This window comes from Salvelinus fontinalis, chromosome 29 (genome assembly GCF_029448725.1).
Source record: "Salvelinus fontinalis isolate EN_2023a chromosome 29, ASM2944872v1, whole genome shotgun sequence".
Classification (NCBI taxonomy): Eukaryota; Metazoa; Chordata; class Actinopteri; order Salmoniformes; family Salmonidae; genus Salvelinus; species Salvelinus fontinalis.
In genome coordinates this window covers 42,516,832-42,588,920 of record NC_074693.1, presented here as the reverse complement: position 1 = coordinate 42,588,920, position 72,089 = coordinate 42,516,832, and the positions used below count along the sequence as shown (strand labels likewise).

Sequence of the window (72,089 nt, the reverse complement as noted above, 5' to 3'; positions counted from 1 at the left end):
CTGGGCCTGAGTAACAGGCAGTTTACTTTGGGCACCTAATTCATCCAAACTTCCGAATATTGCCCCCTAGCCTTAAGAAGTTTTAACCTTGTTGACAGTCTCTCCAAAGACTCAGAAAAACCAAGCTCAGTTTGTTCATTCATAGCCACAGATTTCAGTAAAGCATTTGACAGGGATAACCACACTACTGTCATAAAAAGATAATGTCACTGGGAATGATGCCTGAAATAGTCCCATGGATTTAAACACAAAAAAGTTTTTGGGGAAAAATCTGTGTATAGTACAATATTTTGTATAGAGTGCCTTTCAAACAGGTTACACAAGACAGAAACAATAAAAGGGAGGTTGGTTGGGGAGGATGCGTAGGCATCTAGCAACCCAAAGGTTGTGTGTTTGAATCTCATCACGGACAACTTCAGCTAATTAGCAACTTTGCAACTGGCCATGAACTGGCCATGAATTTGCAACTACTTAGCATGTTAGCTAGTCCTTCCCCTAACCGTAACCCTTTAATTACTTAGCTAGCATGTTACCTAACCCTAACACTAACCTTAACCCTTAAACCTAACCCTAGCCTTAACCCATAACCCTAACCTTTACGCCAAGCCTAGCTAACGTTAGCCACCTAGCTAGCTTAGGTAACGTTAGCCACAACAAATTGGAATTTGTGTAATGTACACGAATGCGTTATGAAGAAAGAAAAAATGCTTTGTGATGAAAATAAATAGGACATTTTTGTGTGCCTGTCACAAATTTTGAAGAAGTAATTTGTATCTATTTCACAATAAGTTGTGATAGAGTGTCACAAACTGCCACAAACTGAACGGTCCCATGACACGCACAGGCATCTATCAGAACTCTCCCATTCCACATTTCACTAAATTGATCAATGCAAACACCATATAGCCCAGTGGCCTTAGAAATGCCTTCCTAAGAACTCTAAAGATGTATTTTCTAAAGCTGCCATCCCAACCTTGTAGTATTGTTGTTTTGCACAGTTGAAGTCGGAAATTTACATACAATTAGGTTAGAGTCCTTAAAACTAGTTTTTCAACCACTCCTCAAATTTCTTGTTAACAAACTATAGTTTTGGCAAGTCGGTTAGGACATCTACTTTGTGCATGACACAAGTCATTTTTCCAACAATTGTTTACAGACAGATTATTTCACTTATAATTCACTGTATCACAATTCCAGTGGGCCAGAAGTTTACATACACTAAGTTGACTGTGCCTTTAAACAGCTTGGAAAATTCCAGAAAATTATGTCTTGGCTTTAGAAGCTTCTGATAGGCTAATTGACATAATTTGAGTCAATTGGTGGTGTACCTGTGGATGTATTTCAAGGCCTACCTTCAAACTCAGTGCCTCTTTGCTTGACATCATGGGAAAATCAAAAGAAATCAGCCAAGACCTCAGAAAACAATTGTGGCCCTTCACAAGTCTGGTTCATCCTTGGGAGCAATTTCCAAACGCCTGAAGGTATCACGTTCATCTGTACAAACAAGAGTATGCAAGTATAAACACCGTGGGACCACGCAGCCGTCATACCGCTCAGGAAGGAGACGCATTCGGTCTCCTAGAGATGAACGTACTTTGGTGTGAAAAGTGCAAATCAATCCCAGAACAACAGAAAAGGATGTGAAGATGCTGGTGGAAACAGGCACAAAAGTATCTATATCCACACTAAAACGAGTCCTATATCGATTATAACCTGAAAGGCCGCTCAGCAAGGAAGAAGCCACTGCTCCAAAACCACCATAAAAAAGACAGACTTTGGTTTGCACCTGCACATGGTGACAATGATCGTTCTTTTTGGAGAAATGTCCTCTGGTCTGATGAAACAAAAATAGAACTGTTTGGCCATAATGACCATCATTATGTTTGGAGGAAAAAGGGGACGCTTGCAAGCCAAAGAACACCATTCCAACCGTGAAGCATGGGGGTGGCAGCATCATGTTGTGGGGGTGCTTTGCTGCAGGAGGGACAGGTACACTTCACACAATATATGGCATCATACAGGAGGAAAATTATGTGGATATATTGAAGCAACATCTCAAGACATCAATCAGGAAGTTAAAGCTTGGTCGCAAATGGGTCTTCCAAATGGACAATGACCCCAAGCATACTTCCAAATTTGTGGCAAAATGGCTTAAGGACAACAAAGTCAAGGTGTTGGAGTGGCCATCACAAAGCCCTGACCTCAATCCCATAGAAAATTTGTGGGCAAAACTGAAAAAGTGTGTGCGAGCAACGAGGCCTACAAACCTGACTCCGTTACACAAGCTCTGTCAGGAGGAATGGGCCAAAATTCACCCAACTTATTGTGGGAAGCTTGTGGAAGGATACCTGAAATATTTGACCAATGTTAAACAATTTAAAGACAATGCTACCAGATACTAATTGAGTGTATGTTAACTTCTGACCCACTGGGAATGTGATGAAAGTAAATCATTATAATCATAAATAAATCATTATCTCTACTATTATTCTGACATTTCATTTTCTTAAAATAAAGTGGTGATCCTAATTGACCTAAAACAGGGAATCTTTACTAGGATTAAATGTCAGGAATTGTGAAAAATTAGTTTATATGTATTTGGCTAAGGTGTATGTAAACTCCTGACTTCAACTGTATATATTGCATATTGCATATTTTAACATTTTATTATATTAAGTGTTTTATTAGTTGAAGATTTTACTATTTGATAATTACACTGAGTATACAGAACATTAGGAACACCTTCCTAATATTGAGTTGCACTCCCCCTTTTCCCTTAGAACAGCCTCAATTTGTCAGGGCATGGACCCTACAAGGTGTCGAAAGTGTTCCACAGGGATGCTGGCCCATGTTGACTCCAATGCTTCCCATAGTTGTGTCAAGTTGGCTGGGTGTCCTTTGGATGGTGGACCGTTCTTGATACACACAGAAAACTGTTGAGCGTGAAAAACCTCAGCAGCATTGCAATTCTTGACACACTCATACCGGTGTCCCTGGCATCTACTACCATAGCCTGTTCAAAGTTACTTCAATATTTTGTCTTGCCCATTCACCCTCTGAATGGCACACATACACAAGCCATGTCTCAATTGTCTCAAGGCTTAAAAATCCTTCTTTAACCTGTCTCCTCCTGTGTATGTACACTGATTAAAGTGGATTTAACAAGTGCCATCAATAAGGGATCATAGCTTTCACATGGATTCACCGAGTCAATCTATGTCATGGAAAGATCATAATTAGTACACTGTGTATATACAGTATGATTGATGTTATGGTTTCCAATTCAGTCTATGACTGTGAGGAACCAATAACCTACTACTACTACAAAACACAGCATATGAGTGGTCTGCTAATGTACCTTTCTTGAAAGATTAGTGGAATCTGTGTGGGTAGCTGGACAGGTAGGATGACTGACAGTGAACATGTGGTCACGTGTCAGGTGACAGAGGAATGGATGAGACTGAGGCAGGAATTCCTTTAACCATAAAGTGGTACATTTACTGAGTAGTGTGGATTCATGGACGCACAGAACTTCTGGAGCAGACAGAGTTAAGGAAGAGACAGCAGCGAGATCAGGCGATGGCGTTTTCCTCCTTTTATGGGGATGAGATCTGTCGGTCATTGCCACCTGACCTAATTAAAGCGCCCCTGGCCCAGCTGAGTAAGTGGCCATGAATTAAAGGATTATTCTACCAACTCCATGGGCCTTTTCTACATTTCTAGACCTTCAGAACTGTTAAAGCCCCATAACTGATCCAAATGGTTGCATAATGAGGCCTAGGCTGTATGCAGTTATTTCGGCATGAAACAAAGCAGGATATTTGAGCGGTTATTCAAATTAGCCTTCATCACTGCAGTTCACGGCCTATTGACATTAATTGTGTACTCACTTGATAGCAATAATACATTCCTCATTGCACTGTGTTGTTGCCTTAAGTATTTTTTTTTTTTTTTTTAGGTAGTCATTTTCTTAAACGTTGGTCTATTCAATAGGCTAGTGGAACTTTGCGTGCCCGCAGAGTGCAGCCTGGAGGAGATCTCCAATTTCATAATCTGTTTTTTCACTTTGACAAGTTAATATTTCTGGCCCTAATATATTGCTAGTGAATGGCCCAATATATAGCTATTAGCTTCTTACTACAACTACACATAGGCTATAGCCTCCCTCTTCCAGCTATTCCCGTGCGCAATAGGCTATTCCTCTTCTCGTGAAATCCCAGGAAAAGCTGTGCTGTTTGTGCGACGCGATACTGTCGTATATCACATAGACTGTTAGGAATGATGTCACGGTTGTCGCAAGAACTGGACCAAGGCGCAGCGTCCGTAGAGTTCCACATCTTTATTTCCAAGTGTAAACCAAAAACAATAGACGAACAACGAAACGTAGCTAAGTGTTGCACAAACACAAAACAATATCCCACAAACACAGGTGGGAGAAATATCTACTTAAATATGATCCCCAATTAGAGACAACGATTACCAGCTGCCTCTAATTGGGAATCATACAAAACACCAACATAGAAAATATAAACTGGAACACAACATAGAAAATATAAACTAGAATACCCCCTAGTCCCGCTCTGACCTACTACACCATAGAGAAACACGGGCTCTCTATAGTCAGGGCGTGACAAATGATCTGAGCAAACTGAACAGAATTCATACATTTTGTGTTTACTTAGAGAGCATCATAAAAACTATAGGACATTTTTGTTAAAACAAATTATACTATGCCTAATAGCCTATCTGAGGAACGAAGCAGGCTTGCTCGTGCTTATTGGTGTATATAAAACAAGGCCACAGCATAGGCCAAATTCAAGTTGAGGGGATAAAGTGCATTGGTGTTATGATCATTTTGGTCGGTTATGATAACATGGTTGCACTATTGAATTGCAAATAGTTGCAGACAGAGAGATGAGCACAGTGAAATATAGTGAAATATAATAATTGACAACCAATAATAATAATAGTAATAATAATAATAGATTTACTGAACTGAACTGAATAACTGAATCTCAGTCACTTAAAAAATAAAATAATAATAGATGTGCAGGCTAAATGGCGTTTGCTGTTGAATTGCTCCATTTAAATGGAAGTGTTTATATTATTATTCATTTTAAAAAGTACTCATACCCCTTGACTTATTCCACATTTCGTTGTTGCAGCCTGAATTCAAAATGGATTCAATTGATTTTTTCTCTTGTCCAGAGCAACTTACAGTAGTGAGTGCATACAGTAGTGAGTGCATTTCATCATTTTTTGTTGTTGTACCTACTTAAGTATTCACACACCTGAGTCACTCCAAATTAATATCAATTTTGGCAGCAATTACAGCTGTGAGTCTTTCTGGATAAGTCTCTAAGAGCTTTGCACATCTGGATTGTACAATATGTGCACATTCTATTTTTAAATTCTTCAAGCTCTGTCAAGTTGGTTGTTGATCGTTGCTAGTCAGCCATTTTCAAGTCTTTCCATAGATTTTCAAGTCGATTCAAGTCAAAACTGTAGCTAGACCACTCAGGACCATTCAATGTCGTCTTGGTAAGTAACTCCAGGGTATATTTGTTTCAGCTTACTGTCCTGCTGAAAGGTGATCTTGTCTCCCAGAGTCTCTCTCTGAACCAGGTTTTCCTCTAGGATTTTGCCTGTGATTAGCTCTATACCATTTATTTTTATCCTAAAAAACTCCCTAGTCCTTGCAGATGACAAACATACCCATAACATGATGCAGTGTTACGGCTGTCCTCGCTGACAGAAGGTGGGGACCAAAACGCAGAGTGGTTAGTGTTCATTCTTTTAATGAAAATCAACAAAACACTTCAAAATACAAAAACAACCAACGTGACAAAACCGAAACCGTCCTGTGTGGCAACAAAACCTCCACAGGAACAAACACCCACAAAACACAAGTGAAACCCTGGCTGCCTAAGTATGATTCTCAATCAGGGACAACGATTGACAGCTGTCTCTGATTGAGAATCATACCAGGCCGAACACAAATCCCAACATAGAAAATCAACCATAGACAACCCACCCAACTCACGCCCTGACCAACTAAAATAAATACAAAACAAAGGAAAACAGGTCAGGAACGTGACATGCAGCTACCACCATGCTTGAACATGTGAAGAGTGGTACTCAGTGATTTGTTGTGTTGGATTTATCCCAAACATAATGTTTCTATTCAGGACATAAAGTTATTTTCTTTGCCAATTTTTTTTCTTCAGTTTTACTATATTGCCTTACAGCAAACAGGATGCATGTTTTGCAATATTTTTATTCTATATAGACATCCTTCTTTTCACTCTGTCATTTAGGTTAACTACAATGTTGTTGATCCATCCTCTGTTTTCTTCTATCACAGCCATTGTAACTGTTTTAAAGTCACCTTTGGCCTCATGGTGAAATCCTTGAGTGGTTTCTTTCCTCTCTGGCAACTGAGTTTGGAAGGACACCTGTATATTTGTAGTGACTGGGAGTATGCTCAAAGGGATATTCAATAGGTGTCGTTCTTTGAGAGGCATTAGCAAACCTCCCTGGTCTTTGTGGTTGATTCTGTGTTTGAAATTTACTGCTTGACTGAGGGACCTTACAGATAATTGTATGTGTGGGGTACAGAGATGAGGTAGTCATTCAAAAATCATGTTCAACACTATTATAGTACACATCGTTTTTATTGTACACAGTATTATGTGACTTGTTTAACAAATGTTTACTCTTTAACTTATTTTAGGCTTGCCATAACAAAGGGGTAAAATACTTATTTCAGCTTACATTTTTTTATTCGTTTGTATACATTTCTAAAAACATAATTCCACTTCAACATTATGGGTTATTGTGTTTAGGCCAATGACACAAAATCTCAATTGAATCCATTTTAAATTCAGGCTGTAACACTACAAAATGTGTAAAAAGTCAAGGGGTGTGAATACTTTCTTAAGTATTATTTGCAGTTGTCACTATGACAATGAACACACCCTGAAAGCACTGACTGATCTTGTGTTAACACCTTATTACTATGTCTACAATGTGTAGTAGTATGCGCTGGTCAGTTGATTGACAGGTGTACTGTAGAATGATAAACGCTCTTATGGAAAAGTGTTTTTTTTCACATCCATCTATGTCAACATTTGTAATTATCTGATGAAGAATTAGTTCCAGGATATAATCACTGCCACCTGTTGAGGTTAGCATAGGGCTAACATGTGCCATGGTATCTGATGGGACGAGCTACAATTTAGTGTTTTGTCACCAGCAAGTAAATTGATGATTTTAACTGGCTGATAAACATTTTGAGCCAGTGAAAATGGGTCCAGTGTGGCTCAGTTAGTAGAGCATGGCGCTTGCAACACCAGTGATGTGGGTTCAATTCCCATGGGGGGATCCATATGAAAATAGATGCATTCACTACTGAAAGTCACTTTGAATAAGAGTGTCTGGTAACTGTTTACATTTAAATGTTTGCAAGTATGGCCCCCTGGTGTGTTCTGCAGTGAGTTACTCACAAAGCACCGGTCTCTCATGTTTCATCATTTAAAATAATGTGACAGGTGAAATGAAGAACGCAATCTGCAGGTATTTACTTAAAAAGTAGCTACAAACATTCACATTTATAAAAAAAGGTCATATAAATAGTTTCAAAGGTATTAACGGTATTGAAAACCATCCCGTGGCTATTTTCAAATACCCCGGTATACAGTATATATGGTATACCGCCCAAGCCTACCAAGGTGCATTGAAGCTGTTCTGGCTCGTGGTGGTCCAACTCCCTATTAAGGCGCTTGATGTTGACGTTTCCTTTATTTTGGCATGACCTGGCAGTATTTTACTGTAGTTGCCAGCTTGCAATACAATATTTCAACCACCAGCAGATGTGGTATGCATGTTCTGCAGGGAGGTGAGCACATTCTCATGTCTACTTAGATATTCATTTTAGAAATGCCAACTTTTGCGTGAAAACTGGCACACGCACATTTTGGGGTATATTTTGTACGTTCGCACAGTTTATAAATCAGGCCCCTGCACACTGACTATGGTAAATTTGGTTAGACTTTTGATATCCCTATGGGGCTAGTTAGGGACCATCAGTAAGTTACACAAAGTACATGGGACAATATAAAACAAATTAATTAGCGCCAAATTTAAATTAAATAAAAACCTCAAACCAACTATAAATTGCAGAAATTCATATAGCTAGCCTAGGCTATTTCCAGACACAAGATCTGGTTAGACTGTTTCAAGTTATCTAGAAGGGTGAGTGGCTGTAACTACGTAATGTTTTGGCAGAGTGATTGTACAAACGCTTCCCACGTACAAACACACACAAACAAGAGACACCCACATCAAAGAACGCTTCCAAAACCCAAATCTCATTCTCAGTTGCACTTCTTAATGAGTTTGATTGAAACCCAGGCTAAATCAGTAAGTTCAGCCCCCCTTTAAGACAATACATTACATATATCGTAAGACCTTACTTTAAAGGCCTATTGTTTCACATTACGCTAGCTTGCAAATATGTTTAAACCCTATAGGAATCCAGCCAGTGGGGATATCAGTTAGAACTTTTATTCACCCACAGCCTGAATTCAGAATGACTGCTAGGGCAAGAAAGATTACTAAATGAGTCTACCACCGTCTAAACTGGAGCAACCATTTCAGTAATGGGTGCAAAAAGTCCAACTAACAGATTAGATTAATTTAGAAAAATGTATGTTATTTATCTTTGTGTAGCCTAAGATTCATTAATCAATCAAAGCACAAAATAATGAAACCAACAATTCAAAAAATAGAACTGCAAAGAGCATGCTGGGAAATATGATAATGATTGGTGCAGTTTTTGCCAGCTAGACCATGCTGGTCAGACCAGCTTGACCAGCTAGAAAAGCATGGACCAGCTTGGTCACCAGCACCACCAGCTTGACCAGCTAGTCGACCAACATAACCAGCTAGACGATGCTGGTCAGACCAGCTAGATCATAATGGTTGGCCAACATATATAATAACAGTCAAAAGTTTGGACACACCTACTCATTCAAGGGTTTTTCTTTATTTTTACTATTTTCTACATTTGTAGAATAATAGTGAAAATATCAAAACTATGAAATAACACATATGGAATCTTGTAGTAGCCAAAAGGTTATATATTTTAGATTCTTCAAAGTAGCTACCCTTTGCCTTGACAGATTTGAACACCTTTGGCATTCTCTCAACCAGCTTCATGGCGAATGATTTCCCAACAGTCTTGAAGAAGTTCCCACATATGCTGAGCACTTGTTAGCTGCTTTTCCTTCACTCTGTGGTCCAACTCATCCCAAACCATCTCAATTGGGTTGAGGTCGGTTGATTGAGGAGCCCAGGTCATCTGATGCAGCACCATGACTCTCCTTCTTGGTCAAATAGCTCTTACACAGCCTGGTGGTGTGTTTTGGGTCATTGTCTTGTTGAAAAACAAATGATAATCCCACTAAGCACTAACCAGATGGAATGGCGTGTCGCTGCAGAATGCTGTGGTAGCCATGCTGGTTAAGTGTGCCTTGAATTCTAAATAAATCACAGACAGTGTCACCAGCAAAGCACCCCCACACCTCCTCCTCCATGCTTCACGGTGGGAACCACACATACGAAGATCATCCGTTCACCTACTCTGCATCTCACAAAGACAAGGGGCGGTTGGAACCACAAATCTCAAATTTGGACTCACCAGACCAAAGGACAGATTTCCACTGGTCTAATGTCCATTGCTCATGTTTCTTGGCCCAAGCAAGTCCCTTCTTTTTATTGGTGGTCTTTCGTAGTGGTTTCCTTGCAGAAATTCGACCATGAAGGCCTGATTCACGCAGTCTCCTCTGAACAGTTGATGTTGAGATGTTTCCGTAACTTGAACTCTGTGAAGCATTTATTTGGGCTGCAATCTGAGGAGCAGTTAACTCTAATGAACTTATCCTCTGCAGCAGAGGTAACTCTGGTTCTTCCTTTCCTGTGGCGGTACTGTATGTGATACAGTAGCTCAGAAGAGGAGTTTTATTGCCTCTATATCTCTGTTTTGTCTCTCTCTCTCTCTCCCTCTCTCTCTCTCTCTGTATTTCTCTCTCTGTAACTACTGTCTTTCTCATACTGACACACACGCACGCACACGCGCACACACACACACACACACACACACACACACACACACACACACACACACACACACACACACACACACACACACACACACACACACACACACACACCACTCTTTCCCTCTACCCATGTTAAATGCTATATTTCAGAGATTTATAACGGTCGTTGATTCCTGTAGCAATGAGAAGCAGAGTCGCTCCATGGCGTCTACTGTCTGTGGCTCTGTCTCTGATATATATTCCGTTGACAGGACCCAAACAGCCACTGTTGCTTAAAAAAACAAACATATGGTCATGTTTAAAATATCAATCCCACAGAGATAGAGGATTTTCTTTACCACAACAACAACATCCCAACATTTCTATACCAACACAGTGTGTATTGGTTAGGACACCCCAGGGTGGAGGACTGTGGAGAGACTAAGGTCCAGGGCTAAACAACTCCATTTCTGTTCCCTCAGCCTTCCTGCGTCCCCTTACAACCCTCATGCCTCCTACATCTGGAGTATGTGCAAGTTAGACTGTAGGCCTATCTCTTCATTATAGCTGGTGTTGAAAGCTACAAGCGAAGATATGAGAGCAGCATTGTTGAGGATTACAGATTTATTGCCCTGTTGTGTTTTCAGTGGCAGTTTCCTTTAGGTTCAGCTGGTTTCAGTGGCGTTAGAATGAAATTGGGTCCCTGGCATTGCTAGCAAGTGACCATGCTGGGTCTTACAGTACACTAGGTGCCTGTGGCCTCTCAGTCCCTTGCCCTCCCCTGTGCCTACACTAGCTAGCTATTCCAACTCACACACTTAACACGGGGAGACGTTGCCCGGGCTACCATTTATTAATAGCAGGTAGGTAGGTTGATAGGTAGTTTGATAGGTAGCACCCCCTACTATTTTGATAGGTAGAGGCAGGTAAGTAGGTAGGTTAAGAGGTAGCACTCCCTACTTTTTGTGGGTAGAGGCAGGTCATTTCAACCTGTATCATAGTTTACATGAGTCTAACAACTGAGGCAGAGCTGACCGGTTGACGTTTGTGGAAATGCATTTTTCCCTCATTACCATTAAACTTTTTTACTCCCTTTGCATTAAATACAAATTCATTATAACAAATGTAATAATGCAAGTAGGAGGAAACCTGTTATGCTTACTGTGTTTCTTTCCATGTGTGAAATAAGTATGGAGCAAATGTGCCCCCCTCTGGTCAGGTAATGGAATGGCCATATGCATAACACAAATACTGCCATACATGTCCCATTCAATTGTTTATGGCTGATTATCACTGCAGGTAATAACTCTGGGAGAGAGGTTGTCTACATTACCTTGTCTTTGTATGTTTGACCTTTTTGGCTTGTAGGCCCTAAAAATTGTCCAAGACTCTAGCCACCCTAGTTCATAGACTGTTCTCTCTGCTACCGCACGGCAAGCGGTCCAAACGGCTTCTAAACAGCTTCTACCCCCAAGCCATAAGACTCCTAAACAGCAAATCAAATGGCTACCCAGGCTATTTGCATTGACACCCCCCACCCCCGACACCGGTGCCCCCGCACATTGACTCTGTACCGGTACCTGCTGTATATAGCCCAGCTATTGTTATTTACTGCTGTTCTTTAATTATTTGTTATTCTTAGCTCTTTCTTTTTTTAAAATAATTTCTTAAAACTGCATTATTGGTCAAAGGCATGTACAGTGAGGGGGAAAAGTATTTGATCCCCTGCTGATTTTGTAGGTTTGCCCACTGACAAAGAAATGATCAGTCTATAATTTTAATGGTAGGTTTATTTGAACAGTGAGAGACAGAATAACAACAAAGAAAACCAGAAAAACGCATGTCAAAAATGTTATAAATTGATTTGCATTTTAATGAGGGAAATAAGTATTTGACCCCTCTGCAAAACATGACTTAGTACCTGGTGGCAAAACCCTTGTTGGCAATCAGAGGTCAGATGTTTCTTGTAGTTGGCCACCAGATTTGCACACATCTCAGGAGGGATTTTGTCCCACTCCTCTTTGCAGATCTTCTCCAAGTCATTAAGGTTTCGAGGCTGACGTTTGACAAGTCGAACCTTCAGCTCCCTCCACAGATTTTCTATGGGATTAAGGTCTGGAGACTGGCTAGGCCACTCCAGGACCTTAATGTGCTTCTTCTTGAGCCACTCCTTTGTTGCCTTGGCCGTGTGTTTTGGGTCATTGTCATGCTGGAATACCCATCCACGACCCATTTTCAATGCCCTGGCTGAGGGAAGGAGGTTCTCACCCAAGATTTGACAGTACATGGCCCCGTCCATCATCCCTTTGATGCGGTGAAGTTGCCCCGTCCCCTTAGCAGAAAAACACCCCCAAAGCATAATGTTTCCACCTCCATGTTTGACGGTGGGGATGGTGTTCTTGAGGTCATAGGCAGCATTCCTCCTCCTCCAAACACGGCGAGTTGAGTTGATGCCAAAGAGCTCCATTTTGGTCTCATCTGACCACAACACTTTCACCCAGTTGTCCTCTGAATCATTCAGATGTTCATTGGCAAACTTCAGACGGGCCTGTATATGTGCTTTCTTGAGCAGGGGGACCTTGCGGGCGCTGCAGGATTTCAGTCCTTCACGGCGTAGTGTGTTACCAATTGTTTTCTTGGTGACTATGGTCGCAGCTGCCTTTAGATCATTGACAAGATCCTCCTGTGTAGTTCTGGGCTGATTCCTCACCGTTCTCATGATCATTGCAACTCCACGAGGTGAGATCTTGCATGGAGCCCCAGGCCAAGGGAGATTGACAGTTATTTTGTGTTTCCTCCATCTGCAAATAATCGCACCAACTGTTGTCACCTTCTCACCAAGCTGCTTGGCGATGGTCTTGTAGCCCAAGACCAAAGAGCGCTCCAAGGATGTCAGGGACAAGATTGTAGACCTACACAAGGCTATTTTGATCAAAGGCTGAAGTGCAGCTGATCTTCACAAGTTCATCTTTAACCTAACGGTGCTCCATTAGCTACCTCACCCACAGTGTAGACCTAGTCACTCAAAGTGGACCGTAGATATGTGGTTCACCAAGCTGCTTGGCGATGGTCTTGTAGCCTTGTGTAGGTCTACAATCTTGTCCCTGACATCCTTGGAGCGCTCTTTTGTCTTGGCCATGGTGGAGAGTTTGGAATCTGATTGATTGATTGATTGCTTCTGTGGACAGGTGTCTTTTATACAGGTAACAAGCTGAGATTGGGAGCGCTCCCTTTAAGAGTGTGCTCCTAATCTCAGCTCGTTACCTGTATAAAAGACACCTAGGAGCCAGAAATCTTTCTGATTGAGAGGGGGTGAAATACTTATTTCCCTCATTAACATGCAAATCAATTTATAACATTTTTGACGTGTTTTTCAGGATTTTTTTGTTGTTATTCTGTCTCTCGCTGTTCAAATAAACCTACCATTAAAATTATAGACTGATCATTTCTTTGTCAGTGGGCAAACGTACAAAATCAGCAGGGGATCAAGTACTTTTTTCCCTCACTGTAAGTGAGCATTTCACTGTAAGGTAACTACACCTGTTGTATTCGGCACATGTGACAAATAAAATGTCATTTGATTTGATTTGAACACCTCAAAACAAGACAACAAGCTGAAACGAGCCACATACGATTCCCCACTTGGCAGCTTCTTGTCATACAGAATCATGTAATGCACACCTTCCGGGCACATCGATGCATGCACATTTGTTTCGAACGGCCATGATGGTGACAAACACACACACACACACGCACACACGCACACACGCTCACACACTCACACAGGCCCTGAGTGTAGTCTGCTCTGTTCAGATGGAAACACAAGGCTCCATGTTCCCTCTTTATAGACTAAGTCATCCACTGAGATGTGCTCTTATTAAGCCATAAAGTCTTACAACAGAGACGCTGGTGGCTCCAATAGCTCTGTCTGAGAGCAATCAGATGTCTTATCAGTTCATGGAAACTGCTGGACACGTCACAACACACATTATATAGGCATATCGGCTATTCACTGTAATACACTGCAAATATAGACAACCCAGGAACCAATTAGAGAAAAGCATGCCAGCATAACATTAAATAGGCTATAAAGTTATATTTGTCATGACTTCATGAAGTAACAAGAAAAAAACGTTAGTTGATTTAGGTGCTCTACATGATACACTTAATGAGCAAATGTGCCCCCTTCTGGTAACTTCCTGGATCACTTGTCTCTCTGTGTTGATACACTTGTCATTAGCTAATATATATACATATATACACACACAGGCATTTATATATATTTATAAACTGGGTGGTTCGAGCCCTGAATACTGATTGGCTGACAGCCATGGTATATCAGACTGTATACCACAGGTATGACAAAGCATTTATTTGTACTGCTCTAATTACGTTGGTAACCAGTTTATAATAGCAATAAGGCACCTCTGGGGTTTGTGGTGTATGGCCAATATACCACGGCTAAATACTGTATTCAGGCACTCCACATTGCGTCGCGCTTAAAAACAGACCCTTGGGCCTTATTGCTTAAATATATCATATTCAGTTTTCATCACAAATTGCATGATGCTACTGTGGGCAGGTTGATGTCTGCCTATGTTATTGTGTGTTTAACAGTTGAGCAATGGTAAAACTTCAGTGCTCTCTGTGTTTTTATTGGCCAGTAAGGATCTTGGCTACTGAGTGGCACAGTGGTCTAAGCCACTGCATCTCAGTGCAAGAGGTGTCACTGCAGTACCTGTTTTGAATCCAGGGTGCATCACATCCGGCCGGGATTGAGAGTCCAATAGGGCGGCTCACAAGTGGCCAAGCGTCGTCCGGGTTTGGCCGGGGTAGGCTGTCATTGTAAATAAGAATTTGTTCTTCACTGATTTGTCTAGTTAAGTAAAGGTTAAATAAATAAAACATATTAAAATCTTCCAGAGTACACAACAGATGTTGGCCATTGGCCAAACATAAACAGCTACGTTTCTTAACTCCGCCTCCCTGCTCTGATAGAGGCTATTTTGATCAAAGGCTGAAGTGCAGCTGATCTTCACAAGTTCATCTTTAACCTAACCGTGCTCCATTAGCTACCTCACCCACAGTGTAGACCTAGTCACTCAAAGTGCACCGTAGATATGTGGTTCTCCATGGCTATGTTCACTAGGCACCAAATGGAAGCAAGCGGCTGCATCAAGGCATACTATCTTAACGTGTCCAATAACAAGAAACTCTCGTTGATGTCGCAAAATGTTGTGCTACTGTTTGCTATGGTGTGTACTAATGAATACACCCCTGATTTCCATAACTTCAACAGCAGATCTTCCTTGTCGGCTTTTGAGGTGCCGCTGTTGCTAAGCAGTAATTGGCCGGGGAGCTGAGGAGTCTCCTGAATGGTTCTGTTCAGGCGATGGAATGGAACATTGTCTAATAGAGACTCCTCTCCTCTCTCCTATGCCCTCTGCTCACATCATAGTAGACACAAAGAGGTTGTATAAATCAAACACTGACTAGTAGTCTATGTTTTCCACTGAGACCTAGGAGGAATTACCTGAAGTGGTCTTGTATCTGTCAATCTGCACACATACTGCAGAAAGACGGACACACACATACACACTCATTATATTCTATGCACCTTAGACCATGTTTTTCATGGCATGTGTTGGCCGTGTACTGGAGGCTGGACTGAAAAGAAGATAAAATGTCTGGGTGTGTGAGAGGCATACATCCAGGAGCCCTGTGCAGGATGACCACAATGCTACACTATTACATGCAGCAAGGCTTGGGTATCTCAGGCAGAACAGACCTCTATTACAAAATAGATTTTATTTCAAGAGAATAAATACCTGCGTTATCAGGTTCTTCGATTAATTATGTTATTTCTAACCAGGAAATACAAATAAAAGGGAATCCTGAAGGGAATATTGTTTTATATGCCTCGGACTGCTAAGAGAGAAGGGCAACAAGCAGTGCAGCTGAGCGGCAACAGCAAAATGACACACTGGTTTTTATGGCATGGAGCAAAGAGAATTTATGGAATGGAGAAGAGAGATCCATACCTCATCCAAAGTTCCACCCTTTAAGCTGTTGTGGTTGATCTCTATCAGAAGAGGGGATAGTGCATGGTGCTTCATACAGACAAGAGGGAGGAGAAAGACGTGGCAACACACTCACTGACACACCGACACACGCACCTGTCTCACATACAGTACATTCATGCGGACATTGCCGTCACTCTCTCTGTGGAATCGCTGGTGGCAGACAGTTTGTGCCAAGATGCCCTTTTCTGACTGGTTCCTGGTTGGCACTCTTCTGGCACTTGGAGGTAAAAGTTTAGTTCTAACTTCCTGTGATGATTGATGTATCCATATGAATAAGTGCACAGTGCATGATTTCTGTGCGAAAGGCTATGCGAGAGGCTCTTGGTTGGTATAGGGTGCATTAGAATTTGCCATCTGCTGTTTGTTTCATGCCTGTTGGATTATTCATTGGAATAGCTTTGAATGTAATTTGCCGGAGAATGAATCTAATGAGAATGACACTCTTATCAATGATGACGCATTCTGACATGTTGTTTAGAAGTCAATTTTTGGATTGCTTCTATTGTCTTGTTTGAGAGAACTATGGTGTTGCATTTGGATGTTATGAAAGGTATTATTATACACGATTTGTCTGGCTGCTCTCTTCTTTCTCTACTTGCAGAGGTTCTATAATTTGTCATTTTCTCACCATTGCATTTAGTCCTCATTTGCCCCTGGATGAAGTTACATAGATTTTTGGGGACAAATCACAGCGCTTACTGTAATGTCTGATTAAAATCAGTAACTGAACAACAACATTGATCTAGGAATGTGCTTACACAGCACTTTAATTGTCACATTCCAAGGTCTCTTCCTCATTTGTTTTTTTCTCATTTCAGGAAGCTGGAATGTCATTCATGCAGATGGTGGGTCTGAGAGGAACTGCTCTAAAATCCCGCCGGTATGATGATCTAGCCCAGATTTAGTGCTGTTATACCATGTGTCCTTGTATACCATGTCCCTTCTGGGGACTCAAATAAATGTGTAGTGAATGAGTGTCAGATCAGTCAATATGTAATCAGGTCAGACACACAGTATGCAGCCCTGTTTTTACAAATCTAAGGCTCACTCATTGGCGTATTTAGCCTCGACCCATGTTTATAAAGAGACTCAGAGCAGGCGTTCTGGTTAGTATCAGGTCCTCCCTGTCCATATCATTTGATCAATTAATATTATTATTATCGAAAAAGGAAAAACTGATCCTAGATCAGCACACAGGAATCTACACTAAATATCACTCAATTCCACTGTTGTTTTACTTCACTCATTCAGTGTGGACATATATTGGGGAACTTGAGTTTTGGATCCCAGGAAACTCTCTATTTTGAGAAATCCACCCATCGTGACTCTGACTATCACGTTAATCATTCATTCATGTCAGTAGGTGATTCACATTTTAAGGTTGGAATTCAGCCCTCTGACTCTCTCCACTGTTTGTTCCAGTACCTGCCCTCCACCGTGGTCAACACTACCCTACGGCTGCAGGCCTTGAGGGAGGCTATGAGTTCCTTCAATGTCTCTGCCTATATCATCCCTGGGACAGACGCTCACCTGGTAGGAGTGTGTGTATGTACGCATATGTGTGCGCTTGGTGACCAAGTGTGTGTGTGTGTGTGTTGTGTGTGGTGCTGACAACATGTGTATCTCCTACAGAGTGAGTACATCGCCCCACGTGATGCACGGATGGCTTTTATGACGGGTTTCACAGGCTCTGCAGGTAGATCTCTAGATGTCCTTTCCTCCCTTCTTTTTTCTCCCTTCCTTTCCTAATTCTCCTCCCCTCAGTTCTAAAATACCACACTCCCTTCCTCTCCTCCTGTCTCAGTTTTAGTCCTTCCCATTCATCTCACCGTTCTACTTCAGTTCATTTCTCACCCCTCTCCTCCTCTTCCCTCCTCCTCCTTAGCCTCTCCTACCTCCTAGTCCCACAATCATTCCACTCCCGTCCTCCTCTCCTGATACCCTCTCTTCCACTCCTCCATCTTCACTGCTTCTCCTTCGCACATCCATCAGCTCCCTGCCCCCTCCCCCACCCTCTCAGAGCCATTGCTGAGTGACAAATGAGCTGTGAATCAGGGAGCTTCCATAGACCGATCAGCCTGGTCTCATAGACTAGAAGTAACATAGTAAACTCAAATCTGGGACACTGAAATTAGTTTGAGATGTTACATTTGGTATGGTTACATAAGACAGAAGGTTACTTAAGGCAAAAATTCAAGGAGGGTGGTGGGTCAGGGTGGATAGGTGGGTATATAACATGAACATCTAGAAACCCAAAGGTTGTCTGTTCAAATCCCATCAAGAACAACTTGAACAATTGAACAAATTAGCAACTTTTCAACTACTTACTTATTTTTAGGTACTTTGCAACTACTTAGCATGTTAGCTAACCCTTCCCCTGACCTCAACCCATTAACCTAACTCCTAACCTTAACCCTATCTTTAACCCCTAGCCTAGCTAACATTAGCAACCTAGCTAACGTTAGCTTTAGCCACCTAGCAAACATCAGCAACAACAACTTGGAATTCGTAACATATCATATGTATTGCAAATTCGTAACATATTGTACAAATTGCAATTTATAACATATCATACGAATTGTAATTTGTAAAATATCAAATTAAATGGTTGATGGACATCCACAAATTAATACATATCATACTAAATGGAGGGAGACAGATTTAGGTACACTACGTTAAGTCTACCCTTGAGACCAGGTTGGACAGATTGATGGGGAGATCTATTCCTGGACTATTGCACGGACATAAACGGATGATCAATGCCATTTCTGTACTAGAGCTCAGGCAGATGAATAGATCATTCCAAGCACAGTTAAAATTTCTCCCCTGTGAATAAGAAAAGGTATTTTATAGTATCTTTTTTTTTTTATCCGGCAGATGTTCAGATTAGTCTGAGTCTGGCAGTTTGCGATATGTCAATAGAGGTCAACACCAGTATTACAAAGCTGTTATGATTGTGTTATGAAAATGCTTTGAATAATTTGGTACATTTTGTGATCATTGGTACTGTTGTACGTCCCTCTGGTATGTACTTGTCATATAAAGTGCCTTCGGAAAGTATTCAGACCCCTTGACTTTTTCCACATTTCGTTACGTTACAGCCTTATTCTAGAATTGATTAAATCGTTTCCCCCCCCCTCATCAATCTACAAACAACACCCAATAATGACAAAGCTAAAACAGTAAAAAAAATAATATTAGATTTACAAAAGTAATCAGACCGTTTACTCAGTACTTTGTTGAAGCACCTTTGGCAGTTGATTACAGCATTGAGTCTTCATAGGGATGCCACTACAAGCTTGGCACACCTATATTTGGGTAGTTTATCCCATTCTTTTCTGCAGATCCTCTCTAGCTCTGTCAGGTTGGATGGGGGAGTGTAGCTGCACAGCTATTTTCAGGTCTCTCCAAAGATGTTCGATCGGGTTCAAGTCCGAGCTCTGGCTGGGCCACTCAAGGACATTCAGAGACTTGTCCCGAAACCACTCCTGCGTTGTCTTGGCTGTGTGCTTAGGGTCGTTGTCCTGTTGGAAGGAGCACCTTCACCCCAGTATGAGGTCCTGAATGCTCTGGTGCAGGTTTTCATCTAAGATCTCTCTGTACTTTGCTCCGTTCATCTTGGCCTCGAACCTGACTAGTCTCCGAGTCCCTGCCGCTGAAAAACATTCCCACAGCATAATGCTGCCACCACCATAATTCACCGTAAGGATGGTGCCAGGTTTCCTCCAGACGTGACGCTTCGCATTCATGCCAAAGAGTTCAATCTTGGTTTCATCAGACCAGATAATCTTGTTTCTCATGGTCTGAGAGTCTTTAGGTGCCTTTTTGGCAAACTCCAAGCGTGCTGTCATGTGCCTTTCACTGAGGAGTGTCTTCCGTCTGGCCACTCTACTATAAAGGCCTGATTGGTGGAGTGCTGCAGAGATGGTTGTCCTTCTGGAAGGTTCTCCCATCTCCACAGAGGAACTCTAGAGTTCTGTCAGAGTAACCATCGGATTCTTGGTCACCTCCCAAGGCCCTTCTCCCCCGATTGCTCAGTTTGGCCAGGTGGCCAGCTCTAGTAGGAGTCTTGGTCGTTTCAAACTTCTTCCATTTAAGAATGATGGAGGCCACTGTGTTCTTGGGGACCTTCAATGCTGCAGAAATGTTTTGGTATCCTTCCCCAGATTTGTGCCTTGACATAATCCTGTCTCGGAGCTCTACAGACAATTCCTTCGACCTCGGGGCTTCGTTTTTGCTCTGAAATGCACTGTCAACTGTGGGACCTTATATAGACAGGTGTGTGCCTTTCCAAATCATGTCCAATCAACTGAATCACCAGTCAAGTTGTAGAAACATCTCAAGGATGACAAATGGAATCAGGATGCACCTGAGCTCAATTTCGAGTCTCATAGCAAAGGGTCTGAATACGTATGTAAATACTGTAAGGTATTCTGTTTTTGAGGATTTAATAAATTTGAAAACATTTCTAAAATAGTGAGTGTGATAGGGACTGGGAGATTAGTCAAGATTCAGGGAAAGTTGAACGTAGCAAAGTACAGAGAGATCCTTGATCCAGAGCACTCAGGACCTCAGACTGGGGCAAAGGTTCACTTTCCAACAGGACAACGACCATAAGCACATAGCCAAGACAATGCAGAAGTGGCTTCGGGACAAGTCTCTAAATGTCCTTGAGTGACCCAGCCAGGGGACAGAGCTTGAAAGGATCTGCAGAGAAGAATGGGAGAAACTCCCCAAATACAGGTGTGCCAAGCTTGTAGCGTCAAACCCAAGAAGACTCAAGGCTGTAATCGCTGCCAAAGGTGCTTCAACAAAGTACTGAGTAAAGGGTCTGAAAACGTATGTAAATGTGATATTTCAGTTTAGGTTTTTATACATTTGCAAAAATTTCTAAAAACCTGTTTTCGCTTTGTCATTATGGGGTATTGGGTGAAGATGGTTAAGATTTTTTTTATATTGAATCAATTTTAGAACAAGGCTGTAACTTAACAAAATGTTGAAAAAGTCAAGGGGTCTCAATACTTTGCGAATGCACTGTAAGTTGCCTATGCATAAAAGAGTACAATAACTCTGACATGACCACACATCATTGAAACTGAACACAACCCTCCATGATGTGTAATGTAACCCTCCCTCCCCAGGCACAGCAGTGGTGACCCTGAACAAGGCGGTCCTCTGGACAGACAGTCGCTACTGGGTCCAGGCTGAACGCCAAATGGACTGCAACTGGGAGCTGGAGAGAGATGGTAAGATGCTTTGATGTGATTCATTAACCGATGCCAATGGAGACAGCTCGTCTTACTGGGGTCCGACATATAACCAAAAATACGTTACAGACAAAAGTCTTTACAATTGACATACATTTACAAGCATTAACATGTCCTTTGTGTGTGTCGTTTGTGTGCATGAGACTGTATTGCAAAGAAGAGCTGCAGACTGTGTTGACTAGACTAGAGCTGCAGACTGTGTTGACTAGACTAGAGCTGCAGACTGTGTTGCTTTCCTGTCTGCCTGATCCTTTCATTTCAAATCCCCATCTCTATCTGATGAAACTACGAAAGGAGAAAGGAATTACAGTCACAAACACATACACAAAAAAGTGTGATAGGCATGCAAGCCATCAAATAATCAATCAAATTAATTTTATGAAGCCCTTTTGATATCACCAGCAGCACAACGTTCTTTACAGAAACTGTACCCAGCCTACAACCCCAAAGAGCAAGCAATGCAGATGCAGAAGCACAGTGTCTAGGAAAAACTCCCTAGGACGCAATAACCTAGGAGAAACCTAGAAACCGAGTCTTCTTCTGGCTGTACCAGGTGGAGATTTATGGGTACATGCTGTAAGACCAGATCTTTTTTTTCAAAACGCTCAAACGTTCATAGATGACCAGCTGGGTCAGATAATAACCATGGTGACTGTAGGGGTGCAACAATTCAACACCTCAGGAGTCAATGTTAGTTGGCTTTTCATAAACAAGCATTCAAAGTTTCAAAGTGAAAGGTGCGGAGGGGGGTTAGCAGGAAGCAGCAGCAGGTAGGAAGTGAGGGGGTTGAGCAGCAGGTCTGGGACAAGGTAGCGCGAGCGCACCCGGTGTATTATCAAATATAAGTCTGAACAAAAACATAAATTCAACATGTCAAGTGCTGGTCCCATGTTTCATTACCTGAAATAAAATATCCCAGAAATGTTCCATACACACAAAAAGCTTATTTCTCTCAAATGTCGTGCACAAATTTGTTTACATCCCTGTTAGTGAGCATTTTATCCTTTGTCAAGGTAATCCATCCACCTGAAAGGTGTGGCATATCAAGAAGCTGACTTAACAGCATGGTCATTACACAGGTGCACCTTGTACTGGGTGGGGACAATAAAAAGACACTCTAAAATGTGCAGTTTTGTCACAACACAATGCCACAGATGTCTCAAGTTGTGAGGGAACCTGCAATATACATGCTGACTGCTGGAATGTAAACCAGAGCTGTTGCCAGATAATTTAATCTACCATAAACAAATTATGATTGGTTGCGCCCCTGCCCAGTCATGCGAAATCCATAGATTAGGGCCTAATGAATTTATTTCAATTGACTGTTTCCTTATGTGAACTGTAACTCAGCAAAATATTAGAAATTGTTGCATGTTGTGTTCTTTTTTGGATCAGTATATTATTATAATAGAGCTATGATAGAGGTAACCTTAAACAAACACATTGCCAAGGTTCCCAAATGTCAAACATTCGTTTATGTAATCTGAACAAATGAAACTGTCTCAGCAAGGAAGATGACTGTTGTGACAATGTTTACTCAAGCAAATGTCTGGTCTGTCCTATTGTTGCTTCTGCTCCACAGTGTCCATCAGCAGTATAACTGACTGGCTGATTCGGGAGGTCTCAGACACTGACAACATCGGCTTTGACCCCTTCCTCTTCTCCATCCGTAAGGCAGCCCATAAAGATCCATGTCATACTTGACAGACTATGGCACTTTGGTTTAGCAAACAAGTATTCATGTACTATCAAATACATGGCACTATATATGCCACTTAGCAGATGCTTTTATCCAAAGTGATTTAAAGTACAGTAAATGCATACAGTATATGCTGTGTACGTGATCCCTGCAGGATGTACTACTGTATAATGGTTGTCTTTTCCAACCCCACAGAAACCTATGAGTCCTACAGCTACAACCTAGTTCCAGCCAAGCTAATGCTGAAGTCCATCCCTGACAACCTGGTGGACCGAGTGTGGACAGACAGACCCCTCATCCCTCCTGATAACCTCATCCGCCTGCCCGACAGAGTCGTAGGTGTGTGTGTGTGTGTGTGTGTGTGTGTCACTGTCTATCCATGTGTGTGTGAGCGTGTGCGTGTGATGAGTGTGTGAATGAGCGAGAACGTTACTGTGCCGTTCCCTTATCTCTGGGCTGATGAATAGATAAATACCGGCAAACAGTGCAGAAAGCCATAGGCTCACAAACTGTCATAAACATCCCCTTTAACTGCTTATGGCTGGTAATCATTGCAGATTATTACTCTGTGGAAGGGGGAAATGAATGGGGTTGTTTCCATTAGTCTTGTCTCTGTGTGTTTCCCCTGATAATAAACACTTATAGTCCATGCCTGACTTGGTTCAGAGCTGTCCTGAATGTGTACCAGCAAATCTAATTGTTGGGGAATTGCGTACCAGCTCCTCTATTTCAAACAAAGTAACCTATCCCTGTCCCGGATTCACACACTGAAGCAAAACATGTTGATCAAACTGGAATGAAGACAAGATCTTCATTGAGTAGGAGCGTGGGCGTTCATTTACAGATTTCGCTTTGTTCTACTTTATTTGACGCTAGTGTATGAATCTGAGAGTGACAGTAGGCTGTCCTGGGTGTGCAGGCTTTTGTTCAAGCCCTGGTCTAACCGCATTGTAGGCTAAACGTCATCTGCTCGACAGGACCTTGATAAGCAGACGAGTGTTTCAGGGCTGGATCATAAGCCGAGCCTGCACACCCAGGAGCTCTCCAGATGGAGGGTTGACCACATGTGGACAACATGTGACTAACTGTGCAGTTCTATGTTGGGGGCTAAGTGCCTTTATCAAGGGAACAATGCCAGGTGGTGGTAGGTCTACACGGGATCAGACACAGCAGCTTCCCAGTGTCAATAATGCTTACTTTTGAATGTAGGCTATAATAACAGTCATGAAATTTTGGTGAAAATGGAGAAGTCGTGGAAAATGTGTTTAAACCATTAACAGTGAATAATCAGAGAGCTCTATAGCATAATGTAATTGGTGAATTTTGGTAATCGTAGTCTAATGGACCGATTTGGAAAAAGACAGCTCCTGCACTTATTCCATCCCAAGACATACACTGCTGAGAGTTCTGTTTTACCTTTTTGTTTTCTATTATCATGATTAGACAGCAGTAGGGATGTGTGAGTAAAATCACCGGGGGAAGCCAAACCAGGGGGAAAAAGCCATATTACAACCTACGTGTTGTGATAATTGCGTCGTTTGCTCTATAACCTGGTTGTTCATATGCCTTGCCACCGTGATATACTGTATAGGCCTAAGGCGGAGAGAATAAGAAGACATTGGCAGAATAAATTCAACCACACCTTTGTTTCATCACTAAACCGGAGAGCAACATCTGTCTGGTGAAGTCCACAAAGCGTATTGCATGTAACAGACAGTTACATGACCTGCAGCATGGTCAAGCAAGTTCATGTTTCCAACATTGTTGGACCACGAATTTCAATTTAGACATCATCAAATCACGTGCGCTTAATCTAAAGCAGTGACAACTAAAATATACCAAAAGCAATTTAGTCCAATCAACGTAAGCTAAATATGATGTTGCTGTTCCTGGTTCTGATTTCTCTGTGTGTGGGCGCGTGCGTGCAAGTAGAAAAAACACGTCGACCCACCCTACTTGTAGAGAAACGCGAATGCCACCCTCCTCTCTTTCGTGTTGCCGAAACGATCTGTCACTCTGTCATACAGTAAACGCTTTTCGTTTTTTGTTGTCCTAGGGTATATCTGGCTAAAATGCTTGCTCGCTAGCCTAACTTCCTTTCATGGGCAACGTTAGCTAGTTAGCATTAGCCTTCTACATTTCAATTTGAGCATTTAGCAGACACTCTTGTCCAGAGTGACTTACATTTAGCTACATATTTAACTTCCATCCTCTCAGAATGTATGGTTGGATCAGAATCACCGTTATAATCATTGGCCAGTACGGAGAATTAAAGGTTAAACATTTCTTTTAATTATTAAGTAAAACCACAAGTCCAAATCCCTATCTCCATCTATTGCTAATTTAGGAAAGGGCCTATTTTAGCTAGCTAGCTAGCCAGTTTACTTTAGCTCAACGCTGATAGGCTATTATTTTATACTTTTTTTTTATCAAGGAAGGCCAAAGCTCGCTGGCTTCCCTTGCATTCAATGCTACAGGCGGCAACAATGTCATACTCTTTTTGACCAGACAGAATCAGATAGATGGCCTACAAATACAGAAAAAGAGGGGCACTATTTCACTATCTCGGATGCTTTCCCCCGGTGAGATAGATTCAGCCTCTTAGAAATTGAAGGAAAATCATGAAACACAGAGAGATGAAAAATAAATATATTGGTCAATTTGTTGGGGAAACCTAGCTTCCCTTGGCATCCATGAATACACTCCACTGTTAGACAGTAATTTTATGGAGGGATCATAAAACAAACGGCCTTTATGGTGACCCAGAGTCTGATTGTGTTTTCTCATCTGGCGCCGACACACACCCGTTTGACAGAGAGGACCTGGCAGATGAAAGTGGAACACATACGGACTCAGATGACAGACAATCCTTACAAGCCCACAGCGGTCCTGCTCTCTGCTCTTGATGAGACTGCCTGTAAGAATGTCAAACCTGGAAACTCCTTATTCATATTCATTCCCTTAACATTTCATTATTTGAAGTCCTCATTTAAGTCTTTTTATCTGCTCGGTTTCAGGGCTGTTTAATCTGCGTGGTAATGATGTCCCCTACAACCCCTTCTTCTACTCCTATACACTACTGACCTTGAATGAGATCTGGTGAGTCTGAAGTCCTAGTCTGCACTGCTTTACAGTGCTCAAACGTGCCCCTTGTGTACCATAAAAGTTGTTAATTAATTTGTTTCTCCCTCTCAGGTTGTTTGTACACAAAGACAGAGTGACAGAAGACTTGAAGTTATACCTGAACGCCACTTGTTACCTGGCACACTGTGTGCAGTTGTTAGAATATGAACAGGTGCGGGTAATGCTGAAGAACTACATGGCCACACCTGGTGTGAAAATGTGGATTGGAACAGAGTACACCAACTATGCCCTGTATGAGCTCATCACTCCAGAGGTGAGGACAGGGGTGGGATATAACCTATTATTATACTCCTCACTGACTGGTAATGGTCCATTCAATGTGGGGTATATTCATTTATCACACCTCCCTACACTTTACTGTGGAAGAAAGTTGTTGTTGTGTCGCATTTCATGTACATGAGTATGAACTGAGAGTATTAAAACCATATCGCTCTACCCCTTTGTTTTAGGAGAAGTTACTGACCAGTGCCTACTCTCCGGTGCTGACCACTAAAGCGGTGAAGGACGAGACAGAGCAGCGCATCCTGAGAGATGCTCATGTATGTGACTCACACACCATTCAAAATCCTATTTTTCCTCACCCCTAACCCTAACCCTTAACCACAAATCCTAAACCTAACCCGTAAGACTATAATAGCATTTTAACAAATTCAAGACATGAAAAAAGTCCTGACTTTTCAAAACTATTCTTGTTTTCCTACCTTGTCAGGACATTATGGTCCTGATAAGGTAGGAGAACATGTACGCATGCACACACTCACGCACGCATGCGCACACACACACACACACACACACACACACACACAGAGAGAGAGAGAGGGCTGGAAACTCAAGACTCCCTATTCCCTCTCTTTATTGAGTTGTGTTCTTATTAAGCCATAAAGTCTTACAACAGACACGCTGGTGGCTCCAATAGCTCTTCAGATGTGTTATCAGTTCATCTCGACAAGCCATACTTTTCCATATCGGGATTGTTATATTGGAGGCAAGATTGCATACGTTAGCATTAGTGCTTTCAATACCCTTCATGGGACATCCTGTCTAAGATACCCTGATTTTCTGTCTTCTATTCATGACCAATAAAGTCAGTTTTTATGATTGGCACCAATAAAGCCCTTAAATGTATGGTTCTTACAAGGGTGTGTTATTATAACTTCTTCCGTTCCTGCCGTCATGGCTGTCAGCTAATGGGGATCCAGATAAAGATACAGATCTGAGCGCGGCAGTAAGATATGACAGACTGTTGTCATGGCATTCACATTTAATATGGGCCAAAATGTCAATGTGTTTGGATGAATTATGACTCTGGATGGACGTTGTCCTTGGAATCAGATCCAGTAATCAGCTTACACACCCTAACCTCAACCATTACACACCCTAACCTCAACCCTTACACACCTTAACCTCAACCATTACATACCCTAACGTAAACCATTACAAATCCTAACCTCCACCAGCTTCAAAATCCTAACCTCAACCACTGTGGGGAAAACGGAATGCTGATCTGAGATCAGGTGCCGTATGTATCAAATATCTCAGAATAGGAGTTCTGACTTAGGATCAGTATTATTTTTTAGATCACAATTACAGTTTTTTTTGATTGCTTAAGCACTGTTTTCAAAACACTACACACAATTGGCACAACCACACACCCAATTAGCAAAACAATACAGATCCTTTGCAAAATTAAACACTCTTGTAAAAACTATACACTTCTTTTTAAAAACCACACTTTGTTATCATATGAAACACACACGTTTCACATTACTATACTCTGTTTGCACGAGTTACACTCTGCTGTGATAAACCTAAAACACTTTTAGCACTTCTACTTCCCTATGATTAGAGTAGGCTACTATCAACAAAGTACAAATATAATGTCAATTCACCAAACACTACACAAGACCAATGTTGCAGACTGAAGAAACTCATTTATTTCTCAACACGCCCAAAATGTTGACATGGAGATTCATAATACTGTAACCAAACATCACTTTACGTATTGTAAGTTCAAAAAAATATGTAAAAAAATAACTACACATTGTCTCTTCGCCTAGCTGGATCTGGCCAGAGAATTTCATCAACATCGCAGGCAATGTCGTCATTAGCAAGACACCTTGGAAAGAAACGTCTTGAATGACGAATCCGTCCTTGCATTGCTGCTACCTCCATCTGGTCACAGGCTTCCTCCATGGCTTGGATGAGGGGTACCTCAGCCTGGAGACGGAGATCATATACCTTCCACCTCCATGCAGAGAAAAACTCTTCTATGGGGTTGAGGAATGGAGAGTATGGTGGAAGATATAGGATGGTGAAATGTGGATGTTGCTGAAACCAGTTCTGAACCAGAGCAGAGCGGTGGAAAGACACATTGTCCCTGTAACGGCTTTCCTCCTCCTCCTCTTCATCAGAAGAGGAGGAGCAGGGATTGAACCAAAATGCAGCTGAGTTTGTAGACATGATTTATTAAAGAAAAATACAAACTCGACTATACACTAACAAAACAAATAAACGGTGTAGACAGACCTAGACGACGAACTTACATAAAACATGAAGAACACACGAATAGAGAAATTAGGCTACACAAAATGAACGATGAACAAACAAACCGAAAACAGTCCCGTGTGGCGCAACGACATACACAAACACAGGAGACAATCACCCACAACGAACACTGTGAAAACACCTACCTAAACATGACTCTTAATTAGAGGAACGCCAAACACCTGCCTCTAATTAAGAGCCATACCAGGCAACCCATAAACCAACATAGAAACAGAAAACAGAATGCCCACCCAAACTCACGTCCTGACCAACTAACACATAAAACAAACTAACATAAATAGGTCAGGAACGTGACATAACCCCCCCCATAAGGTGCGAACTCCGGGCGCACCAGCACAAAGTCTAGGGGAGGGTCTGGGTGGGCATCTGACCACGGTGGTGGCTCAGGCTCCGGGCGAGGTCCCCACCCCACCATAGTCAATCCCAGCTTCCATCTCCCCCTATGAATGTCCACCCTCATCTTACCCCCACAAAATCCTTTTTGTAACATCAACAACAGGGGCAGCACCGGGACAGAGGGATAGATCAAGACAGAGGGATAGCTCAAGACAGAGGGATAGATCAGGATAGAGAGGTAGATCAGGATAGAGGGGCAACTCCGGACTGAAAGACAGCTCCGGACAGAGAGACAGCTCTGGACTGAGGGGCAGTTCTGGGTAAATAGCCGCTCCGGGCTAAGGGACAGCTCATGACTGGCTAACGGCTCTGGACGCTCATGGCTGGCTGACGGCTCTCGACGCTCATGGCTGGCTGACGGCTCTCGACGCTCATGGCTGGCTGACGGCTCTCGACGCTCATGGCTGGCTGACGGCTCTCGACGCTCATGGCTCGCTGACGGCTCTCGACGCTCATGGCTCGCTGACGGCTCTGGACGCTCATGGCTCGCTGACGGCTCTGGACGCTCATGGCTGGCTGAAGGCTCTGGACGCTCATGGCTCACTGACGGCTCTGGCAGATCCTGTCTGGTTGGCGGCTCTGGCAGATCCTGTCTGGTTGGCGGCTCTGGCAGATCCTGTCTGGTTGGCGGCTCTGGCAGATCCTGTCTGGTTGGCGGCTCTGGTAGATCCTGTCTGGTTGGCGGCTCTGGCAGATCCTGACTGATAACTGGCTCTAGCGGCTCCTGACTGACTATCGGCTCTGACGGCTCGGGACAGACGGATGGGCTCAGACGGCGCTGGGGAGACGGATGGCTCAGACGGCGCTGGGGAGACGGATGGCTCAGACGGCGCTGGGGAGACGGATGGCTCAGACGGCGCTGGGGAGACGGATGGCTCAGATGGCGCTGGGGAGACGGATGGCTCAGATGGCGCTGCGGAGACGGATGGCTCAGACTGCACCTGTCTGGCGGAAGGCTCTGGCTGCTCCTGTCTGGCGGAAGGCTCTGTAGGCTCATGGCAGACGGGCAGCTTTGCAGGCTCATGGCAGACAGGCAGTTCATGCGCCCTTGGGCAGACGACAGACTCTGGCCGGCTGAGACGCACTGTAGGCTTGGTGCGTGGTGCCGGAACTGGAGGCACCTGACTGAGGACACGCACTTCAAGCCTAGTGCGGGGAGCAGGGACAGGGCACACTGGACTCTCAAAGCGTGCTATATTCCTGGTGTGTGGTACCGGCACTGGTGGCACCGGGCTGAGTGCACGCACATCAGGACGAGTATAGGGAGAAACAACAGTGTGCACATGACTTAGGAGACGCACATGTGGCTTAGTGCGCGGTGCCGGAACTGGAGGCACTAGGCTGGAGACACGCACCATAGGGAGAGTCCGTGGAGGAGGCACAGGGCTCTGAAAACGCACTGGAAGCCTGGTGCGTGGTGTAGGCACTGGTGGTACTGGGCTGGGGCGGGGAGGTAGTGCCGGAAATACCGGACTGTGAAGGCGTACTGGCTCCCTTGAGCACCGAGCCTGCCCAACCTTACCTGGTTGAATGCTCCCCGTCGCCTGACCAGTGCGGGGAGGTGGAATAACCCGCACTGGGCTATGCACTCGTACAGGAGACACCGTGCGCTCTACTGCGTAACACGGCGCCTGCCTGTACTCCCGCTCTCCACGGTAAGCCTGGGAAGTGGGCGCAGGTCTCCTACCTGCCCTTGGCCCACTACCTCTTGGCCCACTACCTCTTGGCCCACTACCTCTTGGCCCCCCCCCCCAAGAAATTTTTGGGGTCTCCTCTCGGGCTTCCAGCCACGTCTCCTTGCTGCCTCCTCATACCACCGCCTCTCTGCTTTCGCTGCCTCCAGCTCAGCTTTGGGACTGCGATATTCTCCCGGCTGTGCCCATGGACCTCTCCCGTCCAATATTTCCTCCCAAGTCCATGATTCCTGTGTATAATCCTGCTTGACTTCACGCCGCTTGGTTCTGGATTGGTGGGTGATTCTGTAACGGCTTTCCTCCTCCTCTTCATTAGAAGAGGAGGAGCAGGGATTGAACCAAAATGCAGCTGAGTTTGTAGACATGATTTATTAAAGAAAAACACGAACTCGACTATACACTAACAAAACAAATAAACGGTGTAGACAGACCTAGACGACGAACTTACATAAAACATGAAGAACGCACGAATAGAGAAATTAGGCTACACAAAATGAACGATGAACAAACAAACCGAAAACAGTCCCGTGTGGCGCAATGACATACACAAACACAGGAGACAATCACCCACAACGAACACTGTGAAAACACCTACCTAAATATGACTCTTAATTAGAGGAACGCCAAACACCTGCCTCTAATTAAGAGCCATACCAGGCAACCCATAAACCAACATAGAAACAGAAAACATAGAATGCCCACCCAAACTCACGTCCTGACCAACTAACACATAAAACAAACTAACAGAAATAGGTCAGGAACGTGACAGTCCCAGACAACAATGTATTGCATATGATCGATTTGATTTGCTGCTGTTATGTTGTGCAATTGGTATGAGTGCTGTGTTGTAAGGGCCCATATGGGCATGGCGGTGGAGGACCCCATTCTGTGTAATGGCTGCACAGAGTGTTATATTACCCCCACGTTGCCCTGGGACATTGACTATAGCCCTGTGGCCAATGATGTTTCTTCCCCTCCTTCGTGTTCTCGTCAGGTTGAACCCAGCCTCATCTACGTAAATGAACTCATGCTGGATCTCCTCTCCATCCATTCGTAAAACTCTGAAAAACAGTGTCAGGCAAAATTGTGTAGTCAGTGTAGATCTAGTATACATATTACAGTACAGTAAAAGATTATGAGACAGTATGCAAGATCACACTGCTAAAGTGAATACATACCTCTGCATAATCATGCCGCAGTCGTTTCACCCTTTCGGAATTGCGCTCGAAAGGCACTCGATAAATTTGCTTCATTTGAATATGTTTTTTTTTTAGGATGCGTGCCAGTGTTGATGTTGAGACCTGATGGATATCGTTGAAAATGGCGTGGTTATTGACAATGTTAGCTTGGAGCTGCTTGAGTGTTATAGCATTGTTGGCCAAAACCATGTTTACTATCTCCCTCTCTTGCTGTTCTGTGAACATAGGAGGCCTTCCCCCTTGTCGTCCCTGACCCTCAATCCTATGTAGAAAAAACCCAGTATACAATAGTACAGTAATTTCACAGGAAAAGGTAACAGAAATGCTGATAGTGCATAGAATACAGTACTGTAAGCAGTTACTGAAACCGTGCAGATGTTTTTGATATGATGATATTTTTACTATACCTATTTTCCAGTCGAAATGTTCTCATCACACTTGCCACTGTATATTGACTTAGATTTGGCTGTACTCGCAGTCCAGCCTCCCTCAGCGTCAGGCCGTGGTTGACAACGTGGTCAACCAGTGTTGCGTGGATCTCATTTGTCAGATTCGGTCCTCTTTGAGCACCTTCTTGTCTTCCTCTTCCTCCCCTTCCTCGTTCTCCTCGTTCTCCTCCTCGTCGTTCTCCTCGTCCTCCTCGTTCTCCTCATCCTCCACCTCTTCTTACTCTTTCTCTGACTCTTTCCATTGTGCTTGAAGACCGATGAACTCACCTGCTGCTTTTTATAGTGCTTATACACCTGATTGGTGTGTCTACAATTAAGCAAACGAGTGTTTGCACACCTGATGACTGTGTTGAACCAATTGGTTGGACGGTGTGGTAATTTGACAGTCAGTGCTTTGGTATTGCAAGGACGTGACTTCATGATAGATTTTTGTGTGTAATGTATGTTAAGTGTGTTTAGTGTTTTGCAAATCACTGTGTGTTAGAGTTTTGCAACAAGTGTGAGGTTGACAATGTGCTTATAGTTGTGCAAATATGGGCTGATGTTTTGCTTCTTGAGTGTAAGGTTTTGCTAATAGTGTACTACTTTTAATTTTAGTGTGTAAGCAATCCAAAAAAACTGTAATAAGATTACATGAACCTGATCCTAGATCAGCAGTCCTATTTTGAGATGCTTGAAACATACAGCCCCAGAGTTCAAGGGTAACGTCATCCTACTTCTCAGTTGTAATAGGAGAATACCTTGCGTGGTTTGATTGTCCTCCCTTGGTCTCCGTAGGTGAGGGATGCCGTTGCAGTCATACAGCTACTGATGTGGCTGGAAAAAGTTGTACCAGAGGGGAAAGAGACAGAGATGACAGCAGCATATTACGTCAATGAGTGTCGCAGGTGGGGAGAAGACACACACACACACACATGCATGTATGCACACAAACGCAAGCACTTAAGCACACACACACACACTTAATCGCTAACACTATCTTTGCCACTTGACAGCAAGCAGAAGGACAGCAGGGGGCCAAGCTTTGAAACCATTTCTGCCAGTGGGCCCAATGCTGCTCTGGCCCACTATAGGTATCTAGAGCTTTTTTTTCCCACCTTGTCTCCTAATGTTTTTTGCTTAGTATCTGCCTCACTGTACCACTAACTATTGTTTTGTCACAAACATTGTATTATAGCCCTTCTAATGCAACTAGCAGAAAGCTTACTGTTGATGAGATGTACCTGGTGGACTCTGGTGGCCAGTATCTATGAGTAGAAAAGCTTATTCACTATAGCTGAGAATGTAGTTATCACCATAGAATTACAAATAACACATTAGATTAGTAACTTAATAGGATCTCTATGGTAAATATTTGCAGTTTATTCTTCAGTTCTTATCCACATTGATTAAAATGTGAGCCATGACTTGTTCTTCTTGTGACCATAGAGATGGGACCACTGACATCACACGAACTGTTCACTGGGGGACCCCCACCGACATGCAGAAGGTACAGGTGGCCCTATGGGGCTAAGTAGCTTTATATATATACCAGGGATGGGCAACTTTGATGGGGGTGGGGGCCACAAAAAAATCTGAACTCATCACGAGGGGCCGGAGTGGCTTGCGGGTCTGCGCACCCACATCCATACCCGCAGTCTGAGCCGGCCCTAGCCTTTTGGGGGCCCAAGTGAAATTGTGTTACCTCCGTCAAATGAATATGTAGATATATACCTTTATACCTGATATATAACTTTGAGTTTATTTATTGAGTTTATTTTATTTTTACAGGGACAGTGCACATTAATCAACGTTTCAGTAAAAGTGCCGGTTTTAGCCAGCCGGCTAATTTTCAACCGCAGTCCCTGGGCAGGTTATTAAAAACAATTACAATATAGACAATAGCAACATAGAACAAGACATAGCATACAGACATAGCAACATAGGACAAGCAAGACGTAGCATCCAGGCAGAGCAACATAGAACAAAAAGCAGCAAGACAAAATTCATAAAAGCAACAAAGTGTTTCCACACCTCACAAGTTACAGACAACAGACATGTAAAGCGGCAACACACAGCTAGGGACCATGTTCACAAATCTGATTGACCTTTAGCCATGTCTTCAAGCATTTTGTGAAAGTGTGATATGTGGTGCAGTTATGTGTGTCTGATGGCAGTGTATTCCAGACATGGGAAGCTCTCACAGAAAAAGCGGATTTACTAAAGGTGCTTTTCCTCAGGGGAACTACACAGTCACCTCTCATGGCAGACCTTGTGGATCTGCTGCCAAATGTTTGGGTTTTCTTTATGTCGCCTATAGTTATTTCATGTGTCTATTCTCATCATTTCAAACCAATTCTCTGGTCTACACTGTTCTTTCACTCCAAAGGAGGCCTTCACTCGTGTGCTCATGGGAAATATTGAAATCTCTCGGACCATCTTCCCCTCAGGGACAAAAGGTGAGTGCAATGCAATGTACAACTGCACAGAAGCAGATGGTCATTCACGTCCCACTGTCAGAGGCTACTACTGGTGGATATGTAAAAGTATACGTGCAATGTTCTATACAACCACAAGAGAGCACTCTTTTTTCACTAGTCCCTTAGCAAGGTGATTTTTGTGCTTATTTTACACAAAGTACATTGTGTCTGTTTGAGGCCCTGTTTGTTGAATACTTTGAAAATGCATCAAATCAAATCAAATTTTATTTTATTTGTCACATACACATGGTTAGCAGATGTTATTGCGAGTGTAGCGAAATGCTTGTGCTTCTAGTTCCGACAATGCAGTAATAACCAACAAGTAATCTAACCTAACAATTCCACAACTACTACCTTATACACACAAGTGTAAAGGGATAAAGAATATGTACATAAAGATATATGAATGAGTGATGGTACAGAACGGCATAGGCAAGATGCAGTAGATGGTATGGTGTACAGTCTATACATATGAGATGAGTAATGTAGGGTATGTAAACATAAAGTGGCATAGTCTAAAGTGGCTAGTGATACATGTATTACATAAAGATGGCAAGATGCAGTAGATGATATAGAGTACCGTATATACATATACATATGAGATGAGTAATGTAGGGTATGTAAACATTATATTAAGTGGCATTGTTTAAAGTGGCTAGTGATACATTTTTACATAATTTCCATCAATTCCCATTATTAAAGTGGCTGGAGTTGTGTCAGTATGTTGGCAGCGGCCACTAAATGTTAGTGGTGGCTGTTTAACAGTCTGATGGCCTTGAGATTGAAAAACAGCTTCTGTCTCTCGGTCCCTGCTTTGATGCACCTGTACTGACCTCGCCTTCTGGATGATAGCGGGGTGAACAGGCAGTGGCTCGGGTGGTTGTTGTCCTTGATGATCTTTATGGCCTTCCTGTGACATCGGGTGGTGTAGGTGTCCTGGAGGGCAGGTAGTTTGCCCCCGGTGATGCGTTGTGCAGACCTCACTACCCTCTGGAGAGCGTTACGGTTGTGGGCGGAGCAGTTGCCGTACCAGGCGGTGATACAGCCCGACAGGATGCTCTCGATTGTGCATCTGTAGAAGTTTGTGAGTGCTTTTGGTGACAAGCCGAATTTCTTCAGCCTCCTGAGGTTGAAGAGGTGCTGCTGCACCTTCTTCACAACGCTGTCTGTGTGGGTGGACCAATTCAGTTTGTCCGTGATGTGTACACCGAGGAACTTAAAACTTTCCACCTTCTCCACTACTGTCCCGTCGATGTGGATAGGGGGGTGCTCCCTCTGCTGTTTCCTGAAGTCTACAATCATCTCCTTTGTTTTGTTGACGTTGAGTGTGAGGTTATTTTCCTGACACCACACTCCGAGGGCCCTCACCTCCTCCCTGTAGGCCGTCTCGTCGTTGTTGGTAATCAAGCCTACCACTGTAGTGTCGTCCGCAAACTTGATGATTGAGTTGGAGGCGTGCATGGCCACGCAGTCGTGGGTGAACAGGGAGTACAGGAGAGGGCTCAGAACGCACCCTTGTGGGGCCCCAGTGTTGAGGATCAGCGGGGTGGAGATGTTGTTACCTACCCTCACCACCTGGGGGGGCCCGTCAGGAAGTCCAGGACCCAGTTGCACAGGGCGGGGTCGAGACCCAGGGTCTCGAGCTTGATGACGAGTTTGGAGGGTATTATGGTGTTAAATGCTGAGCTGTAGTCGATGAACAGCATTCTCACATAGGTATTCCTCTTGTCCAGATGGGTTAGGGCAGTGTGCAGTGTGGTTGCGATTGCGTCGTCTGTGGACCTATTGGGTCGGTAAGCAAATTGGAGTGGGTCTAGGGTGTCAGGTAGGGTGGAGATGATATGGTCCTTGACTAGTCTCTCAAAGCACTTCATGATGACGGAAGTGAGTGCTACGGGGCGGTAGTCGTTTAGCTCAGTTACCTTAGCTTTCTTGGGAACAGGAACAATGGTGGCCCTCTTGAAGCATGTGGGAACAGCAGACTGGGATAAGGATTGATTGAATATGTCCTTAAACACACCAGCCAGCTGGTCTGCGCACGTTTAAATGTTTTACTCACCTCGGCTGCAGTGAAGGAGAGCCCGCAGGTTTTGGTAGCGGGCCGTGTCAGTGGCACTGTATTGTCCTCAAAGCGAGCAAAAAAGTTATTTAGTCTGTCTGGGAGCAAGACATCCTGGTCCGCGACGGAGCTGGTTTTCTTTTTGTAATCCGTGATTGACTGTAGACCCTGCCACATACCTCTTGTGTCTGAGCTGTTGAATTGCGACTCTACTTTGTCTCTATACTGGGATTTGGCTTGTTTGATTGCCTTGCGAAGGGAATAGCTACACTGTTTGTATTCGGTCATGTTTCCGGTCACCTTGCCCTGGTTAAAAGCAGTGGTTCGTGCTTTCAGTTTCACGCGAATGCTGCCATCAATCCACGGTTTCTGGTTTGGGAATGTTTTAATCGTTGCTGTGGGTACGACATCGTCAATGCACTTTCTAATGAAAGTCTTTCCTTCTTTGAGATCGCTGATCTCACACGACTGAAAGATATATTACAAGCGTTTCGCTACATCTGCAATAACATCTGCTAAACACATGAATGTGACCAATACAATTTGATTTGATGAGGGATTCTTTACTTTCATGGTTGTGTTAAATCAGTGATTACTTCAAGAGAGGAATGAAAAATACATGTTTTAAAGTATGCCAACAAGAAGTGGTTGTAAAGGTTTGAAGGATGTTTGACACCAGGGCACGTTAACGCTTTTGTTTATCAACAGGTGTAAACATGGAGATGCTGGGGCGCCGGGCATTGTGGGAAGTGGGTCTGAACTACGGCCATGGGACGGGTCACGGCGTGGGAAACTACTTTGGCGTCCATGAGTGTATAATTGCTTGACTTATTGTTTATTTTGAATCTTTAGTATCGTTTTATGATACTGATAATCAGAGTTGTTGTGATTTCATTGTAGCAATCACACTGTATTATTTTCACTTTTTTTTTTACAATTCTCAATGCTAAAAAAAATCCTTGAATCCACTATTGAAAATAACAGAAGGAAATTAAAGTAGCTGTACAGTATGTGACCATACAGTGGGGCAAACAAGTATTTAGTCAGCCACCAATTGTGAAAGTTCTCCCACTTAAAAAAATGATAGAGGCCTGTAATTTTCATCATAGGTACATTTCAACAATGACAGACAAAATGAGAAAAAGAAATCCAGAAAATCACATTGTGGGATTTTTAATGAATTTATTTGCAAATTATGGTAGAAAATAAGTATTTGGTGACCTACAAACAAGCAAGATTTCTGGCTCTCACAGACCTGTAACTTCTTCTTTAAAACCTGTTAGGCTGGCTGGCCCGACACCGGTACACTTATGACAACATCCAGCTCAATTGCAGGGCGCGAAATTCAAAATCTATTTTTTTTTAATATTTAACTTTCACACATTAACAAGTCCAATACAGCATTTGAAAGTTAAACATCTTGTGAATCCAGCCAACGTGTCCGATTTTAAAATGTTTTACAGCAAAAACACCACGTATATTTATGTTAGTTCACCACCAAATACAAAAGAGGACAGACATTTTTCACAGCACAGGTAGCATGCACAAAGCCAACCTAACTAACCAAGATCCAACCAAACAAACCTAGAAACAACTTCCTCAGATGACAGTCCTATAACATGTTACACAATAAATCTATGTTTTGTTCGAAAAATGTGCATATTTGAGCTATAAATCAGTTTTACATTGATGCTACCATCATAGCTACAGTCAGAAATAGCACGGGAGTAGCCAGAGTAAATACAGACACCAACGTCAACTACCTAATTACTCATCATAAAACATTTCTGAAAAATATATGGTGTATAGCAAAATGAAAGACAAAGATCTTGTGAATACAGACAATATTTCCGATTTTTTAAGGGTTTTACAGCGAAAACACAATATATCGTTATATTAGCTTACTGCAATAGCTAACACACAACAGCATTGATTCCAAGTAATCGGCAGCGATAGCACAGTTCGACAGATATATGAAATAGCATCCCAAATTGGGTCCTTATCTTTGTTGATCTTCCATCAGAATGTTGTAAAGGGGTCCATTGTCCAGAACCGTCTTTGTTTGGATCCAGAACGAACTATTTCCCTCTTGAATTAGCAAGCACACTGGCCGTGCGGCGCTAACCTCTCCTTCTTGAACAAATTCTTCCAACACATCACGTCTAAAGTCCCGAATAAATTTCAATAATATAATTAAACTATATTGAAAAAACATATTTTAGGATGATATTGTGACATGTATCAAATAAAATCGAAGCCGGAGATCATATTCACCTATAACGACGGTTTTCCAGGAGGCAATTCCAGGTCCAACTTCGCGCCTTCGAAAAAAAAAATAATGGCGGACCTCTCACTCAAAGAGGATGTATTCAATCCTAGAACGAGATAATCAAGTCATTTCTGCTCTCACTTCCGCATGACACCCAAGGGAAGGTGTATGACGTGTTTCTATAGTCCCAAGTGACATGCCCTTTTATAGACAAGCTCTTGAAAAAAGACCTCGCTTTTGGAAATCTCATTTCCGGATAGGAAATGGGCTGCAGAAAGAGTTCTGGTTCACTTAGAGAAATAATTCAAACGGTTTAAGAAACTAGAGAGTGTTTTCTATCCAATAGTAATGATAATATGCATATTGTACGAGCAAGAATTGAGTAGGAGGCCGTTTGAAATGGCCACCTCTTTCCAGGTTACTCAATGCTGCCCCTTGCAGCCATAAGAAGTTTAAGAGGCTCCTCTGTCCTCCACTCGTTACCTGTATTAATGGCACCTGTTTGAACTTGTTATCAGTATAAAAGACACCTGTCCACAACCTCAAACAGTCACACTCCAAACTCTACTATGGCCAAGACCAAAGAGCTGTCAAAGGACACCAGAAACAAAATTGTAGCCCTTCACCAGGCTGGGAAGACTGAATCTGCAATAGGTAAGCAGCTTGGTTTGAAGAAATCAACTGTTGGAGCAATTATTAGGAAATGGAAGACATACAAGACCACTGATAATCTCCCTCGATCTGGGGCTCCACGCAAGATCTCACTGCAGAGAGCTGGGACCAAAGTAACAAAGCCTACCATCAGTAACACACTACGCCGCCAGGGACTCAAATCCTGCAGTGCCAGACGTGTCCCCCTGCTTAAGCCAGTACATGTCCAGGCCCGTCTGAAGTTTGTTAGAGAGCATTTGGATGATCCAGAAGAAGATTGGGAGAATGTCATATGGTCAGATGAAACCAAAATAGAACTTTTTGGTAAAAACTCAACTCGTCGTGTTTGGAGGACAAAGAATGCTGAGTTGCATCCAAAGAACACCATACCTACTGTGAAGCATGGGGGTGGAAACATCATGCTTTGGGGCTATTTTTCTGCAAAGGGACCAGGACGACTGATCCGTGTAAAGGACAGAATGAATGGGGCCATGTATTGTGAGATTTTGAGTGAAAACCTCCTTCCATCAGCAAGGGATTGAAGATGAAACGTGGCTGGGTCTTTCAGCATGACAATGATCCCAAACACACCGCCCGGGCAACGAAGGAGTGGCTTCGTAAGAAGCATTTCAAGGTCCTGGAGTGGCCTAGCCAGTCTCCAGATCTCAACCCCATAGAAAATCTTTGGAGTGAGTTGAAAGTCCGTGTTGCCCAGCAACAGCCCCAAAACATCACTGCTCTAGAGGAGATCTGCATGGAGGAATGGGACAAAATACCAGCAACAGTGTGTGAAAACCTTGTGAAGACTTACAGAAAACGTTTGACCTCTGTCATTGCCAACAAAGGGTATATAACAAAGTATTGAGATAAACATTTGTTATTGACCAAATACTTATTTTCCACCATCATTTGCAAATAAATTCATTAAAAATCCTGCAATGTGATTTTCTGGATTTTTTTTTCTCATTTTGTCTGTCATAGTTGAAGTGTACCTATGATGAAAATTACAGGCCTCTCTCATCTTTTTAAGTGGGAGAACTTGCACAATTGGTGGCTGACTAAATACTTGTTTGCCCCACTGTATATGTTTGGATTTGACTTATCTCAATTCCGTCACAGGGCCTGTTGGCTTTCAGAGCAATAACATTCCATTCCGGGAAGGCATGTTCACATCTATAGGTAAGATCTTACCAAATCAAATGTGTGTCCTTATCTTCAATTAACATCTTGAGGTTTGTCAGAAGGTTCATGTAGATTTTTTTAGATGCCTTTTTGACTTGAATGAATAGGAAGAGAATGGAGACCTTTATTTCATGAGCAGGCTGTATCTCTTGCAGAACCAGGATATTACAAGGAAAATGACTTTGGGATCCGTATTGAAGATGTTGTCGTCATCGTGCCAGCTCACACAAAGGTAGATAAACTATTGAACTACAGCGTTTTTATTTAACATGTGGAAATATCAGATAAGTGTGGGTAAATATGAATAACATTTAACAATGATGGGGATGTATTAAAGCTGTGGAAGATTCTAGCTATCCATAATATGACGTCAATTGTCAGATGTAAAAGGTCTGACAACTAGGGTGCATTTGCAAAGTATTCAAACCCCTTGACATATTCCACATTTTGTTAAATTACAGCCTAAACTGGATTAAAATTCTAAAAAATCCTAATCAATCTACACACAATACCCCACAATGACAAAGCGAAAGCATTTTTTTCTCAACATTTCTTAAAAATAAAAAACAGAAATAACTTATTTCAGACCCTTTGCTATGAGACTCGAAATTGAGCTCAGGTGCATCCTGTTTCCATTGATCATCCTTGAGATGTTTCTACAACTTTATTGGAGTCCACCTGTGGTAAATTCAATTGATTACACATGATTTGGAAAGGCACACACCTGTCTATATAAGGTCCCACAGTTGACAGTGCATGTCAGAGCAAAAACCAAGCCACGAGGTCGAAGGAATTGTCAGTAGAGCTCCGAGACAGGATTATGTTAAGGCACAAATCTGGGGAAGGATACCAAAACATTTCTGCAGCATTGAAGGTCCCCAAGAACACAGTGGCCTCCATCATTCTTAAATGGAAGAAGTTTGGAATCACCAAGACACTTCCTAGAGCTGGCCGACCAGCCAAACTGAGGAATCAGGGGAGAAGGGCCTTGGTCAGGAAGGTGACCAAGAACCCGATGGTCACTGACAGAGCTCCAGAGTTCCTCTGTGGAGATGTGAAAACCTTCAAGGTCAACCATCTCTGCAGCACTACACCGATCAGGCCTTTATGGTAGAGTGGCCAGACGGAAGTCCCTCCTCAGTAAAAAGCACATGACAGCCCGCTTGGAGTTTGCCAAAAGTTAATTAAAGACTCTCAGACCATGAGAAACAAGATTCTCTGGTTTGATGAAACCAAGATTGAACTCTTTGGCCTGAATGCCAAGCGTCAAGTCTGGAGGAAACCTGGCACCATCCCTACGGTGAAAGATGGTAGTGGCAGCATCATGCTGTGGGGATGTTTTTCAGTGATAGGGACTGGGAGACTAGTCAGGATCGAGGGAAAGATGAACAGAGCAAAGTACAGAGAGAGATCCTTGATCCAGAGCACTCAGGACCTCAGACTGGGACAAAGGTTCACCTTCCAACAGGACAATGACCCTAAGCATATAGTCAAGACAATGCAGATGTGGCTTCGGGACAAGTCTCTGAATGTCCTTGAGTGGCCCAGCTAGGGGACAGAGCTTGAGAGGATCTGCAGAGAAGAATGGGAGAAACTCCCCAAGTACAGGTGTGCCAAGCTTGTAGCTTGTAATCGCTGCCAAAGGTGCTTCAACAAACTACTGAGTAAAGGGTCTGAATACTTATGTAAATGTGATATTTCAGTTTAGTTTTTTATACATTTGCAAAAATTTCTAAAAACCTGTTTTCGATTTGTCATTATGGGGTATTGGGTGTCGATTTATGAGGAAAAAAATGTATTTAATAAATTTTAGAATAAGGCTGTAAAGTAACAAAATGTGGAAAAAGTCAAGGGGTCTGAGTACTTTCTGAATGCACTGTCTCCAAATGTGTGATTTTTTTACATGTGAAATGTCAGAAAATCATGTGTCTCACGTGTGAAATCGTCTTTGTGAGACATGACTTTTCCATAAGGGATGCCAAAGGTTGTGTTCCAGGCTTCATGCATTGTATCAACCAATAGTTGTGTGTCACGTCATCAACTATGCAGTCCGACATCAGATTGCTATATTATATGCTGATACGTTAAACACATTTGTATTGATTAGCGATCCCCATTAGCTGCTGCCGCTACTCTTCCTGGGGTCCAAACACATTAAGGCACTTACATCACTGGCATGTTTCTGCAATGTAGTCTGCTAGGAATGCGTCCAAAGAGTGTGACAATCGTTGAAGTTCTGCCCTTTGTGTATTTTTCTCCGGCAGTATGGCCATAATTACCTGACCTTTGAGACCGTATCATTGGTCCCGTATGATAGGAAGCTGATTGACACCTCTCTCATGAGCCCTCAACAGGTAAGAAACGCATGGTGTGTTGACACTTAACTTGTACACTCTGTCACGAGGCCTACTTACTGTAATGACAGCCGATATCGTAAACACATAATCAGCAGTCACGATAAAACATCCTCACCGCCATCACAGCTAGTGTCAGCTCAATTAACAACCGAACTAAGACTGACATGACGGCCATTATTCAATTACATATTTAATTTCCTTCATTCATTTCCTTTATTATATTTGTTATTTATTATATAGAATCCCACTTTGTAAAATGGCAAAAAGGGGTCAGTGGAGACTGGGTCAGTGGAATTACTATGTATGTATTCTGATATGATCTCTGTTATGCACGTTCGGTCGTTATTATGACTGCATTATAGTATGACTGAAGGTTCAGAAAACATTGAACGGTTCAATTCTCTGGGACATCTAGTACGATAGCATGAGGTAAATACACATTTGACTGGCAGGTTGAGGTGTATTCATGCTGACAGTGTGGGTTTCCTCTGAAAATCCCCCTCGTGGTTTACAGGCAGCTTCCAAGACCTGCACGTTTTTTTTATTTTTTTTTAGAAACCACGTATAACGTTTATCAGCAGTGATAATACTAACTATCTGAGGTCTCAGAGAAAACAAAGCCAGCACTTTCATTTTGTACATGTAGCCTGATCTGTAATCTATTCGTGTTTATGTTCAGCCATGCTACTTTTTTATTGTATCTTGGTCATTTCAGAAACAGTGCTCATATATTATTGCAGTTTGAATTAAGTACACCTGTCACTCAAAGTGAATCTCACACTACTTCTGTACACACACGTATGACTACCGTGAAAGCCAAAACGGGTCACATATGACCTACAGTACCAGTCAAAAGTTTGGACACACCTACTCATTCAAGGGTTTTTCTTTATTTTGACTATTTTCCATTGTAGAATAATAGTGACGACATCAAACTATGAAACAACACATATGGAATCATGTAGTAAACAAAAGTGTTCTAGGCAGAGTTGCAAAGAAAAAGCCATATCTCAGACTGGCCAATAAAAGAAAAGATTAAGATGGGCAAAAGAACACAGACACTGGACAGAGATATGGCTTTTTCTTTGCAACTCGGGCTAGAAGGCCAGTCGCCTTTTCACTGTTGACGTTGAGACTGGTGTTTTGCGGGTACTATTTAATGAAGCTGCCAGTTGAGGACTTGTGAGGTGTCTGTTTCTCAAACTAGACACTCTAATGTACTTGTCCTCTTGCTCAGTTGTGTACCGGGGCCTCCCTCTCCTCTTTATATTCTGATTAGAGCCAGTTTGCGCTGGTCTGTGAAGGGAGTAGTACACAGCGTTGTACGAGATCTGCAGTTTCTTGGCAATTTCTCGCATGGAATAGCCTTCATTTCTCAGAACAAGAATAGACTGACGAGTTTCAGAAGAAAGTTATTTGTTTCTGGCCATTTTGAGCCTGTAATTGAACCCACAAATGCTGATGCTCCAGATACTCAACTAGTCTAAAGAAGGTGAGTTTTATTGCTTCTTTAATCAGGCCAACAGTTTTAGGCTGTGCTAACATAATTGCAAAAGGGTTTTCCTTTTAAAATGATAAACTTGGATTAGCTAACACAATATGCCATTGGAACACAGGAGTGACGGTTGCTGATAATGGGCCTCTGTACGCCTATGTAGATATTCCATAGAAAATCAGCCATTTCCAGCTACAATAGTCATTTACAACATGAACAATGTATACACTGTATTTTTGATCAATTTGATGTTATTTAAATGGACAAAATATTGCTTTTCTTTTTTAAGTGACCCCAAACTTTTAAACGCTAGTGTATGTGGGAGCTCTGTTGGAAAACTGTTAGAAAAGCATTTCAGGTGACTAATTCATGAAGCTGGTTGAGAGAATGCCAAGAGTGTGCAAAACTGCCATCAAGGCAAAGGGTGACTACTTTGAAGAAACTAAAATATATTTTGATTTGTTTAACACTTTTTGGTTACTACTTACTACATGATTCCATATGTTTTATGTCATAGTTTTGATGTCTTCACTATTATTCTACAATGTAGAAAATAGTACAAAATAAAGAAATTAGAAAGAAATTGGCCTGCCATATAGAATGCTTCTGTCTATTTGAGTTGGTCAGTCCGCGTTGGTAATCCTGACGAACGCGGCTTTAAAAAATGTTTTTGCGTGTAGTGGAGCTATAATAAGTGATACTCTCCACTTTCTGGAGGATCGAGTTTTGAAATCAGTGGAATTAGAGTATGATAGCTAAAGAGATGTAGAAAACAACTGTCTCTGGATTACATCTTCAAACTAAGGGCAACCGTGGCATGGCATCCGTGACAGGGAAACACGTCCATCCTACATGATGATGTAAGATCTAGAAGTCTAGCTAGCTACATTTTCAGATATTACTCATTTCTAATTTTGACAGAAAGTGGTTTCATTTCATGCTAAAGTGTACTGTTAGCTAGCTAGCTAACGTTAGCTGGCTAGCTCCCTAGCTAACATTACGTGTATGACGTTATTATTCATATCCCAAAACCGTTTGCTTTGCTAGTTAGAGCCTAATGTTAGCTAGCTATTGTGATCACTGCATCCAAAGGGTATGGATACAGCTTTCGAACAAAGTTTTACATCATTAGTAAAAATGTGATCAATACATGTGGATGATCTTGTTCCAGATTACCAGATTGCAGGCATGGGTTACAGTGAGAAGCTTCTTCTTGAGTGGACAGCTTGATGAAAACCAGTCAATATTCAGGGCCCCAAGAAAGTAAACCTCTCTGTTTACATCACACTACATTATCAAGCATTTCACACATTATTTAGATACTGACTGTTAGCACTTGGTGGCCTATAGCAACACCCCAAAAGAAAATACTTTAGATGTGCCAGGTGAACCTGCAACCTCAACACTTCAATAACACTTGACATAACATCTTCTCTAAGCATTTAGGGCTCCCGAGTGGTGCAGCGGTCTAAGGCATCTCAGTGCTAGAGGCATCACTACAGACCCTGGTTAGATCCCGGGGTGTAACACAACCAGCCGTGATCGGGAGTCCCATAGGGCGGCGCACAATTGGCCCAGAGTTGTTTGGGTTAGGGCAAGGTTTGGCTGGGGTAGGCAGTCATTGTAAAATAAGAATTTGTTCTTAACTGACTTGCCTAGTTAAATAAAGGTTAATAAATTACAGGGATATGTCTCTGAATTGACTGACCTTCATCTCTTAAAGTAATGATGGACTGTCGTTTCTCTTTGCTTATTTGAGCATAATATAGACTTGGTCATTTACCAAATAGGGCTATCACCCCTAACTTGTCACAACACAACTGATTGGCTCAAACGCATTAAGAAGGAAAGACATTCCACAAATTAACTTTTAACAAGGCACACCTGTTAATTGAAATGCATTCCAGGTGACTACCTCATTGTAACGATGTACACTGAGAGTGAGTGTTTTAATAAATAAACATAACATGAACAACGCACAGACATAACACAGAAACAATAACGCCTGTGGAGGGAACCAAAGGGAGTGATGTATATAGGGAAGGTAATCAAGGAAGTGATGGAGTCCAGGTGAGTCTGATGACGTGCAGGTGTGCGTAACAATGGTGACAGGTGTGCGCCATAACGAGCAGCCTGGTGACCTAGAAACCAGAGAGGGTGCACATGTGACACTCATGAAGCTGTTTGAGAGAATGCCAAGGGTGTGCAAAGCTGTCATCAGGACAAAGAGTGGCTACTTTGAAGAATCTCAAATATAAAATATATTTTTATATATAATATATAGATAATATTTTGATTTTGATATTTTGACTTTTTTTGGTTACTACATGATTCCATATGTGTTATTTCATGGTTTTGATGTCTTCACTATTATTATACAATGTAGACGTTTAAGATGAGGGAGAACAATAATTTTTTTATGAGCATGGCCTTATTTCTATTACAGCATATTGGATGACTGTCATTCATATGCCATTCACTCAGTTCAATGTAACATCAATAGGTTTAGGCTACTACCTGACACTCTCGTTTTCCCTGTACCCATCATGAGGTTGCTACCACCTAAAAAGTTTACAACGTAGGTGCATTGGTCGAGAGCAACATTTTAGTAATCGAGGTGACAGACAGTCTTGCACACTCTTGCCTGCATCTAGCTGATCTAGGGTGTAATCATTAGTCCAGCAGTTCTAAATGAGAGTTTCTATTGGACAAATTCAGGTATGTTTATCCCCATTTCTTTCCATTTGCTTCCGTTTAAGAAACATTTTTCAACAGAATCGGTGGAATGAATACACCCCTGATCACATGCAAACACAGTTCACTTTCATAGGAGCCACATACTGTACAAACAGCGTGACCATTTTGCTCATTGTAGAATTCCTTCTTGCATCTACGCGCTCTGGCAATACAGTTATAAAACCAAAAGCTTACCTTGACTTGGAAGAGTTCCAGTGTTGGATAGCCATAGCCGGCTAGTTAAATAGCATCCCTCTTTGTTTGAGCCGGGTGTTTGAGTAGGATAAACTAGCTAGTTGCATTCGCTAGCTAAGTGAAAGTAAAACAAAAATACAATTAAATATCTATTTTGCTTCTCCTTTATTTTTAAAGAAATGTATTTGTTCAAAACTGTTCCTCTATTGTCTTTCTCTCTCTTTGAGTCAACTACTCTCCAGATTTTATGCACTGCAGTGCTAGCTAGCTGTAGCTTATGTTTTCAGTTCTAGATTCATTCTCTGATCCTTTGATTGGGTGGACGACATGTCAGTTCATGCTGCAAGAGCTCTGATGGGTTGGAGGACGTCCTCCGAAAGTTACCATAATTACTGTGTAAGTCTATGGAAGGGGGAGAGAGCCATGAGCCTCCTAGGTTTTGTATTGAAGTCAATGCACCCAGAAAATGACGGAATCGACCTGTCCTCTGTTTCCACCATGGTACTACCCTACAGAGTACTGTTGAGGCAACTGTAGACCTTCATTACAAAACAGTGTGTTTTAATGAATTATTTGGTGACGTGAATATATTTAGTTTAGTTTTATCTAAAAAGGATAACTTTTTTAATGTTTCAGTATTTTTATGAAATTCATTGAGAAGGATGGTCCGTCCTCCCCTTTCTCCTCTGAGGAGGAGCCTTCACTCGTGCATGTGGCACGTGTGAGTGCATGTATGTGTGTCCGTGCCAGCTTACTGTGGTGTGTGGCACTGGGTTGCTGCTCATTTGTGTCTGTGTCCCCCTGACCCAGTCTCCATTGTTCTCCTCTTCAGCTGCAGTGGCTGGATAATTATTACCTGACCATACGTGAGCTAATGGGGGCTGAGCTGGACAGGCAGGGCCTGACAGAGGAGAAGAAATGGATGCTGAAGCACACAGTGCCTTTCCAGAGTGCCACTGCTTCTGCTGCCGTCTCCTCCCTCAGCCTGACCCTCACCGCCTTGGCCACCGCCCTCCTCCACAACCTCCTCTGAGGAGCCTCCATCCCTACGCTCCACTTCTCCCTCCATCTCTCAGTCCTTCTCTCCCTTCATCTCATCGCACTCTCATCGCATCTGTTATGGCTAGTATTATTATCTTAGCTGTCAGCCTGTGCAGTGCCTGTGCATAGTAAATGTATTGTTGTCGTTCAATGTTTGATTTGAATGAATGTTTTGCTTGGTACCTTTTAGTTTTTTTCAATTTGTTTATTTCATTATTTGGTGAATATGTTCAGCTGGTTTGTTTTGTCATTTTTTGATGTGTCCAACCTCTCTGTGTTTCGAATCAGTTTTTATTTGCATCCCAAAAGGGGGTCTTGGCTGTAGACAGTGTAAATTGATTTGTAATTTATTAAAAGAGGATTATTTGAACGTTTGAGTACCATTTTGTTAATAACTGACCTGTTGTTCACTACTTTACTTTCTGTGTAGAATGATTGAAATGTATATCAAGCATACTGTACTTTGTCCCTGAAGAAAAAGTTTAACCAAACAAACTAAATAGAAAACACTGCATTACAAGATGGCCATGATGACAGGGCAAGTGTTGTTTTGTAATCTGTGCCTGTTAGCACTTTGTGAGGGACAGATAATTGGGGTCATCATCACATGCTGTGTTAATCAGTGTCTCTAAAAGCAGATATTGTCACTGTCTGATATGAGTCTCACCCCCCATCCAACCATCTGAACAGCTCTTGAGGTTCGTCTAGCTTTACCACATGTGAAGAACTAGTGCCAGCGAGATGGGGGCCGTTGCTTAGCAACAGACCTGTCAAGAGCTGCAAGAAGGTGTGAATGTGGCTTTTACGAAGACGTCCGCCCTGCTGCAGGCTTTTTTTCGACTTGCATCCCTCCCGCATAGGAAAACAAGTTTTCATAAGAAGAGAAAGATGGCTTGGCTGTGCTGTATTTCCATTGTTGTTGGTTAGACAACACTGTTCATTTAACTCTCTGGGTGTTTGAAATGGTTGGGTCTGTGGCTATGGCCACTGGAAAAAGAGGAACAATGCAATTACTAATTGATGTTGAAAATATGAGCTCATTGTCTCTGTGTAAGGAAAATACTTCCCTGGGACCTGAACACAGTTCTAGTAAATTTACTATATCTTAACTTTCACATTGTCCCTAAATGAAGTGTATACTGTCGTGTATACTGTACGTCCTCTTGGATTGCTACTGTTTATTCTTTCAATGAAACCAGTATGTCTTATGCTGAATATTGTTTATTTATGCTTTTGTCCCTCAAACGTTTGTACAAACGTGCAAAAACCTCAAACTTGTTGCCAACCTTCGGAAACTAAACTAGGGCATCCTCCAGTCATGTCGTTTGCCAACCCTCCAAAATAATAGGCTACATTTAACACATATCTACTTCCTTTTATGTCTATTACCGCATAGGCCTACTAATGCTTGTTTTGTCCTACATGCAAAGGTAAAATGTATACGCATTTTCCTGTGGATTCTATTTCTGGTATTTTCTTTATCCATTAGTTGTTTTTATTGGTTGTTATTGGCTCAAAGTAAAAGTTGCCCTTGAGTTGCAGGGTCAGGGAGATGTCCCTAACCACTGAAGCAGGGATCAATATGTTCTATCCCCCTAAGGAAATCAACCGATGGACGATAAAGAAAATACTAGAAGTAGAATCCACAGGGAAATGCGTGATTTGACAGACCACTCTGTATACCTTATCAAGGATCAACATGGATGTGTTTTTGGTCGGGCAGACTGTGTGTTTCTCCTGTGTCAGGGATTTACACCTGCCCAGCAGCTTCAGTTTCTAAATGTGTCATCTCTTGTTGGCTTTCACTTCCAGGGTTCAGGTCTGCTCTGATAAAAATACTTCGGGTATTTTTGTGAAGCTGGCTCAGTGCTCGAAACCTCAACTAGCATCTCTATCATACACAAACTCAAGTAGCACCTCTATCAGACAGAAATGACTATAAAAAAAGGTGGAAAAAGGTGGAAAAAGTGGAAGTGATCTTCTTCTGGCCAGCAGTTCATATGACTGGCATGACTTGTAACAGTGCCCAACAACAAGTGAATAGCACTTTGAAAACTCTAATGATGAGCACTCGTAGCAGATAGGATGTGGAGGAGTGAAGGCCAAAAGGGATGGCAGCTTTCAAGCCAGGGTTGGGTTTTACTCCTGACCCCAGTACTGCATTTCAGTAGGCCCCTACTGTATGTTAGGGTTAAGAGGAAGAACACCTCCACTACTCCTTTTACATGCAAAATATGATTCATTTCTTGCACTCTGGTGGATCTGCCTTTCTTGTTTTGCAAGAGGTAAATATAGAGAGAAGGAGGGAGGCATGAACTTGTTTAACCCATTCATAGACACTAACTGCCGTTAGTGCCTTTTGAGTGTGTTCTGGGGAGTTTTGTTAAGAGACTAAGATGATTAAGATGCTTGTTCTGAACGTTAAAACGTGTCACTTGCGGTAACATTTTGGAAACATGAATCTATCATCGTAGTGGCAGGTTCGAGAAAAATTGCCTTTAATAAACATTTCATGCAATTAATACCACACAAATTACAGAAATTACAAGCTAAGAATGGACACATATAAAATCAAATAATTTTTTTGGGGTCACATACACATATTTAGCAGATATTGTGGGTGTAGCAAAACACTTGTGTTCCTAGATCCAACAGTGCAGTAGTATCTAAAAACGATTCACAATAATACACACATGTAAAAGAATGGAATTAAGAAATATATAAATATTAGATTGAGCAATGTCAGAGTGGCATTGGCTAAAATACAGTAGAATAGGATACAGTATATAAATATGAGATGAGTAAATCAGTATGTAAACATTATTAAAATTACTAGTGTTCCATAAGTTTATATTTAACTAGGCAAGTCAGTTAAGAAGAAATTCTTATTTACAATGATGACCTAAGAACAGTCTGCCTTGTTCAGGAGCAGAACGACACATTTTTACCTTGTCAGTTCGGGGATTCGATCCACCAACCTTCTGGTTACTAGCCCAATACTCTAACCACTAGGATATCTACCACTTCTGGCCATTAAAGTGGCCAGTGAGTCCAAGTCCATGTATATAGGGCAGCAGGGTTGCGTAACCCTATGTGTTCATCGTATCATATTTCTCCAATGCCAAATCAGTGTGTGTTGTTTGATACGAAACTGTCCCTGTTTGCAAATAATTAAATCTAAGACATCATTAGGAATCTGAGCATGGTACTTTTGAAAGTTAGGCCTACCTTCCCACCCCAGACAGAGTAGGCCTACCTTCCCACCCCAGACAGAGTAGGCCTGCCTACTGACACAGAAAAATTGTCATCTTTAACTGTTGGCTACTCTTGTTTTCCATGGCTTAACCCCTATTTTATGTTAGCTATCCCCTATTTTAGACAAATTGGATTAGAACAATTACTTTTTCTGATTATATCAACCAGTGGAGGCTGATGGGAGGAGCTATAAGTGGACAGGCTCATTGTAATGGCTGGAATGGCATAAACGGAATGGTATCAAACGGTGTCGAACCAGATGTTTGACTCTGTTCCATTTATTCCATTCCAGCCATTACAATGAGCCCATCCTCCTATAGCTCCTCTCACCAGCATCCACTGATATCAACCATTAGTTTTGTGAACTTAAGAGATGAATCGCCACTTTCACCAACAATGTACGTCCAAGAAGCCTGGCACGCAAGTTTATTAAAATAATGAAAATGGAGAAGAAAAAAAATATAAGCAAATGTTGAGTTTCTCTGTCAAACCCAAACCAAAGCGCCTACAGAAGTTTGCTTCTCCACTTCCTGTGTGGTCATGTGTCTTCCTCTCAGTCTCTGTGCTCCACTGTCAAACAGGAAGTCACTCTTTTTGCCTGTTTTGTCAGTGTTCTCTAGAAGTGACACCAGAGTGACAGGAGCTGCTGAAGTCTGCGTTGGTGCCCGTCTCTCCACTGTTTGACCAGAAATAATAGCAGGAGGAACCATAGAGGAACAATGTTACGGCGTAAACCTTCCAATGCCTCAGAGAAGGAGCAGGTGCAGGAGAAGGTGCAGAAGAAGAAGGTGAGGAGGTTCGGCGTGTCTGTGTTTGGATGGGAGGATTGTGTCTGTGAGTAATGATGATACAAAGTGCAATGACAAGAGGAGAAGTGCTGTCTGAACACTGCAAAAAAAGGGCTTTGGACTGCAACTTTTTTTTCTTCAAAATGAGCAGTGAAAAAACAAGTGAAAAAAATATTTTTTTTGCTAAAACGAGAACAACACAACGTGTTCATCTTGTTGATGAATGACCACATGATGGACAGTAATTTAGAGTGCTACTTTCTCTGGCTCATCCCCTTGTACTAACTCAGACACTGATGATGGTGAGAGGCACATTAGCCTATTGTCTGTATGTGCAGCAAACACTGACAGGTTTTGCAACACAGGCTTAGAAGAAGAAACCTTTGTGGTGACCTGAAAAAATTCTTCTGAAACTTAGAACTGAAATAGATGAAAGCCTTGGTTGTCAGGGTTAAAAAGACAAAGTACTGCTTCTCATGGCACTAAACCTTAGTTCCTCTAATATTGCTGTATGATTCATTGCTATTGGCCATGGACGTAGCAGCTAAGTTCAGTTTGAGTCATACCTAGGCATTTTGTGGCTTCTCGCTCTAAAGCTCTACTGGCTTGGTTGGGTAACAGCTATTCTCCTGTGTTTAACACCAGTGCCCTTGTTTTCCATCTGCATGCATATTCTACGCTTCTATCCAAGTTTCATCATTACACATCTCATCACCTCACTGCTCCTCACCACCATGACACGCTTACCCTGTCCGGTGGCTCAACTTGCCTCATATACCCAAGATAAGTTGTGCCAAGAGACCACCTTTTTTGGACAAGTTATGTTTTCAAAACTGTAATGTTTACATTAATTATTATTTCCAGGGATACACAACATCCTGAAATTTTAGGTATATAGCTTTTGTTAGAAAGAATACAATAATTCCCTTCCCTCATCTCTTGACGGAGTGAATGTAAAAAAATAATTCTCAATTTACCCCACTCTGGCCTATCGCTATAGGGAACTCCAAGTGGAAACTGTTCGACCGAATCAACGATTTCTGTATTGATTCTCAGTACAGTATCAAATTGAGAATCAATCATATGTGTAATCACAGATGGGACTATTTTGGATTCATAACTGAAGTGTATAATTAGAGATGAGAACAGATGTAAAGGCTAATTAAGGGGTGTATTGAAATGCATTGGAAAGACTAGAGATGGAGGCATTGAGCAAATAGAAGCATACTAGTCCATAAAACAGCAGACATGACTTCAGCTTTTATCTTTGCCATATTTTGGGAACAGTATTCTATAATGTTATTGACTGCGTCTAAGCTTTGTAGATCTGTGTAAGCCGTGTCTCATGCTGCATGCTGGTACAACCTGGTTGGGATCAGCCCACTGTATTGATTAGTGATTCAGGAAAGGTACAAAATGCACTTTTTAATACAGTCACCTTTGGGAGCAGCAGTGTCCTTTTGACCTGTAGTCAGATATTGATCAGGATGTACTGTAAGGATACATATCCCATAATATATGACTAAATATCCCATGACGACCTGCCGAGCTAGCGTTATGACTAAGCCGGTCTGATATAGAGATGTATTCTGTGAATCTCGACTGATAAGGACGTGATACCACGTATAGTGAAACATCAGTGTGAAAAGTACTATCTCAGAGTTGATTTCAACCAACAACACAAACAATAAACTCTGTACACAGCTGTTTCTAATGTTCTGAGAAATGTTTATCAGGTACATTTAGTTGAATGTAGGCGCTTCATAAAATAAGAGGAATCGGTTTTGTTAAGTTCTCATTTTATTAAACATGATGATTCAGAGTTTGTCATTACTGTAAGTGCTCAACAGGAGGCCTGAACCATAACCAGGGTTAAACCCCCAAAGAGTGGCCACAGTGGTATTTTGGCTCTTCTTCTCAGCTGTATCTGATGGTTTCTTCTTCCTCAAATCTAAAAAAAAAAAGTTTCCAAAATGATAAATGCAACCATGTGTTCTCTACTGTATTTAGACATCATGCCAAGGTTCTATCTCCTCCTGGCTTATTGTCTCTATTACAACTGTCTGCGTATTTTACGAGAAGAACTCTCTGGGTGCCAAAATATCGTTTTTAAGACCACATGACTTGAATGTCGAGATGATCTTTTTTATGACTCAAATGTGTATTTCTCTAGGTCTCCCCTACATGAATCATCTGTGTCCTCCCTCTGTCTCCACAGCTCACCCTGCAGAGGTCCAGCAGCTTCAAGGACTTCATGAAGCCCAAGTCCCCAGTAGTGGTGGACAAGGAGTTCAACTTGGACTACACAGTAAGTTCACAGTGAGACTGACTGGCTTTGAACCCGGGTCTCCAGTATGCTGTGTTAGCCCTCTGAGCTAAAGCAATTATTCAGGCCTTAGGGAAGGTTACATGAGCATGGTTCACCAAACTACCTCTATTAAAAACAAAAGCCTCTCCTGTCTTCCATTGGCAGCCATATGTATTCACATAATCCCATCAGGTTACAGTTTAATAGCAAAAATGGATTAAATAAATACAGGGATGGTTTCAAATTCAATCTCTTAGTTTACTGACATTCTAAAAGTACTTGTTCCTCGACGGAGGACATACTGGTTAACGTTCATGCAACAACTGAGTTTCAACCATACCCACATTCACACTAAATTGTCTATTGAACACAAAGGGAAAACTGACACCAGTGTTTGAATCTTTAACGATAAATGGAAGTTTGCAGTTCATGCTTCCCAAAAATGGCTAAAAACAAAGAACTGTCGACAACTGATACCAACTATAGCCGAGTTCTGTACTTCCTCAGTTTCACGTTGATGACAATATAATCAAACTTGAATGGATAGCATTTATTTCTCCTCTGTATTTTAAAAACAGTACGACTGGAAGTTAGACAGAGGTAGAAGTTTAGAAGAGGTTTACAACAATGAGAGGAAGTTCAGAGGATGAAGCTTAGAGCTGCGTGTAAATCAAACCACATTGAGAGACAGAAGGACAGAAATACCAGAGCAGGATGTCCTCTGTAAAAGCTAGTCAAGCAGAGAACCGCTGGCTGCTGTGTCTTCCAGACAGTCTGCTGCTTTTCAGCCAGATCTCATTCACTACAACTAATCCACCTCCGGAAATGATTAAATAATGAGATATGCAATGTTCTACTGATTTTGTAGGTGCGTGCGTGCATCCATGCTTTTGTATGTGTTTCTGCATTTATTTCCAAGTTTTGCTCTGTATGTATGTGAGAAATCTGCAGTATGTGTTTACAGCACGTGTGGTGATGTGGTCTGTTGTGCTGAAGCTGGGGTTGTAGGCGTCCATGTTCACCATACAGCCATACTGACACAGCACTGTAGCCCTGTGGGGAGGAGCTAGTATGACTCACTGTGCCATGCTCTGCTCTTCTCTCTCTCTCTGGGCCTTCTGCCGGTGACACACACACACAAACTGTCATCACAGCCAAGCTTCACTGAAAGTACTCTCCCCGACACAGCATCCCAATCACTGGTTCACGTCACACTGCAATCTGTTTGTGTCTGTGACGCGTGTGCATGAACCATTCTAGAGCACATCATCACACAAGTTACATTGATCACTTACATTTTTGTGTATGAAATCAGTTAGGTTAGGTGTAGGGCTGTTATGGTGACCGTATTACTGCCACACCAGTGGTCATGATCACAGTGAAATTCATGGTCATGGTAACTAGGCTTCTCCAAGCTCTGTTGCTGATGGTCATAAGTAGCCGACCAAACTTCTTCTAATCACTCTGGCGTCAATGCAAATGTGATCGAAAATCAAATCAAACACTTCATGAGAGCCCATGAACTCATGTTGCGCAACATTTATATAGGCTATGCAACTGCGTGAGAAAAGAGTTGAGATGCCTCTTTAAGAATCCCATCAGCTTTCTAAAGGCTAGGCCTACTATATTTATTTCTCAAGTTTCCTAATGTTAAGCATATTGCTTATCTTTTACAACAGGAGTATAGCCTACCTGGGTGGCATGAAAATGAACCATGGGAAAAGAGTCCTACATTCGCTTTTTAAGTTAATATTTTATATGTATTTTTCCCCCCTGCCCCTGTTGCGTGACCGATCTATGATAATGGTTCATTCTAAATCAAACTAATTTCACAAATATATTATTTAGTAAATGTAAAGACAAGATTAAATTAATAATAGTCTGATGGATGACAATATTAACCTATCACTTATGAATGATGCCCAGCTTGTTCAGTAAGGCAAGAAACAGTGCATGACCTTTTACTTGGCAACTTTTTCAAATCATAGTCGCCCACCTCATGTAGTCCTATATGTCTGGATAAGGTTTGTATCACAACTAAGTGACCAAATAACTTCTTCAAATAAGTAGATTCTGGGGCCTAAGGCACTGCGCTTGAGGCGTCACTACAGACCCGAGTTTGACCCCAGGCTGTGTCACAACCGGCCGTGATCGGGAGACCTATAGGGTGGCGCACAATTGGCTCAGCATCATCCGGGTTATGGGAGGGTTTGGCCGGGGGGGCTTTACTTGGCTCATCGCACTCTATCGACTCCTTGTGGTGGGAAGGGCACCTGCAGGCTGACTTCGGTCGTCAGTTGGGTGGCGTTTCCTCCGACACATTGGTGCGGCTGGCTTCCGGGTTAAGTGGGCGGGTGTTAAGAAGCGCGGTTTGGCTGGTCAAATTGGGGAGTAAAAAAATATATAATAATAATAATTAAGCAGAGCCTACCAGTGTAGAGCCTAATTGGCATAGATAGGCACGTGAGTTTCAAGTTTGGGGTAGTCCATTTTCACCATAAAAATGCACCTTTATAATAAAGCATTACATGCATAAATGCATTTGCGGTCACTTTTGAGAACAGTGTTTTCCAGGTAATTGATTGCATTTTGGAACACTTGCGCTTATAGCCTACTGCCGTGTGCACATTGCTGCGCTTATAATGTGAAGAAATAGCCTAATAGTTTAAAAACTTCTTGGCGCACAGATTGCAGAGTGCCAAATTCAAAAACAATACTAAAAATATTTATAATCATGGAATCACAAGTGAAATATACCAAAACACAGCTTAGCTTGTTGTTAATCCACCTACCATGTCAGATTTTGAAAATATGCTTTACAGCGAAAGCAATCCAAGCGTTTGTGAGTGTATCAATCAATGCTACAACAGCTAGCCTTAAATTAGCTTGGTCACGAAAGTCAGAAAAGCAATAAAATTAATCGCTTACCTTTGATAATCTTCGGATGTTTGCACTCACGAGACTCCCAGTTACACAATAAATGTTCTTTTTGTTCGATAAATATTAGTTTTATAACAAAAAAACGCCATTTGGGTTGCGCGTTGTGGTCGGAAAACCACAGCCTCGTTCCGTTCCTGAAAGGCAGAAGAAAATTCCCAAAAGTATCCGTAATGTTCGTAGAAACATGTCAAACGTTTTTTATAATCATCCTCGGGTGTTTTTAACATACATAATCGATAATATTTCAACCGGACGGTAACCTATTCAATAAAAGAGAGAAAGAAAATGTCGAGCTACCCCTCTCGCGCGCAGGAAATAATCAAAGGACACCTGACTCGTTTTGGAAAATCTCGCTCATTTGCCAAAATAAAAGCCTGAAACTATGTCTAAAGCCTGGTCACAGCCTGAGGAAGCAATTGGGAAAGGAATCTGGTTGATACCCCTTTAAATGGAAGAGGGGCAGGCAACGGAACAGGGATTTTATTTATTTTAAATGCACTTCTGGGTTGGATTTCCTCAGGTTTTCGCCTGCAGAATCAGTTTTGTTATACTCACAGACAATATTTTGACAGTTTTGGAAACTTTGGAGTGTTTTCTATCCTAATCTGTAAATTATATGCATATTCTACGATCTGGGCCTGAGAAATAGTCCGTTTACCTTGGGAACGTTATTGAAAAATATATATATTCTGGCCCCTAGCGTCAAGAAGTTTTAAGAGAGTGCTTGTATTACTTTGGGATCTATTGCATCCCACAACTGTCCCAGAGCATGTTTGGAATATTTATTTCTCGCACAGAGGGACAAGGTGACCAATAGAATAGGTACATTTTGTACTATGGGGGATAGCAGATTGACATAGGCTAGTGCTTTTGCTGTTCGTAAGGTCTACTCATCTTGTTGGCTGACAAAAAGTAAATGTGGACAGTTCTTCTCACATTTTTAATATGCGCATCGGAATTCGATAAGGAGGACACGCACAGCTGCGTCCCAGATGTGTCTGTCTGCACTTGTAGCCTACTTCGGAGCTGAGATGCCTGTGAGAAGGACCAGATCACGTGATGGGCATTGGCTAATTAACAAATAAGGCACAAGGGGTTGTGGTATATGGCTTAATACCACGCTAAGGGCTGTTCTTAGGCACGATGCAACTGCTATTATAAACTGTTTACCGATGTAATTAGAACAATAAAAATACATGTTTTGTCATGCCCGTGGTATGTTGCCCGTGGTATGTGGTCTGATATATCACGGCTATCAGCCAATCAGCATTCAGAGCTCAAACCATCCAGTTTATAATAAGAATTGAGATATCTGAGAGAGCCATGTGAGAGAGGTCCTTTGAAGCACAACGATTGGCAGCCGGGAGAAGGGAATTCAAATTATTATATTCAGACCAAGAGCACAACGGCCACTTTGGCCGCAAAAGGCATGGATTTTTTTAAAGGGCCATTATTGCCACACAAGGGGGATGCCGCCAGGAAATTCGAGGCCTGGTGAGAATATTATCAAGTGCTTGTCAAATTGTGAATGAGAGACTGATGAAGTGTGTGTAGCCTGCACAAGAAACAAAGCAGAGCTTTGCATGCAACTTTTTTCAAATCACCATTAGAGTAGCATCATGCAGCCTTAGAATGTATTCAATTGTATTGTTCATACTATAAAATATAAAATAATGCCACGGAATTCTAAGCAAATCTTGTCTTCTAAATGAACTACTGTAGCTCACAATATGGTATAGCCAGATCAGGGCCTTTATAAAAGGGCATCTCAGAGTATGCTAATCTGTTCTTCTGAAATAGACTACATTTTATTCATGTCATGTTTCTTTAGACTTGTCTGAAATAATGAATGGATTTGTTTTGATGGTGTAGGCTATTTTAATAGTATTTATTAGACTTTTAATATGTATGCTAGATGTTCCAAAAGTCTGCATCAGTGGCTTATGCATGGAAGACAGGAGATGCTAAACCTGTTTATGTTAATTAACGCTCAATTACCGTGAGACCGGCAGCTATTTGCTTGACAATCCCCGGCTGACATAACTTAATGACCGCCACAGCCCTAGTTAGGTGACCCTGTGCACTTCATTTGTGATCCACATAGATAAAAACAGGACACAACACCCACATCTTGCAAAGACAAACTTAAGTAAATGTTGAAATGGTAACCAAAATGAACCTTTTAGGTGCCAGAGGATATTCCTGTGGACGATGCAGTGAAGAGTGGCAGTAAGCAGGGGAAGAAGTCGTGGCGTAACGTCATCTCACGCACCATGACCCGCAAAACCTCCAAGACGGTACAGAAGGCCCTGGCAGAGGAGGGGGTAAGTGTAGCGTGATATACTACAGTGCCCATAATGCTATATGGTTTGGTCTTACCAACGTGATGTCTGTTTCCTTACCAATAAATCATCATAACTGACAGGTTGTCTAATAAAATGGCAATTAAACTCAGCAAAAAAAGAAACGGCCCTTTTTCAGGACCCTGTCTTTCAAAGATAACTCGTAAAAATCCAAATAACTTCCCAGATCTTCATTGTAAAGGGTTTAAACACTGTTTCCCATGCTTGTTCAATGAACCATAAACAATTAATGAACATGCACCTGTGGAACGGTTTTTAAGACACTAACAGCTTACTGACGGTAGGCAATTAAGGTCACAGTTATGAAAACTTAGGACACTAAAGAGGCCTTTCTACTGATTCTGAAAAACACCAAAAGAAAGATGCACAGGGTCCCTGCTTATCTGCGTGAACGTGCCTTAGGCATGCTGCAAGGAAGCATGAGGACTGCAGATGTGGCCAGGGCAATACATTGCAATGTCCGTACTTTGAGACGCCTAAGACAGCGCTACAGGGATACAGGATGGACAGCTGATCGTCCTCGCAGTGGCAGACCACATGTAACAACACCTGTACAGGATCGGTACATCTGAACATCACACCTGCTGGACAGGTACAGGATGGCAACAACAACTGCTCGAGTTACACCAGGAACGCACAATCCCTCCATCAGTGCTCAGACTGTCCGCAATAGGCTGAGAGAGGCTGGACTGAGGGCTTGTAGGCATGTTGTAAGGCAGGTCCTCACCAGACATCACCGGCAACAACGTCGCCTATGGGCACAAACCCACCGTCGCTGGACCAGACAGGACTGGCAAAAAGTGCTCTTCACTGACGAGTCACAGTTGTCTCACCAGAGGTGATGGTCGGATTCACGTTTATCGTCGAAGGAATGAGCGTTACACCGAGTCTTGTATTCTGGAGCGGGATTCATTTGGAGGTGGAGGGTCCGCCGTGGTCTGGGGCGGTATGTCACAGCATCAACAGACTGAGCTTGTTGTCATTGCAGGCAATCTGAATGCTGTGCGTTACAGGGAAGACATCCTCCTCCCTCATGTGGTACCCTTCCTGCAGGCTCATCCTGACATTACACTCCAGCATGACAATGCCACCAGCCATACTGCTCGTTCTGTGCGGGATTTCCTGCAAGACAGGAATGTCAGTGTTCTGCCATGACCAGCGAAGAGCCCGGATCTCAATCCCATTGAGCATGCCTGGGACCTGTTGGATCGGAGGGTGAGGGCTAGGGCCATTCCCCCCAGAAATGTCCAGGAACTTTGGTGGATGAGTGGGGTAACATCTCACAGCAAGAACGGGCAAATCTGGTGCAGTCCATGAGGAGGAGATGCACTGCAGTATTTAATGCAGCTGGTGGCCACACCAGATACTGACTGTTACTTTTGATTTTGACCCCCGCTTTGTTCAGGGACACATTATTCCATTTCTGTTAGTCACAAATCTGTGGAACTTGTTCAGTTTATGTCTCAGTTGTTGAATCTTGTTATGTTCATACAAATATTTACACGTTAAGTTTGTTGAAAATAAACGCAGTTGACAGTGAGAGGACGTTTCTTTTTTTGCCGAGTTTATATTGTAAACATCAACATCATTTATATTCCAAAAATCAGATATAGATTCAAATATTTGATATATTTTTGGGGGGCATAGATATTTAGTTTTACCCTGAAAATGACAGACACGTTATTACCTGTATATCATATGACAACTCAAGTAAAGGCAACATAGACATAAAGTATCTTAGTAGGGTGTTAGGCCACCCGAACAGTTTCAATGCACCTTGCCATATATTCTACAAGTGTCTGGAACTCTATTGGAGGGATGCGACACCATTCTTCCACAAGAAATTCCATAATTTGGTGTTTTGTTGACGGTGGTGGAAAACGCTGTCTCCGGCACCGCTACAGAATCTCCCATAAGTGTTCAATTGGGTTGAGATCTGGTGACTGAGACGGCCATGGCATATAGTTTTCATGCTCATCAAACCATTCAGTGACCACATGTTATCTGTGGATGGGGGCATTGTCATCCTATGAGGGCATAGCCATGGTAGACAAAATAATTGCCTGCCCAGAATGTTTATACATGACCCTTAGCGTGATGGGATGTTAATTGCTGAATTAACTCAGGAACCACACCTGTGTGGAAGCACCTGCTTTCAATATACATTGTATCCCTCATTAACTCAAGTGTTTCCATTATTTTGGCAGTTACCTGTGTCTAAATACTGTACACCTTTATATGAATATCTTCAAAAGGTTGATAGTGCCTCCCCCTATTGGTCACATTTCAAATTGCATCCAAACAAAGGCTTTCACAACTATAACTCATTCTACCATACAAGGCTCAGTGGTGTAAAGTACTTAAGTAAAAATACTTTAAAGTACTACTTAAGTTGTTTTTTTGGGTATCCCTGAAATAAAAGGGTTTTTTCGAGTGGCGCAGCAGTCTAAGGCACTACATCTCAGTGCTAGAGGCTTCACTACAGACCCTGGTTCGATTCCAGGCTGTATTCGAACTGGTTGTGATTGGGACTCCCATAAGGCGCTGCACAATTGGCCCAGTGTTGTTAGGGTTTGGCTGGGGTAGGCCATAATTGTAAATAAGAATTTCTTAACTGACTTGCCTAGTTAAATAAATAAAACAATTACAATGTACTTTTTACTCCATACATTTTCCCTGACACCCAAAATTACTTGTTACATTTTTTATGCTTAGCCGGACAGAAAAATTGTCCAATTCACACACTTACAAAGAGAACATGTCGTCATCCCTACTGCCTTTGATCTGGCGGACTCACAAAACACACATGCTTTTGTAAATGACATCTGAGTGTTGCCCATAGCACCATTTTCTTGTTCGGAAAGTGAGCTGTCTGCTTTTTCTAAATGTAAGGAATTTGAAATGATTTATTCCTTTACTTTTGATACTTAAGTCTATTTAGAACCAAATACTTTTAGACTTTTACCCAAGTAGTATTTTACTGGGTGACTTTTACTTGAGTCATTTTCTATTAAGGTATCTTTACTTTTACTCAAGTATGACAATTGGGTATTTTTTGCACCACTGACAAGGCTACGCTACAGCACAGTTTACTTTGGAGTGACTTTTCTAATGTGGGGTCCCCAGACAGCTGTCTGTGGGTGTACTATAGCCCCATGTTAGTATAACTTTAAACCGTCCCCTCGCCCCGACACGGGCGCGAACCAGGGACCCTCTGCACACATCAACGACGGTCGCCCACGAAGCATCGTTACCCATCGCTCCACAAAGGCCACGGCCCTTGCAGAGCAAGGGGCAACCCTGCTTAATGTCTCAGAGCAAGTGACGTAACTGATTGAAATGCTACTAGCGCGCACCCGCTAACTAGCTAGCCATTTCACATCCGTTACATTAGGGCCAAGAGAGATAAACTAAATATATGTATATACACAACACACTTTTTTTGTATAACGAATATATGTCTATGGTTAGGGCATATTTTGACCTGAAGGCTCTGTCTGTTGTTGAACACCTAAATAATATCCTTTATGTATACAGGGGGAAAGTGGTGAGGAGAGTTCCCTGTCTCCCACCACAGACTGGATGTCAGGCCTGACAGCAGGCAATAGGACATCTGTGTGCTCCAATGGCTCCGAGGACACTGTCCACAGCCCCATCTCTCACCAGCTCTCTGGGTGTAAGTTAAGATAGGTTAAATAAACTATATCTAACCAAGCCAAGTATCTAACCAACCAAAGTGATTTACAGTGATTGTCTGACTATGGGTGTTGTGTATTACAACAGGTGGGGACCGCCAGAGCCTGGACAGTGGCTACAGCCAGAGAGACAGCATGAGGCTGGAGGAGACCAGTCCTCCCTACACAGGCCCTTTCTGTGGTCGTGCTCGTGTCCACACAGACTTCATCCCCAGCCCCTACGACATAGAGTCCCTCAAGCTCCAAGTAGGTAGCCTGGTTTAACCAGACTGATGGTCCACTTAGCCTCTTTGGGCTAGGCGTGCTGCTAGCGCCCCACCTCGACAACATCCGGTGAAATTGCAGAGCGCGAAATTCAAAGTACAAAATTCGTAATATTTAACGTTCATGAAAATACAAGTGTCTTACATCGTTTAAAAGCTTAACTACTTGTTAATCTCCAGCCACTTTGTCAGATTTCAAAAAGGCTTTACGGCAAAAGCACACCATGCGATTATCTGAGGACAGCGCCCCGCATACAAACGCATTAAACATTTTCCAACCAAGCAGAGGCATCACTTAAGTCAGAAATAGCGATAAAATAAATCCCTTACCTTTGAAGATCTTCCTCTGTTTGCAATCCAAAGGTTCCCAGCTACATCACAAATGGTCCTTTTGTTCGATAAAGTCCTTCTTTATATCCCAAAAAAGTAAGTTTAGTTGGCGCGCTTGACTCAGTAATCCACCGGTTTTCCTCGTTCAAAATGCATACAAATGAATCCCGAAAGTTACAAACAAACTTTGTCCAAACAAGTCAAACAATGTTTCTAATCAATACTCAGGTACCCTGATATGTAAATAAATGCTCAAATTTAAGAAGGAGAATAGTATGTTCATTACCAGAGATAAATAACAAAGTGCGCCCTCACCGACATGCACCACAATACTACAGCCAAAATGGAAGCTACATACAAAAACTACAAATTCTAGCTCATTTTTCAAAAAACAAGTCTGAAACTCTTTCTAAAGACTGTTGACATCTACTGGAAGCCCTCGGAACTGCAATCTGGGAGGTATTCAATTCATATTCCCATAGGCAGCCATTATAATGAGTGGTGAGCTCAAAAAAATTAAATCCCATATAGATTCTCCTCGGGTTTTTGCCTGCTATATCAGTTCTGTTATACTCACAGACATTATTTTAACAGTTTTGGAAACTTTAGAGTGTTTTCTATCCAACACATTATATGCATATCCTAGCTTCTGGGCCTGAGTAACAGGCAGTTTACTTTGGGCACGTCAGTCATCTGAACTTCCGAATACTGCCCACTAGCCGCATTCAGACTGGTTTAACCAGGCTACCAAGTAAGGCCCTCCTGAAAGAACTTGTTAACAGATTGTGAAATAAAATAATGATTCCTTAGTCATCCTCCATGGCTGAATCTATATGGGGGCCAATTGTACTGAGCGCTGACCAGATTAGACATGTAGCTATTATTAGAGTAGCTCAGTGAAGTATAGAATTACACAGACCGACTTCACATACTGTATACCACAAAATGTATGTGATCATATACTACTTAACTGGAATGCAGATAATGCTTGGATCGAGGTAGTCATCCACTGTTTCTCCTGCAGAAAGGTGACAGAACCACTTCACATAATACTACAAAATGTACAGTGCCTTCAGAAATATTCATACCCCTTGACTTAATCCACATTTTGTTGTTGCAGCCTGAATTCAAAACTGATTAGATATTTGTTTTTCTCTTACCCATCTATTCACAATACCCTATAATGACAAAGTAAAAACATGTTTTTAGAAATTTCTGCAAATGTATTAAATGAAATTACATGTAGTCTCCCTGTGGCCAATTCAATTTTTTGGACAGGATTTAGAAAGAAACACACCTGTCTATATAAGGTCCCACAGTTGACATTGCATGTCGGAGCAGAAACTATACCATGAAGTCCAAGGAACTGTCTGTAGATCTCCGATTTAGAATTGTGATGAGGCATATATCTGGGTAAGGGTATAAAACCATTTCTAGAGTATTGAAAGTTTCCAAGAGCACAGTGGTCTTCCTAATTGGGAATTTGAAAAGAGTATTGAACTACCCAGCCTAGACTCAGCCTAGAGTTGGCCGTACGACCTAACTGAGCTACCGGGCAAGAAGGAACTTGGTCAGGGAGGTGACCAAGGACCACTCTGACAGAACTTGGCTAAGATTGGAGGACCTGCCAGAAGGACAACAGTCTCTACATCACTTAACCAATGGGCTTTATGGGAGAGTGGCCAGACACTCCTGAGAAAAAGGCTCATGACGGCACGTGAGAGATTCTGTGGTCTGAAGAAAACCAGGCACAGCTCATCACTCGTCTAACACCATCCCTACCATGAAACATGGTGGTGGCAGCATCATGCTATGGGGATGCTTGTCAGTTGCAGGGACTGAGAGACTGGTAAGGATATAGGGAACAATGAATGGAGCTAAATACAGACAAATCCTTGAGAACTTTCTTCCGATTGCAAATTACCTTAGATGGGGGGAAGATTTATGTTCCAACATGACAATGACCCCAAGTATACAGCCAAAGCAATGCTAGAACAAGAATGTGAAAGCCTTGAGTGGCCCAGCCAAAACCCCAGACTTGAATCCCATTGGAAATCTATGGAAAGACTTGAAGATTGCTATTCAATGCCACTCCCCATCTAACTTAAAGCTGCAATATGTCACTTTTTGGGTGAACCGACCAGTTATAGATCTGTCATTCTCATTGAAAGCAAGTCTAAGAAACTTACGGTTTTGTACACCAGTTTATGGAAAATACACTGCTCAAAAAAATAAAGGGAACACTTAAACAACACAATGTAACTCCAAGTCAATCACACTTCTGTGAAATCAAACTGTCCACTTAGGAAGCAACACTGATTGACAATAAATTTCACATGCTGTTGTGCAAATGGAATAGACAAAAGGTGGAAATTATAGGCAATTAGCAAGACACCCCCCAAAACAGGAGTGATTCTGCAGGTGGTGACCACAGACCACTTCTCAGTTCCTATGCTTCCTGGCTGATGTTTTGGTCACTTTTGAATGCTGGCGGTGCTCTCACTCTAGTGGTAGCATGAGACAGAGTCTACAACCCACACAAGTGGCTCAGGTAGTGCAGTTCATCCAGGATGGCACATCAATGCGAACTGTGGCAAAAAGGTTTGCTGTGTCTGTCAGCGTAGTGTCCAGAGCATGCAGGCGCTACCAGGAGACAGGCCAGTACATCAGGAGACATGGAGGAGGCCGTAGGAGTGCAACAACCCAGCAGCAGGACCGCTACCTCCGCCTTTGTGCAACGAGGTGCACTGCCAGCGCCCTGCAAAATGACCTCCAGCAGGCCACAAATGTGCATGTGTCAGCATATGGTCTCACAAGGGGTCTGAGGATCTCATCTCGGTACCTAATGGCAGTCAGGCTACCTCTGGCGAGCACATGGAGGGCTGTGCGGCCCCATAAAGAAATGCCACCCCACACCATGACTGACCCATCGCCAAACCGGTCATGCTGGAGGATGTTGCAGGTAGCAGAACGTTCTCCATGGCGTCTCCAGACTCTATCACGTCTGTCACATGTGCTCATGTGCTCAGTGTGAACCTGCTTTCATCTGTGAAGAGCACAGGGCGCCAGTGGCGAATTTGCCAATCTTGGTGTTCTCTGGCAAATGCCAAACGTCCTGCACGGTGTTGGGCTGTAAGCACAACCCCCACCTGTGGACGTCGGGCCCTCATACCACCCTCATGGAGTCTGTTTCTGACCGTTTGATCAGACACATGCACATTTGTGGCCTGCTGGAGGTCATTTTGCAGGGCGCTGGCAGTGCACCTCCTTGCACAAAGGCGGAGGTAGCGGTCCTGCTGCTGGGTTGTTGCCCTCCTACGGCCTCCTCCACGTCTCCTGATGTACTGGCCTGTCTCCTGGTAGCGCCTGCATGCTCTGGACACTACGCTGACAGACACAGCAAACCTTTTTGCCACAGTTCGCATTGATGTGCCATCCTGGATGAACTGCACTACCTGAGCCACTTGTGTGGGTTGTAGACTCTGTCTCATGCTACCACTAGAGTGAGAGCACCGCCAGCATTCAAAAGTGACCAAAACATCAGCCAGGAAGCATAGGAACTGAGAAGTGGTCTGTGGTCACCACCTGCAGAATCACTCCTGTTTTGGGGGGTGTCTTGCTAATTGCCTATAATTTCCACCTTTTGTCTATTCCATTTGCACAACAGCATGTGAAATTTATTGTCAATCAGTGTTGCTTCCTAAGTGGACAGTTTGATTTCACAGAAGTGTGATTGACTTGGAGTTACATTGTGTTGTTTAAGTGTTCCCTTTATTTTTTTGAGCAGTGTATATTTCACTCCGGTTAAGACGGTACAATGATTCTCTACACTATACTTGCTTGTTATGTCATATAAACTGAAATTAGCTATACTATTAGCATTTTAGCAAGCAGGAAATGGCAGAGTTAACAGATCTTGAGAATATCTGCAAGGAAGAAAAGGGAGAAAATCCCCTAATCCAGATGTGTGAAGCTGACACAGACATACCAAAGATGACTGAAAGCTATAATCGCCGTCAAAGGCGCTTCTACAAAGTATTGACTCAGTGTGTGAATACTTATGCAAATTAGATTTTTGTATTTCATTTAACTAATTTGCTAAATAATCTAAACATGTTTTCACTTTGTCATTATGTGGTGTTGTGTGTAGATGGGTGAGAAAAAAATCTGTCATCCATTATTTAATTCAGGCTGTAACATAACATGTGGAATAAGTCAAAGGGTATGAATACTTTCTGAAGGCACTGTATGTGGTCACATTGCATTATATATCGAGTTTGAATCGAGGTTTTCATCATCCACTGTTTCTCCTGCAGAAAGGCGACATCATCCAGATCATTGAGAAGGACCCGGTGGGCACATGGACAGGGAAGCTCAACAACAAGGTGGGCACCTTCAAGTTCATCTATGTCAACATCTTACCGGACGAGGCCACGCCGCCCATGAGGAAAATGTGCTCCGGCAAGAACCGCTTCTCCAAGGCCAAAAACAAGCCCCAGACCCTGGAGGAAGTTCTGGAGAGGATCGGTCTCACCGTAAGACAGTCATATCCTCTTAATCTCATACAGATTCAAATAGACAATTGGCTTAGAGAACGCAATCAAAGAGCAATCATTATTAACTTAGATCAGTTCAGATTTGGAAAAGGATTAAACAGAGTGCTGTATAAAGACATTAGTGAAACTGGATAAGTATCTGACAACGCATCTCATATAATTGCGTTGCATTCGAAGCTCTCAGAAATCCCTGTCAAATAAACAACATTTATTTTTGGATTATTGTGCAATACTAATGCTAATGTGATGATTCTCTCTGTTGTTCAGGAGCTGGGCTCTCTGCTGTCTATGCACGGCTTCCAAAGCCTGGAGGACTTTGGCGGGCTGAAGGAGTCCCACCTCAACGAACTCAACATCACAGATGCTGAGCAACGTACCAAGATTCTGACTGCTACTGAGCTGCTGCGTGACTGTAGGTCCACACTCATTTCCATATAATAACATACTAGATCACACAAGAAACACTATAGGGGGCCCATGATCACAAAGTAATCACAGAAAAACTAGGCACACAGATGCAATGCTTTACTACAGGTAGATGATGCCATAATGTACCTGTAAGCGATCACCCCATTGTATGTATTCATTTCTCATTTACATGGGAGCATAGCCTCCCATGTGGTACTTCAAGATGTAATGTGATGCAGGACATTTTCAGCAAATCCAGTGCCATCTTCAGCTTTCTCTCCTTTCTTGGAAAATTGTTACCGAATTAGCTTCATTTCATGAGCCAAACTGTACAGTAAAGGTACAACATTCCACTCACAAGTTACTGCATTGGCCTGTAGGAAACCCCATTTGGCCCTCATAAACACGTTGACATGGGAGCTCTCTTCCCTCCAGTCAGATAATTAGCCCTCATTTAAACACCTGTTTCCGACCAGTTATGATCCATATCATTATGGCTGTTTCCTCTGTTCTGAACATAACTGCTTGGTTGGCTGTTAGCCTGAAGTGCTAGCAGCTTCACCGTGATTCCCTATTTTAATTACGTACACTACGACTGGGATTCAAACTAACCATACTGCGCTGACGTCACACTGCACTTGACTTTAAACGCAATTTCCCTGACATTAGAGGCACATACATACTGAAACAATGCATTTGGACCAAAATTGAAATTGATGGGATCGTTATCTACGCTGTTTTGATGCTGATGATTGTTTTGTCTTTGTCCCCCTCAGCGGATGACGAGTCTGAGCCAGAGGAGGAGGGAAGTAGCACTGAGGAGAAGGGTGACGTACCCAGGGACTCTGGCTGCTTCGAGAGCACAGAGAACATGGAGAACGGGCGCCATGAACCAGAGGGAGAGCCTGGTATGGAGCAGAAGTCTAACCAGGAGCCAGAGCAGCAACAGAGTGAGGATGATCAGCTGAGTTCTGTTGAGGAGCAACTGCAGGAGCTTACAGTGGATGAGGAGATCTCCTGATAACTGAAGAGAACCTTGGTTGGTTGACTTTACGAATGGACATTTATCAAAAGCCAACGACAATTGGTTGATTTATTCAAACCATCAGAATAGTGATGAAATCAGGATTAAGCCATATATACTGCAAGGGAGTGTCTTTTCATTTGTTGCCCCCATACTTTTGAAACAAAAGAGCCACAGGGACTGCAACCGTAGCATGTGCTCCACCAGTAACTATTGAAAATGTTTTGGAAGAATGCAAGACCTTTGAAAGTATCTATTTTTTGTTGAATGCTTGGTGTGGTCAGGCTGTAAATACAAAAGTGTTATCCTTTTCCCTGATACCATGGCATTTGAGCAGCTCTGAGTGGATTTTATATATACTGAGATAATTCATATCTTTTTAGGGCAATATTAAGACGTTATTAAGGGTATAAAAACTGTAATATTCTTCTGTGTGTTTCGGACTTGATATAGTCACGCAATTCCTATTTCCATCAATGGACAGGTAAGAAATGACTTTCCTGTGTCTTTTTCTTAATCCTTTATTCTGTCATCTTTAACCTATTACTTTTGAATATTTTAGGTGGTTTAATTGAGTTTTCGATGTGTAATGCTTTTGCTTGAATGTTTTTTTTTTTTCAACCGTTATTTTGGAAATAGACAACCAATTCTTGAATATGACCTATGAATGAATGTTTCGATAGTATGTGGACTGTATATAACGTTTTAGACATTTGACAGCACCAAAGTCGTATCTCATGTGTTCAGAGTTGCTGTATATTTGGTTTTACCTTTTTGTTGTGTTGATCAAAGTTAATATCTGTATGTCTGTCATAGTTGTTAGGTTGACTTTTCTGTATTCAATTTGAAATAAAACACATTTTTATACCAGTGTAGATTATTAAAAGAACTGATTGTGATCATATCTTCCTGGCCACCTCCGAAAAAAGGAATTGATTGATTGGATAGGCTATGGCGATCATGACATCAGCCAATCAGGAACAAGGGCAGGGGTAAAAATACATGTCATCTGTATGCGCTTGAATAGTGAATGGAGGCCACTGGCTAATCCAGTTATTTCTCTCCACCCATCAACCCATAGCTTCTGTGCGACAGATGATATTCTGCCCAAACTCTGCA

At 42.4% G+C, this 72,089-nt stretch overlaps 2 protein-coding genes across 2 annotated transcripts; both read left to right on the top strand.

Annotated features, from left to right (window-relative positions):
• Positions 1–15,966: 15,966 nt before the first annotated feature.
• Positions 15,967–49,410, top strand: xpnpep2 (X-prolyl aminopeptidase (aminopeptidase P) 2, membrane-bound). Its single transcript, XM_055889390.1, has 21 exons — positions 15,967–16,407; positions 17,002–17,063; positions 17,606–17,716; positions 17,816–17,879; positions 21,325–21,429; positions 23,033–23,119; positions 23,345–23,488; positions 25,965–26,066; positions 26,167–26,248; positions 26,345–26,546; positions 26,743–26,832; positions 33,374–33,483; positions 33,592–33,669; positions 33,774–33,846; positions 34,026–34,085; positions 34,965–35,034; positions 37,823–37,927; positions 41,154–41,213; positions 41,372–41,448; positions 43,481–43,570; positions 48,832–49,410. The coding sequence occupies exons 1-21, from the start codon at positions 16,299–16,301 to the stop codon at positions 49,030–49,032; spliced, it is 2,082 nt and encodes a 693-aa protein (XP_055745365.1). The 5' UTR covers positions 15,967–16,298; the 3' UTR covers positions 49,033–49,410.
• A 3,489-nt stretch (positions 49,411–52,899) lies between these two features.
• sash3 (SAM and SH3 domain containing 3) lies at positions 52,900–71,840 on the top strand. Its single transcript, XM_055889389.1, has 8 exons — positions 52,900–53,083; positions 55,302–55,391; positions 60,518–60,655; positions 64,232–64,370; positions 64,478–64,635; positions 69,299–69,517; positions 69,806–69,950; positions 70,723–71,840. The coding sequence occupies exons 1-8, from the start codon at positions 53,015–53,017 to the stop codon at positions 70,965–70,967; spliced, it is 1,203 nt and encodes a 400-aa protein (XP_055745364.1). The 5' UTR covers positions 52,900–53,014; the 3' UTR covers positions 70,968–71,840.
• Positions 71,841–72,089: the final 249 nt, after the last annotated feature.

Bases quoted from the DNA above. Each gene is read 5' to 3' on its own strand.
- xpnpep2 (XM_055889390.1), top strand. From the start codon at position 16,299: ATGCGGACATTGCCGTCACTCTCTCTGTGGAATCGCTGGTGGCAGACA. The intron at 16,408-17,001 runs GTAAAAGTTTAG...TTCTCATTTCAG, and splicing joins CACTCTTCTGGCACTTGGAG to GAAGCTGGAATGTCATTCAT. The intron at 17,064-17,605 runs GTATGATGATCT...TGTTTGTTCCAG, and splicing joins ACTGCTCTAAAATCCCGCCG to TACCTGCCCTCCACCGTGGT.
- sash3 (XM_055889389.1), top strand. From the start codon at position 53,015: ATGTTACGGCGTAAACCTTCCAATGCCTCAGAGAAGGAGCAGGTGCAG. The intron at 60,656-64,231 runs GTAAGTGTAGCG...TTATGTATACAG, and splicing joins AGGCCCTGGCAGAGGAGGGG to GGGGAAAGTGGTGAGGAGAG. The intron at 69,951-70,722 runs GTAGGTCCACAC...TGTCCCCCTCAG, and splicing joins TACTGAGCTGCTGCGTGACT to CGGATGACGAGTCTGAGCCA.